This window comes from Populus nigra, chromosome 14 (assembly GCF_951802175.1).
Source record: "Populus nigra chromosome 14, ddPopNigr1.1, whole genome shotgun sequence".
Taxonomy (NCBI): domain Eukaryota; kingdom Viridiplantae; phylum Streptophyta; class Magnoliopsida; order Malpighiales; family Salicaceae; genus Populus; species Populus nigra.
In genome coordinates this window covers 4442145-4514233 of record NC_084865.1, presented here as the reverse complement: position 1 = coordinate 4514233, position 72089 = coordinate 4442145, and the positions used below count along the sequence as shown (strand labels likewise).

Here is a 72089-nt window from a genome sequence, read left to right as displayed (position 1 = left end):
TAAGCAATAACTAGATCTTTTTAACCTCTATTCAAAATATAGTGGCAATCCAATAATGGCAAAAATATAGTGGCAATCCAATAATGGCAGGAGGAGAAACACGACGCTAAACTTTATTGTTTTGAATAAAGAAATTCTAGCTTTGTACAGTTTAACTTCGCAGCTGTAACTTCCAGATGGAATATGATATTGGAATATACCCAAACGTCAGATTGTAGAGGTGGTTAAGTAGAACACTACATCAAGAAATGGGACCAATTTGACGGTAGGTGATGACGGGATAGGTTTCACGGCGATGCTGTCATGTTTCTATTTCTTTCTGGCTTCTCTCTAAACTCTCTCCCTCAAACCAGATTCAAGTTTTCCCTCACTCCTTCAAGCTCACAATCAACTCCTTCATCCCCTTTTTTATGTTAAGTTTTTGATTCCTCTCTTCCCTTCTTTCTTCTTTTTAAGGGTTGTCTATCGAAACAGTAGAGAAGAGAAGAATTTGAACACAATTACAACAATGTAATTAATGAGTACACGTGTTATTTTTTATATTTTTATCCGATCATCATCACTCTTGTAAAACCTTCTCGACTTTAATTACCCCGGACTTTTAATAGAAGATAAAATAATATGTCAAGAAACGTAAAATTTCATCGCAATTCGATAATCGAATTAAGATTTATGCTTGATATTGTAAAAATAAACGGTCATAATTTTTCTCTAAAATCTGAATTTGTATACTATTTTATTTATTTAAATTATCAAGTTTTTCAACTAATTCATTGAGGACTCCTATAAATAACAATAAAATTTTTTTTCTTTAAAATATTTATTTTACTTGATTGAAGAATTTATGTAATTTATCATTGGGTTGACATTTCAAATACCAATTTATTATTTTATCTTATCCAAATTTTAAGTTATTTATTAGGGATGTTGATCTCAAATCATAACAATTTTCCTTATAATTTATTATTTATCATTTAAGAATTATCATATTTAACATTTATTTATCAATTTTTAGGACGAGGTTTACAATACATAAACACGTGGTCTAAAATAAGAATATTATAAATTGATTTCCAGCTATTTATTTAATTTATTCATATAGAACTAACAAATATAATATTTATCTATATTAGGAAAAGTATTATTTTCTCTCGAAAAAATGCCATTTATTATTAAAAGGAGATATTTTGCTTGATGCAGAATAGTTTTTTCTGCTCAATTGTTTTATAGAGAGATATTTAATTTGGCTCTTAGGATGGTCCAGCAGGGCCCACAGATTACAGAAAAATTGAGAGTGAATCTTATAACATTAAAGAATGTTGTTTCCTTTCACTTTCTCCATTCCATTCATTTTCCTTTGCCCTTTAAAGATGTGGGGTCGGGTCCCCATTCCATCTATCTGGAATTGACCACCGACAGCCACAACTGTTGACCCTCAAGGCATCCGTGGGCCCACCGTCTTGTCATTCACAGCTTAATGTCCTTGTAATTTGCGGGCTTGCATCATTGACATTTCAACGCGCTATCTATGCTTGGACGCGTCATCCAGACAAAGAAAGACATCGATCATTGATCTTGGATAAATATCAATAACAGTTCATTTATATTTAGGAATATACTTATTATTATTTTATGGAAAACACTAAAAGATATTGGTTTTTTTCAATAACAGTTCATTCATCCTGCATGAACATGCCTTGTCTTATGACCTTCTAAAGTCATTGTTTTTCAATAGCACTCGACAATAAATCATCAGGGATTTTTGGACTCTAATACCAACTAATGTAGCTAAACTTAATCAATAGGAATAGAAGAACATCATTTTTTAAAGAAAGGATGATAAAGAAACCATGTCAGAGTTTTACAACTAAATAATTCTCTTTTTATAGTTATAACTAGATGTGGACCCGTGCTACATTATGTATCCATATTCCCAAAAAAAAAAAACAATATTTAGATGTCGCAAGTGCGTTTTAAAGAAATAAAAAAAGACCAACAACTCGGTTATATCCCTGAAAAGGTTTAAGTCTACCTGATGTATTGTGATAGACATTTAACCTAGATAATAATAGGCGACCCAACTCGAATTAACATGTAAAACAAGTGGGTCGGGTCATAAGATTGAAATAGCTTGATATAAATAAAGTTGAATGATGAAATCAAAAAAGAAAATAAACAAAAAAAAATGATATCAACTCATGTTAAGTTTTCAAACCTGTAACCCAGGTCATTAAACTGAAAGCTCAATACATGAAAAAATTACAAACCTAATCCCTAACAAATCAATTATTGAAGGATGAAATTGAGAACAAAAATGAATTATGAAATTGAGAAGAAAAAAAAGAATTATATGGAAGGATCCAAAAAAATAGTAATGAGAAGAAAGGGGATAAAAATAAAAATAAATAAATAAATTAGATGGAAACTACAAATTTTTGATTGAATGGTGAAATTGAAAAGAAAAATAACTTTAACAAAAGAAAAAGAAAAATCAAAAGAATGAGGATAAAATTAAAAAAAATAATATGCTATAAATTTGGATTGAAGGATGAAATTGAAAACCAATATAATTTGCACAAAAAGGTAAAGAAACAAAAATTCAAATAAAAAAATGAAGACCAAAGAGAAAAAAAAATAGAACATAACAAATTGAAATTGAAGGATAAATTTGAAAAAAAATCAGAACTTTACAAAAAGGCAAGGATAAAAATTAGAAAGCAAAAGAACATGGATCAAATTCGAAGGAAAAACAAATTAAAGGGTAGTTTTGAAGATTTGGGGGGTCAAATGCAAAAATCAAGAAGGAGAAATAGAAGAAGAAGAAGAAAATTATCATCGCCAAACTGAAGGTCCGTTTAAGACACACATCATCTAGTGATGGAGGTTCCGCTGAGAGAATTTAGATGCCTGTCTAAAAGCTTTTTTTTTTTTAGCCACCAGGCGATGCAACACGCACCACCTGAAGATCGCGACCATCCTTCACGCTGACCGTGCAATGCATCACTCATTTGTTTTTAATTAAATATTAAAGAACAAATATGTCCCTCTCCCCCCTAACAATAACAAAAAAACAAGCTGAAAATTATCCTGGACCAAAGTTATTTTTCTTTGACTTCAAGGGCAATCATGTAAAAGCATTATGCATTTAAAGGTGAAAAGGCGTAAATGACACTAGACACCAAACCTAAATTCTTTGGCTCTAAGGATATTTTGTATTTTTACTATTCAAAAAACAATAAAAAAAACCCTACTACCATTTCAGCTGGACCAAATGATTTTTTTATAAGGAAAACAAAAATCATAATTTCACCACTACCATCCACAGGTTACATAAGTGTAGAGCTAAAATAATGTGCACCCTAGAGATCCTTTTTACCTTTTAATTTATTTTGTTATAATCAAAACTCAATATTATAAATTTTGTTGCTTAAATAATGAGAGAAAAATTCTAAATAGAACAAAGTAATAATAATAAAAAAATTCTAAATTAAATAAAAAAATCTTAAATTAACTAAGAAAATATAATCAATCTCAAAAAGTAAAATTTTAGGGCCTACCAACCTCAAATGCTTCGAAGATTCAATTCCATAGGAAATAGGATTTTTGGAATCTCTTTAGCGAAAATAAAGGAATTTAACAATCAAATTAAAAGTTATTTTTGAAGATGCACAGCATTGAAGAGAGGGTTCTTAGTTAACCCATTAATAGCATTGACTAAACACATCCAAATCCATGATCTCCAACATAACCCTTTTATGCCTTGCTGCCATGCCTAACATAAGCCTAGAATAGCAGCCAATAATTCTACTTTTAAAGGAAGAATAATGCTTCAAGTTTTGCCATAAACTAGGGATCCATTAATTTCCTAGCTACTGCAACCCTGAGGAAAAACGAATAAACATTTACAAACAAAGAGTAACATAAACAAAAATAATTATGGTGGTAATTAGCATCCAATAGAATATTGATATAATGGAATCAGAGTTAAACAATAGGAGAAATATCACACAAACATAGGACCATCCGACTTGAAGACAATTTCAATCATAGAAAATTACTACTTAGATGGCAAGCACTATGCCGCGGGTTTAGCCTTTATTTTTATAAAAAATTAGATCCAGACGATAGCAGGATCTAAGGTAATTTGGGTCCTCTACAACCAATGACCTAAGGCTATTTTAAGTTCTACAGCATGCGAGGCCCAATGATAGTTGGGTCTTGGCGTGCCCAGCCCCCAGACAGACAGCCTAAGCACCACGTGTGCGCAAGTAGTGTGTCCAGCGCTGAGGCAATAGCTCAGCGCCACGTGTGCGCAGGGGTGTGACCACAACCGAGGCACGAGCCCAAGCGCTACATGTGCGTTAGGATGCGCATAACACTGCTGCATAGCCCAATCACCATGTGTGAGCAGGGTATGCCCAGCATTGAGGCAGGAGCCCAAGCGCCACGTGTGAGCAGAGGGTGTGCCTAGCACTAAGGCAAAGCCCAAGCGCCACGTGTGAATAGGGGGTGTGCCCAACCCCCCGGTAGGAGCCCAAGCGCCACGTGTCCCCACATGGTTTTTCTTCAATAATAATAACAATTTCTTAAAATTTATTAATAATGATAATAATAATACTAATAGTAATTTTTAATTTTACCTATCAAATAAAATCTTTGGTTGTTTTCAATATTAATAATAAATGTTTTCTAATTTAGTAATTATTTTATTAATAATATTGATTATTATAAAAATAATAATATTTATAACACAAAAAATAATATTTTTTATATTAATACTTTTGATTATAGTAAAAATAATAATATTTATAACACAAATAATACTATTTTTAATTCCAAGAATATTTAGACCACAAATAATAATATTTTTTTATATTAAAACTTTGAATTATTATAAAAATAATAATATTATAACAACAACAATAATATCTTTGAGAAGAATACTTTGTATTCTAAGAAAAATAATAATATTGACAACGAAAATTATAATATTTTTATATTAATAGTTAGAATTATTGAATATTTTTAATAATACCACACTGCAGGCTCACTTTTATTTTTACAAAAAATATCATAAAAATTTATAATATAAATAATAATATTTTTTTTCAAATTTATTAATTATTTTATTAATTATAATAAAAATAATAATATTTCTAAAATAAATACTAATACTTGGAATCTTAGGACCCATGAACATGAAGTCTTGATGAAGGACCCAGTAGAATTGGGTCCTTACACTAGACCCATTGCTCATGGGTCATGACGCTCGACCCATTCCTCTTGAGTTCGGAGCCATGATCCAAGCGCCACTTGTCTCCAAAGGGGCGCAATCATGGCTCACCTAACGCAACACAAGCGCCATGTGTGCACTGATGAGTGCCCAACCCAGAGACAGGAGCCCAAGCGCCACATGTGCACAGAGGTATGCCTAGCGCCTCTCTAGCCTGGCGCTTGGGTCCTGTAGACTACACATAGTCCATGGTGAAAACACTAATAATCTACGGTACCCGTGCTATACTGCAGGATAGTGCAATCGTCAATAAATTTACTAATAATGAATATTATTCCTCGCAACAGTGAAACACTGATAAATTTTATTCTAACCTCACAAGTCATCAATATAGACTTATTTTCTATCCAGATGAATTGACTAGTAGATTGTAACAGGAGCGTGACGTTCACGACAAGCAGTTCTCTTGGCAGTCAAGAACAAAACAACGCATTTCAGTTTGCAGCACAAGCCACTATAGAGAGATAAATTACTTTCGATTTTGACGTTGATGAATTTTTGGGTTTTAGTAGCCTTCTACTGTAAACACACACTAGTTTAGATAAATTATATGCATATAAGTACAATAGATGCCTTTTATAATTAAAAACAAACACAGAAGCAACTTGTTTTTTTTTTAAAATATTTTATGGTAATTATTATCTTTTTCTATTATAAACATTTACAAACAAAGAATAACATAAACAAAAATAATTATGGTGGTAATTAGCATCCTATAGAATATTGATATAATGGAATCAGATTTAAACAATAGGAGAAATATCACACAAACATAGGAGCATCCGACTTGATAAGCTAGCAGAGTACTTACATCAAGAGCTATCGTCCAACTAAACAAAATCAACCTTATATTTTATAATAATAAACCTGATCATTTATTTCAGCCGTGGGCATATTTGAGCCTGTAATGGATTTTTCATCACTACTGTGAATTCTTCTTTCTCAGACAAATCAACATCATCTCCATCCACAGCTCTCCACTCAAATCTCCAAATCAAATTAGCTACAAAATACTCCAAATGAAGCATTGCTAGACCATAAGCAGGACATATTCTCCTCCCAGCCCCAAATGGCATCATCTTTATCTCTCTGCTTCCTGTTATATCAAATGTTTCCCCTCCACTATTTAGAAACCTTTCAGGCTTGAATGCCATAGGATCCTCCCACACCTTCGGATTCCACCCCATCTCAGCCACCATAAAATTTATAGTTCCATCTTTTGGTACCACATATTTACCCAGCACTACATCTTCAGTCACCGCATGTGGCAACACGAAATGGCCTGGCGGGTGCCTCCTTAACCCTTCTAGAATTATTGCTTTTAGATATGGCATCTTATGCAATTCCTCTTCTTTTATATTCTCTTCACCATCTTGCACAACCCCTTTAATCTCCATGAATAGCTTCTCTTGGTTTTGCGGGTACTTAACTAGATTTGCCATGATCCATTGCAACGCTGTTGAAGTAGTATCTGTTCCTCCGTTAAGAAACTCTGAGCACAGGCTGACCATTTCCTCTTCATTGAGCTTTCTTTTCTCTTCCGGAAGCTCCAAAGCCAGTATGGTGTCAACATAGCACAAAACATACTCATCTTCATAATCTTCCTTGTCCTCTTTACTTTTGTTTACCCTGTCTTCCTTGGCCTTCTTTCTTGCTCTTATCAATGGAATCAAAACATCTTCTTGGCATTTTCGAAGGCAAAACAGCTCCCTCCAACGGTTGCGCAACACGATCTTTGTCACTCCTGGCCAGAAATTGAGTATGTTGAACCTACCGAAATTCACAATCATTTGTCGCTGAACTTCCATAATTTTTTTAATCTGATTTTCATCAAGCTTGTCTCCAAAACACATCAGTACTAGTAGACAAAACATGGCATATTGAAAATGTTCCATTACACAAATAGGACGACCGGCTTTCGCTTGAGATTCGAAGCGATTCTGGAGGATCTGCAGAACCCAGTTGCGTGCATGAGTGTAAGATTTCACACGCGATGGGTGGAGGATTTCTGCTGTGAGGTTACGCCGCAGAAGTCGCCATGTTGGACCGTAAAAGGAAGAACTAATATTATGCTGATTACTAGTTACAAATTTTCTCGTAGCAACAGCTGGTGGGCGGTCCGCAAAAACTGCGCCGCCATGTATTAAAGCCTCATGAGCAAGGGTGCGATCTGCAACGAAGATAGCAGGGCGACTGCCAATACGGAGGGTAACCATTGGGCCAAACTTGGCATGGAGGGATCGAAGGATTGGCTCCATCTTGAAGGCGGACATGCGGAGCCATAGTAAGTGGCCGATGAAAGGAAAGGATAGGGGACCTGGAGGTAGGTTTTTAGTGGTTAAGAAATTGTTGAAGATAATTTTCAAGAAGAGAGAGATAGAAATGGAGACAAGAATAAGGAACCAACTTTCCATACTGAAAAAAATGAAGTGATGAGTTTAGCAGTGGAATGGACTCAGAGTGCGCGTGTATATACATAGGCTTGCAAATTGACTGAGTCTAATTGTGGATGCTTTTTTCGTTTCTTGTAGATAGAAGAATACATCGTCAACTTTTTTTTAATGTTTTTTGGACAAAAGCAGCAAAGACTCAAAATGGGTGGAATTCATCGCTAGCTAGCTTGTTTGTTTTTATGTACCACGTATTGTATTACGTCCTCAATCGTGGCAGAGAGTTGTTAAGTTATATTATTATTATATGTATAGCCCAATAGAAAACCATGATATTAGCTATGTAACCGTTAGCCATGCTTGTAATCTTTCTCTAATCTCTATTTAAAGATGAATAATATTGAAGGAAAGATAAGTTAGTTTTTCTACATGGTATCAGAGCTTCCAGAGGTATCACTAACAATGGAGTCTTTTACCTCTTCGATCCCACCGGTGTCAAATTTTCATTCTTCTGAATTCTCACCTTCTGTTCCTCATTTGCCTGATATTTCTATTAAGCTAGCTTCTACTAATTATCTTATGTGGAAAGCCCAAGTCATTCCCATTCTGCGTGGCAATGGTCTTCTCAAGTATGTGCAAAATCAGGTTTTGTGCCTATCACAAACCATTGTTGGTGAAGATGGTGTGTCTCGAACCAATCCAGCAACAACTATGTGGCTGCGTACTGATCAATTGATCCTTGGGTGGTTAATAGCTCCTTGTCCGATGGTCCCCTGTCCCAAGTCATGAGTAGTTAACCTCTCATGATGCTTGGCATGTTTTGCAGACTTTTTATGGTAGTCATACTCGGGATCGTCTTCAACAGATGAAAGGCGAGTTGCAGTCGCTCAACAAAGATAGTTCTTCTTTAGAAGATTACCTGCACAAGGCCAAATCTCTAGCCTTGTCCCTGCGAGGTGCAGGTAAACCAATGGATGACGATGAGTTCATCATATGTATCATTCGAGGCTTAGGATCTGAGTTTGATCCTATAGTGGCAACCTTAAATGCTAGAGATGTTTTTCCATCTCTTGAAAGGGTCATCGACAAACTACGTGATTTTGAAATACGTCTTCAAGCAACATGGGTGACTCCTCATAATGTTGCATTTTCACAAACCGTGGCAGAACCAGTACAAAGTTTTGTGGAACTTATGGTTCTCGTGGTCATAATATTGCACACAACTAGACTACTTCTCAATTGCACCAGAAATATGCTCGTTTTTCACGCTCCACTAAAGGTAATTCTGGAACTCGTACTCAAACATTTACAAATTGTGGTGGACGCAGCGCTGGTCGCGGACGTGGAGGCATAACCTGTTTCAGATGTGGAGGTCCAAATCATAAAGCCGATGGATGTTTTGCCTCTGATGAGGAAGCAGAACAATTCAAAGCTTTCGCTGCACTCTAGGTTGCAGATCTTACAAAAGAAACTTGGTACCCCAATACATGAGCAAATAATCATATGACAGCTGATAAAAGTGAGGTGCAAGGTATTCATTCTTATCTTGGCAATAATTCTGTTATGGTTGGAAATGGAAATGGATTACAAATATCTGGTATTGGACAAGTCACTGCCCACTACTGATATCAAACTCAATAATGTTCTTGTTGTCCCTGACATTAAAAAGAAATTGTTATCTGTCTCTCAACTTACAAAGGAGCATAACTGTTATTTCATATTTTATTCTTGAGGCTTTCTTCTTAAGGACATGAGGACGAAACAAGTGCTACTTAAGGGCTACATGGTTGATGGCTTGTATCCATTCCAACTACGACAACATACAAACTCTCCAGTTGGCCTGTTATTAACAAAAGTATCTAGCAGCTTGTGGCATGCTTGGCTAGGACATACTTAATCTTGAATTCTTCAGCTTTTATGTTTATCATCTTTGAATAACATTGTTGGCTTTTGTGAAAGTTGTATTTTGGGTAAATCAACAAAGTTACCATTTTGCTCTCGAAAGATATATGCTACTACCTTTTTACACACTCTTCATACCAATGTGTGAGGGCTTGCCTCAATCCCATCCTATGATGGGTTTCGATTTTATTTAATCATTATTGATGAATACTTTTGATACATATGGCACTTTCCTATGACTCGTAAATCTGATGCTATTACTATATTTCTAGCATTTCTACAGCAAATGGCTAACCAATTCAATATTATTGTACAAATAATTCAAAGTGATGGCGGAGGAGAATTTGTAAACCAAAGTTTACAAGATTTTTTTGTATCCAATGTTATTATTCACAGATTATCATGTCCCGATACATTGGAGCAAAATGGATTGGCCGAACATCGGCATCAACATATTATGGACACTGGTTTAATATTAATGGCTCATGCATCCATCCATCCATGATTCTGGAATCAGCTTCCAACTTCTACTCTTGGAAATAAGTCCTCTTATGAGCTTGTTTTTGGATCGCCACCATCCTATACTCTTCTACGAGTCTTCGGGTGTGCATGTTATCCATTACTTACTCCTTTTAGATGATCAAAATTGGACTCCAAATCTGCCCGCTGTGTGTTCTTAGGCTACTCTACACATCACAAAGGATATCAATGTTTAAACATGCAAACAGGTCGCATATATATATTTCTCGGCATGTAAAATTTGATGAATTAACCTTTCCCTTCAGGTCTACACAAGGGTGCACTAAATCTGACTTTCATGCTTTCAAAGTTCGTGCTTTTCCCAGGTCTCTTCAAATTGCTGTTGTGCAATCTATACCAACGAATTCCTTACCTGCAGTTGTTAATCCTGTAGGCCATGAGCACTCTTCATCTCCTCTTGTTCAACACTCTACATTAATGCCGCAATCCACTCCATGCCAGGAGCCTCCTCCTAACACTGTCATTGAGGATGCACTAGAATTGTCTTATCTACCAACTGAGATCATCTCACATACTGCTCCACGTCATCGTCATTCTATGATGACACGAGCTCAAACAGGTTCATTAAAGCCTAAAACTTTCTTTTCTTCCAAATATCCAATACCTCCATGCTTTCTAGCTGATTTTGAAAATCGCCCACAAGAGCCTCAGATGTATAAGCAAGCTCTCACTGATCCAAAATGGCAGCAAGCCATGCAGACTGAAATTACTGCTCTTGCCAGCAACAACACGTGGACTTTGGTGCCTCGACGACCAGACATGAACCTAGTCAGCAGCAAATGGGTGTTTAAAATGAAAACACGATCTGATGGCTTAATTGAACGCTATAAAGCCCGACTAGTAGCCTGTGGCTTCACACAACTCCTTGGCTTGGATTATGATGAAACCTTTAGTCCAGTGGTTAAACATGGTACCATCAGATTAATTCTCACACTTAGTTTGTCTCACGGCTGGTCAATTAAACAACTTAATGTCAGTAATGCTTTCCTCTATGGTGATCTATAAGAGCGGCTCTATTTATCTCAGCCACCTGGTTTTGAAGACTCATCTCATCCTCATCATGTTTGCCACCTGCATAAAGCTTTTTACGGTTTAAAACAGGCTCCAAGAGGGTGGTACATGAAGTTTAGTGCTTATATTCAGCAAATGGGTTTTCATCGGTGTCCCTATAATCAATCCTTGTTTTCTCATCATCAAGGTTCAGCTATAATTATTCTCTTAAATTATGTTGATGACATTCTTATAACCAGGAGTTCTCCTTCCAGAATCAGGAGCTTTATTTCTCATCTATCTGCTACCTTTCACATGAAAGATCTTGGAGATGCTCATTTCTTTTTAGGACTCCAAATCACATGCAATGAGTCGACCATCACTATTACTCAGACTCGCTATCTTCTTTCTCTGCTTCAGAAGTTTGGACTGGCTGGTGCAAAACTAGTCTCCACTCCTATGGTTTTTGGTACGTCGTTGACTATTGATGAGGGCACTCTTTTATTTGATTCAACCTATTATAGGCGCCTTGTTGGATCGCTTCAATATCTCACCTTGACATGCCCCGATATCTCCTATGCAGTCCATAACGTTTGTCAGTTCATGCAACATCCCCGTGACTCTCATCTCATTGCTGTTAAGCGTGTATTTCGGTACCTCAAACGTACTCTTAATATTGGTCTTAACTTTGTAAAAACTCCTCACATTGCATTTTGTGGTTTCTGTGATGCGGATTAGGCCGGCTCTAGGGATGATCGTTGTTCTACGACTGGTTTTACTATCTATATAGGCGATAACTTGCTGTCCTGGGGAGCTAAAAAGCAAGCTACAATGTCTCGTTCCACAGCGAAGGCTGAATATCGTGCTTTAGCATCCACCACTGCTGAACTTATATGGTTTATACATCTTCTAAAAAGCATCGACTATTTACTTCATGCTCCCACATTATATTGTGACAACCTCAGTGCTATCAACATGGCTAAAAATCCTGTTTTCCATCATCGCATGAAACATATTGAGATTGATGTTCATTTTATTCGGGAACAAGTTGCTCATGGTATTCTTTCTCTGCAACATATCTCTAGTCCAGCTCAAATCACAGATATCTTTACAGAACCCTTATGCGCTGCCAAATTTCTACCAAATAGAACCAAGCTCTTCATTCGTCCAGTACTGCCTTGAGCTTGAGGGGGGATGAAGAGATACAGAGTGTATCTGTCAACACTACAAGATTTCATAGTTTTACCGACGACACAATTCCGTCGGAGTGTGATTAGAAGTTCGTCGGTGATTTTTTTACCGACGTCATCACCGACGGATTACGTTTGTCGGCTTTACCTTCGTCGGTGATTCCCCCTTCCGTCGCTATATCCATCGGAACAACAAAAAAACCATTTGCCGATGGTTTTACAGACGGAATTTGCGCGCTAAAAAAAAAGATTCCCGCTTGAAATATACCGACGGATTTTTATTTCGTCGGTGATATTGTAATTTACTGACGAACACTATCCATCGGGAACTACGTCGGTGAGTGTATGAAATACCGACCGAATTTGTCCGTCTGTAAATTCGTCGGTACTGGTGGAAGCTACTGTTAAATTCCGACGGATTAATTCTGTCGGTAAGTCTGTCGGTGAGTGTTTAAAATACCGACCGAATTCATCCGTCGGGAAAATCCTTGGTAATTGTTTTTTTTCTTAATTTGTTTTTAAAAAATTATTTAGGATATATAATATAAAACTATATAAATTAATTGTAATACAAACCAATTATGCAAATAAAATTTATATTAAACATAAAAAAAAAACAAAGTTAAATAATATTCATTACAAACTGAATATGTTTCAAGAAAAATATTAAATGGAGTTTTAAAGGTAAATAACGTTGATTACAAATTAATATAAAGGTGGAGCTGGAGGAGGAGGAGGAGATCCTGGAGGAGGCTGGTGGTTATACGGCAAAAAAAGATTAGGCGCACATGTTCCACTATTTGCCATGTTCATAATCATTTTGCGAAGCTGTTCATAAGCCGCTTTTTGTTGTTCATGAGCCGCTTCATACTCCGCTTTTTGTTGTGCTTGAGACTCTTTGAGTTGCTCAAACTCCGCTCTTTGTTTTTTCGCTCTTTGTTGTGCATGAGACGCTTTGAGTTGTGCGTACTCCACTTTTAGGTTATCGTATTTCTTGGTGAGCTGAGTCGTGTGTTGTTGCAAGGCCACGAACTCCTTAGATTGAGAGCTCGATATTGATTGGGAGCTCCCAACGGTTGAAACACTACGGGTCGACCGCAAGTTGTCGGCTGTAGTGTTGGAGAGCCCGTAAACCCGATTTTTATCGGGTCCACCTAACGAGCCAACCTCCATCTACAAATCCGGATCGAATTCCAGATGGGTCAAAGTATCGTCCTTGTATCTCTCCCTCAACCGATTATTATAGGTCTCCTGAAAATAATAATAAAAATAATCATTATATTCAATAAAATAAACATAATAACTTACAAAATAAAATGGTTGAACAAACATACCACGAAATGCTGAGCACGGTTATCAACGAACTGTTGCACCCCTTTCTGACGGCCTTGACCGCACGTGCGTCTCCACAAATAGCTCCATCGGGCTCGGCTCACGTCCAAGAGACGCAGCCTATAATGAAAAAAGATATATTAAAAACAACTGAATTTAACGATATATTTCATTTAAATTAATCTTACCATCCCTTTCGCATGTGCAGCAAACGGAACGGAGCCGCTAGTGTGCGTTGTCACCCCGCCATGAATTGGCCGATTCTGGTTGCCAGCACCTGACTGTGAGTGTCGTGTGAACCGCTCAGACGTCACGTGCTCATGATAGTGCGGCCATATATCTTCCAGGATGTATATCGGTTTGAAATCCCTCCAAACTGCAACATCGTTCTAGCCTTGGAAACCCCTATCCCTCGCGGTTTTTTTTGCCTTTCTTTGTGCTTCATACCAAAAATCACGCAACCTACTTCACACAACCAAAAATTACATTTCGAAACATAAATTTTTGTCTAAAAAAAATCCTGTATTGTTTTCGATCTTACCTAGTTGCCGCGTGATTTTTCCATACCCTCCTCACAACAGTGTTATGCTCACTGTCCCAGCAGAATTTGTGATGTGTATAAATAAACAAGTTTAAATAAAAATACTAATTTATTTACAATTATATTAATAATTTATTAGAAATAAGCTGAAAATTATAAATTAACACCAACCTGAAATCTGCCAAACCATGCATTGATTTGAGGCATCCATTCAGGATGCTTGGATATCTGACTCCATTGAAACAATGAAATCTCCATCGATGATTTAAACGCCGATGATATTACTCGGGCGACTTCAATGTTTGTGAACCTGAAAATAAATGAAATAAATTCAATAGCGATTACTGCATAAAAAAACTAAAACCTTAACAAACTTACATTGAAAGGTCGTCCTTCCACTGTGCCTCGTACTTGCGGGTAAATTGATTTCGCTGCGAAGGCACGCCGCCTCTGCGCTGTGAAGTACCGCTGGAAGAGGCAGCATCGGTTGACGACGCAGGTGGTGTAGGTGCCTCTTCTTGAGCGGCACCTAAGGAAATATCATCCTCGCTGCTAGACGAACTAGCTGCAACCGCACTTGAGCGACTAGCTCTGGTTTTCGTTCTACGCATCTACACAATTTGATACAAATAATTATATAATTAAATTCAAATGTAAAAAAAAAAATTCGACAACGCCTCCCCTATACCGGATACTACCCAAATCCACAAACCTGCACATATTAACAATAGCTACAACCAATTTACCCAATCTATACTAATTATTCCAACATATTCAATTACTAATCCTAAGGTAAATTCAACATTAAGAATTACAATTCAAGTAATTATTCAATAATTATGCCAATACAACAAAACAATAAATTAAAAAAAACTCTAGAATAACAATCAAAATAAATGGAAAAAATTAAACACAAAGCATGCAATAATAGAGTAAAACTAATAATTATTCCAACATATTCAATTACTAATTCTAAGGTAAATTCAACATTAAGAATTACAATTCAACAAATTATTCAATAATTATGCCAATACAACAAAACAATAAATTAAAAAAAAAACTCTAGAATAACAATCAAAATAAATGGAAAAAATTAAACACAAATCATGCAATAATAAAGTAAAATTAATAATTATTCCAACATATTCAATTACTAATTCTATGGTAAATTCAACATTAACAATAAATATTCAACAAATTAACTAATGATAATTATGCCAATACAACAATAAAAAATATTCAATAATTTCAAAAAAAAAACTATAGACTTTAGCAATGAATTATGCAAAAAAAAACTATAGACTTTATCTACATTACAAAAAATACACCAAAACAAAAAAAATAACAAAAAAAATAGCAAAAAAAAACCATTAAAGTAAAATGAAATAGAGGAAACACTAACCTTTTAAACTGATGAAGATGATGAAGAAAACTTGCTAGAGATTGGAGGTGAAAGCTTTGAAGAATGGAGAGGAAAAAAATCAAAATCTTAAGGTGAAAAACGAAGGAGAAGAAAAAATAAACTAAACGGGCGGTCACTTGAACTTATATTTTTCACACCAAAATTTTGAATTTCACACCAAAATTTTTAATGACCCTCCATATTTTTCGTGGTCCGTCGGTAATTCCGTCGGCAAGATGACGCGGTCAGAGGTGCATTTAATGCACAACCCTTTGAAATTCGCGCGGTCTGTCGAGAAGTTTGTCGGTAAAATTGACCTTCCGACAATGTACCGACGGATATAAATGCATCGGTGTAGTTGTCGGTGATGTGGTGGCATTTCAAGTAATTATTTTTGAACTCTCTGTGAAATTCCAACGGACTTAAGACCTTCGGTGTTGCTGTCGGTGATGTGGTGGCATTTCAAATAATTATTTTCAAACTCTCTTTGAAATGCTGACGGACTTAAGGCCGTCAGTGATGTGGTGGCATTTCAAGTAATTATTTTCGAACTCTCTGTGAAATGCCGACGGACTTAAGTGCGTCGGTGTTGCAGTCGGTGATGTGGTGGCATTTCAAGTAATTATTTTCGAACTCTCTGTGAAATGCCGACGGACTTAAGTCCGTCGGTGTTGCCGTCGATGATGTGGTGGCATTTCAAGTAATTATTTCGTGTTACAAAATATATCATCCATGATCAATAATTATTTTAAGTAATTATTTCGTAATTGTGGCATTTCAACTAATTATATCAAGTAATAAATATTTTGTGTTTCAAAATATATCATCCATAATCTAAATTACATGAAAAAAAGGGTTTTACATAGGGCTTCATTTTGGTAGTTAGTCAGAATTTTCTTCTTCTTCGTCATCAATTGAATTGTCATCACCTTCATCGCAATCTTCAATATGAATATCATCTTCTTCATCGATATTTGCTTGTCCGCTAGAGCTCAAAACAAAATTCAAATCCTCTGCGTCAACATCAACAAGACTATCATCGAAAACACGAAAATTTGAATTTTCTTCCAATTCAATAGAAGGAGCAACTCGATATGGTTCAACCACCTCACTAACTTGAAAGACTTCATCTCGCACACCTGTGTCTTCATTCTCATCCTGAACAACCTCGACACGACCCCGAGGTTTCGTTTTTAAAACGGACAACCAATCCACTCTTGATCGATCCTTTCTAAATGAGTTTCCCATGCGTGCTCCAACTAGAAAGCATTCCATAAGCTGGAAAATCATTGATAGTCCACATCAATGCCGCCCTCATAAGGAAATTTTGTTTCCTCGATATATCATAAGTCAGAGCTCCGGAGGACCACAACTGCGCCAACTCATCAATCAACGGTCGAAGACAAACATCTATATTCCGCCCCGGGCTTCTTGGACTGGGTATGACAGTAGATAAAAACATGAACTCCGGCCTCATACACATTCCCGGTGGCAAGTTATAAACTTTGAGTATGACCGGCCAACAAGAATAAGGAGCAGCAAATTACCCAAATGGGTTGAATCCGTCTGTACACAACCCAAGACGCACATTCCTTGATTCAGCTGAAAAGTGAGGATGAACACTGTTAAAGCGTTTCCATGCTTCGCCGTCAGAAGGATGAACCATCACTCTATCAACCGCATGGTGTGCTTGGTGCCATGTCATGTGCTCAGCAGTCCTTGGTGACATGAATAACCTCTGCAGTTTAGGTGTGATCGGGAAGTATCTAAGTTTTTTATATGCCACTAGAGTCTTTCCCCTGCCAGTTCTAGGTTTGTAACGGGAATGCCCACATGTCATGCACTCGGTCATCTCAGTATTTTCAAGGTAGTATAACATGCAGAAGTTAGGGCACATGTCAATTTTTTGGTATCCTAAACCGAGGGGTTTCATCATGGACTTCGCAGCATAGAAGTTCTCTTTCAGCCTGTTCCCTTCAAGTAAAATGCTTCTTGCCCATTCAATAATCTTGTCATACCCGGCCTCACTCAACCCGTGATCTGACTTGATGGTGAACACCTATGCTACGGCCGATAATTTACTGTGGTTCGTGCAGCCATCCCATAATGGTTCGTCAGAATCTTTCAATAAATCAAAAAACCTAGCTGCATCTGCATTAGGTTCTTCTTCTACGATTGGACATTGATTGCCATTACCTTGATTCATTCTCATTGCATCCATAACCATATTTCTGTAAGGATTAGTGTTGTCATTTGTCGCTTCATGCATGTTGCTAGCACTAGAAGTAGACCCAACCATCGTTTCTTCCATTCTCCTCTCACTCTCGTTAACAAATACTTCTCCATGTGCATACCAACACTGGTAATTCTCCATAAACCCTTTGTGTAGAAAATGCATCATTACAACATTTGGATGCAGATACTTTTTATTTTCACACTTCCTGCATGGATACCTAATACCGCCTCTAGTAAAGTTTCTGGGAATAGATGTTGCGAAATTAATAAAACCCTGAACCCCGTTACAATAATCCATCCTCCGCAATCCTTGGGGTGAATCTCGATACATCCATGGACGATCATCCATGACATAAATTGAACCTCTATAAAATTATGATGACATCATGTATTAATTAACTAAGTTAGGTAAATAAACTTGCAAAAATATTACTTTACCTCGAGATTATCCAACAAACCAATCACAACTTCTCATAAATATTAAATATTCATTATCATTTATCAACGTCCATACGAATTAAAATATATAAATTTACAGAAATTACCACTCCGCAATACCTTTGATAAAACTTTAAACGGACCCATTAAGCAAGCTATTAATTATTTCAAAATAGCACATGTAATTCGGTAGTTCCATAAAGTTTTAACAATTTACAAACAAATACAATCTTACAAAATCTAAAACAAACCATAATAGGTATAAAATTATACATTCATATACTACAAGTTTGTTTGAGAAATAACAATAAAACATGTACATCTACTAACAATATACATATACTAAAAAAACAATAAAATTGAAATTTAATTAAATATTAAAATTTAAAAAGATAGAATTACTTACAAAAATTGATAAAATCCGTCGGTAAATCAGAACACGGATGATGTGACCACAAAACTTCAAGAATTTAACTTGTTGTGCTGATATGAGGAAGAATTTTTTTTTTGGGGGGGAGGGGGGGCTGGTTGTTTAATTGCAGATGGGGAGAGTTGAGATTAGGAAGAAGAAGGAGAAATAGGGGAGGAGAGGGTCGGCAGAGCTGACATATATTAACTTTTTTCGACGGTTTCACCGACAGAAACTCTGTCGATGATTACGTCGGTGATTCTGACGGAAATATAGACACATCACCGTATGGATCTGCCATTTCAAATCCCTCGGTGAGTCCGTTGGCAATTTAAACGATGAACCGGTCACGTCACTGTGTGGGCACTGCACGGGCTGTCGTTTTGAATCTATCGGAAAAAAATAACCCGCCAAAACCTCCACGTCAGCGACCCGCCTTTTTTTTTTTATTTCGGAAACTTTTCCGTCCTTAATTCAGTCGGTAACTACCGACGAAAAATTTCAGTCGGTAGTCACCGACTGAATTACGGACGGAAAATGGTCCGTTGGTAGTTACCGACTGAATTACAAACAAAAAAGTATCCGTCGGTAAGTTCGACCTCAAATTACCGACAGAAATATTCTGTCGGTAAATCCGTTGGTATTTAACGAATTTTTGGTAGTGCAACCATTCTGTCAACCATGATTCTATCTCCACGACTTTATCTCTATTTTATTTTTTATTTTATTTCTTATTTTATTTCTTACTTTGTTTAGTGATTTCCTGGCAGTGATTATGTTTCCATGTATAGCACAATAGACAGCCATGATATTAGCTATGTAACCGTTACCCATGCTTGTAATTTTTCTGTAATCTCTATTTAAAGATGAATAATACTGAAGAAAAGATAAGTTAGTTTTCCTACATAAATGTGTAATAGAAGTTTTGTATATATTATTTTGGACTTTGGTTTGTAAGTATAATTTATATGGCTATATTTATTGTTTATTAAATCTTAATTCATGTTGAATGTCTGGACGTTTGTTTACTTGTTTTTCATCAAGTCATATGTCTTTCCTGTTTTTTTTATGAGTGAATGGTGGCCTTCAAGTTCTTTTTAATATCATTAAATAAAATAGATCAAAGTTTAATTAACATTATCATCATCTTAAGTTCAATGCTCGTATTTCAATAATTATGGTTAAGGTTTACTGCAAAACCCATGTCTTGAATCATTATTTTGGGTTTTAGTAGTCTTCTACTATAAACTCACACTAGTTAAGATAAATTATATGCATATAAGTACAATAAATGCTTTTTATCATTAAAAACAAACACAGACGCCATTTATTTTTTTTAAAATATTTTATGATAATTATTATCCTTTTCTATTATATAACATAGACCTAGAATAGCACCCCATAATTCTACTGTTAAAGCAAGAAAAATGCTTCAAGTTTGCCCGAAACGAGGGATCCATTAATTTCCTAGCTACTGCAACCCTGAGGAAAAACGAATAAACATTTACAAACAAAGAATAACATAAACAAAAATAATTATGGTGGTAATTAGCATCCTATAGAATATTGATATAATGGAATCAGATTTAAACAATAGGAGAAATATCACACAAACATAGGAGCATCCGACTTGATAAGCTAGCAGAGTACTTACATCAAGAGCTATCGTCTAACTAAACAAAATCAACCTTATATTTTATAATAATAAACCTGATCATTTATTTCAGCCGTGGGCATATTTGAGCCTGTAATGGATTTTTCATCACTACTGTGAATTCTTCTTTCTCAGACAAATCAACATCATCTCCATCCACAGCTTTCCACTCAAATCTCCAATTCAAATTAGCTACAAAATACTCCAAATGAAGCATTGCTAGACCATAAGCAGGACATATTCTCCTCCCAGCCCCAAATGGCATCATCTTTATCTCTCTGCTTCCTGTTATATCAAATGTTTCCCCTCCACTACTTAGAAACCTTTCAGGCTTGAATGCCATAGGATCCTCCCACACCTTCGGATTCCACCCCATCTCAGCCACCATAAAATTTATAGTTCCATCTTTTGGTACCACATATTTACCCAGCACTACATCTTCCGTCACCGCATGTGGCAACACGAAATGGGCCGGCGGGTGCCTCCTTAACCCTTCTAGAATTATTGCTTTTAGATAAGGCATCTTTTGCAACTCCTCTTCTTTTATATTCTCTTCACCTTCTTGCACAACCCCTTTAATCTCCATGAATAACTTCTCTTGGATTTGCGGGTACTTAACTAGATTTGCCATGATCCATTGCAATGCTGTTGAAGTAGAATCTGTTCCTGCGTCAAGAAACTCTCTGCACAGGCTGACCATTTCCTCTTCATTGAGCTTTCTTTTCTCTTCCGGAAGCTCCAAAGCCAGTATGGTGTCAACATAGCACAAAACATACTCATATTCATAGTTTTTCTTGTCCTCTTTACTTTTGTTTACCCTCTCTTCCTTGGCCTTCTTTCTTGCTCTTATCAATGGAATCAAAACATTTTCTTGGCATCTTCGAAGGCGAAACAGCTCCCTCCAACGGTTGCGCAACACGATCTTTGTCACTCCTGGCCAGAAATTGAGTATGTTGAACCTACCGAAATTCACTATCATTACTTCCATAATTTTTTTAATCTGATTTTCATCAAGCTTTTCTCCAAAACACATCAGGACTAGTAGACAAAACATGGCATATTGAAAATGTTCCATTACACAAATAGGACGACCGGCTTTCGCTTGAGATTCGAAGCGATTCTGGAGGATTTGCAGAACCCAGTTGCGTGCATGAGTGTAAGATTTCACACGCGATGGGTGGAGGATTTCTGCTGTGAGGTTACGCCGCAGAAGTCGCCATGTTGGACCGTAAGAGGAAGAACTAATATTATGCTGATTGCTAGTTACAATTTTTTTCGTAGCAACAGCTGGTGGGCGGTCCGCAAAAACTGCGCCGCCATGTATTAAAGCCTCATGAGCAAGGGTGCGATCTGCAACGAAGATTGCAGGGCGAGTGCCAATACGGAGAGTAACCATTGGGCCAAACTTGGCATGGAGGCATCGAAGGATTGGCTCTACCTTGAAGGAGGACATGCGGAGCCATAGTAAGTGGCCGATGAAAGGAAAGGATAGGGGACCTGGAGGTAGGTTTTTAGTGGTTAAGAAATTGTTGAAGATAATTTTCAAGAAGAGAGAGATGGAAATGGAGACAAGAATAAGGAACCAACTTTCCATACTGAAAAAAATGAAGTGATGAGTTTAGCAGTGGAGTGGACTCAGAGTGCGCGTGTATATACATAGGCTTGCAAATTGACTGAGTCTAATTGTGGATGCTTTTTTCGTTTCTTGTAGATAGAAGAATACATCGTCTACATTTTTTTAATGTTTTTTGGACAAAAGCAGCAAAGACTCAAAATGGGTGGAATTCATCGCTAGCTAGCTTGTTTGTTTTTATGTACGACGTATTGGATTACGTCCTCAATCGTGGCAGAGAGTTATTAAGTTATATTATTATTATATAAAAGAGATATTGGTTTTACCGTGGTTATTTTATTGTTTATACTCTCGTATATCAATGTGAAATTTAATAGTGAATTTTTTAAAAGCCCTTAATTTGATCCTTGAATTTATATCTTGTAAAATTTGAGTTATTTTGAACCTAAATTAGTATTTAATTATATATTTTTTTAAAAGAAAGGGTTAAACTAAAAAATAAAAAACTTATATAAGTGAAAATGAAGGTAAAATAGATGGTGGCTTTAAATTTTTTTTAAAATTCATTTTAGTTTTTTATTTTTTTAGCTTTTAGATAATGTATCCTTTAATATTTAAAAATTGAATTTTGATATTAAATTTTATGTTATTTTTTCAGTTCTGTTTCGATGGTGGAGAAAGAATGAATTATTGAAATTCAATGTAGATAAGGTTTTTGTTGGAAATGATTTCGGCCATTAAAATAATTAATTTTTGTATCAAATAGTTTTATATAGTAAAAAAAGCTATAAATTGATATTTTTTTCTACCTTCGAAACATTAAAAAACATAATAAATTGATTTAACAATATTTTAAAATGTTTCTAGATGTTCCGAGTAAAAGAAAGATGAGTTTCATAATTTTATTTTAAATTATTTTGTAAATCAAACTAAGTTATAGTAATCTTCATCCACGTGACGTCCAACCATTTTTTAATTTGCGCATGAAATTTTCAATTAAGAGTTTCAGATTTCAAAGCTGATCGTTTCATTAAAAAAAATTATCTTAAGATTAATTCTATTTTACTTGTTCCAATCTAGATTACTTTACTCGGTCTTTAATTGTTTGTTATTATATTTGTTTGCATATCTGGTCGTTGGACAAAAAGACCATTAAGCTGTTCAAGATAAAAAATTACAAAATCTCAAAAGTCAACAATATGGACTTTTTTTTTTATCTAGATGAATTGACTAGTAGATTGGAACAGGAGCGTGACGTTCACGACAAACAGTTTTCTTGGCAATCAAGAACATAACAACGCATTTCAATTTGCAGCCCAAGCCACTACAGAGAGATAAATTACTTCGGATTTTGACATTGATGAATTTTAGGTGCAACCCTTGATTAAAATGTTGTTTTTGTTACGAGATCGAGTGCCAAGAAATCTTCAAATTGCCCAGCAGAGTAGGTCTTGAATATTCCTTGTAGCTTTCGGGAGAGGACCTAATTAGCCATAGAATTTCCATAACTAGATACTGTGATGGGATTTGCGTCGCATAAAGATGCGAGGCAATCCATTTTCTTGCGAATTTGTAGATTAAAAAAAAATATTTACTTTTTTTTCAATTTTTTTAATTGTGTGTGTGTGTGTGAACATGGATATGTTGATTGAAATGTGTAATAGAAGTTTTGTATATATTATTTTGGACTTTGGCTTATAAGTATAATATATATGGCTATATTTATTGTTTATATCTTAATGTTGAATATGTATGGATGTTTATTTAGTTGTTTTTCTATTTTAAGAGTGAATTTGAGCTAGAACAACATGACCTGAGTGAGTATGTGTGTGTGTTGTGGCCTTCAAGTTTTTTTTTTTCCTTTTAATATCGTTAAATAAAATAGATCAAAGCCTAATTAACATTACCATCCTCTTAGGTTCAATGCTCGAATTGTAATAGTTATGGTTAAGTTTTCTTGCTAGGCCCATGTCTTAAATCATTATCTTAGGTTTTATTAGTCTTCTACTATAAACACACATATATAGTTTAGATAAATTATAAGCATATAAGCAACACAAATGTATTTTTCATTAAAAACAAATGCGAAGCAGCTTACTTTAAAAAGAATATTTTATGGTAATTATTATATTTTCCTATTATATAATTAGTCTCTCACCTAGAACCTCTAAAGACTAGTTAGAGTTTTCTAGTTATCATAGAGTTAGGTGGTAACCTTTTTTTTTCTAGTTTTATCTTTATCAATTCTAATTAGCTCACTGAGATTTCCCTGCAATATATATGAAAAAGATATCTACAATGTAAGGACTAAAATTAATGTTAAGATTTTCTAGGAGTAAGAGGGGAAAAAAATAAATTGAAACTAGCTCAAATAGTTATCATAAATTGAAAGATGATGAAGTTAAGCCAAGAAGGAGTAAAAGGGAAAAAAATTGGTTGGTACTATTTCTTCAATTAAGTCCTTGATTTCATTAATTTAATTAAATTGAAGTTCAATTAAGTCTCAAAACTTATCAATTATCCAATTAAACCCTTGATTTGATTAATTAATTAATTCCAAGTTTAATTAAGTCTCAAAACTTATCAATTCTCCAATTAAACCCTTGATTGGATTAATTAAATTAATTTCAAGCTCAATTAAGTCTCAAAACTTATCAATTCTCCAATTAAAACCTTGATTGGATTAATTAAATTAATTTAAAGCTTAATTAAGTCTTAAAACTTATCAATTCACCAATTAAACCCTTGATTGGATTAATTAGATTAATTCAAAAGTTTAATTAAACCTCAAAACTTCCAATCATGTTGCCCTTAACCCAAATTTTAATTCATTCTTCATTTATTTCATTATCATTTTTTTTATCCTTTTCAGTAAATAATAAATAAAATAAAATAATTATAATAATTAAAATAAAAAGGTCAAAAATTGGGTTATGACAGTTGTCCCCTCTTTATAATATTTATTATGCAAAGATATTAGAAAATTTCATTTTCTTTTAGCTTTGTGTAGTAAATTTATAAAGAAAAGTTGATACAGAAAGAACTTTTGCTTCTTTTTTTTTTTGTCATGAAAACTTCAAAAACAATAGATTGACACACGACTTTTATAGAGAGATTTAGAAATCAAGAAACAAGTCATTTGGAAGACGACCCACTTTTTTTGTTTTGTTTGTTTTTTTTTAAATGGATCAAATTGTTCTGGGCAACCTGCCCGATGATAAAAGAAACATGAAAAGGGTTTCACGAGTGGTCTAATTGTTCTAGGCGACCTGCCTAATGAAGAATAAAATGCGAAAAGGGTTTCGCGAGTGGTTTAATTGTTCCAGACGACCTGCCCGATAGGAAGAAGAAACGCGAAAAGGGTTTCGTGAATGGTCTAATTGTTCCAAGTGACCTGCCCGATGAAGAATAAAACGTGAAAAGGGTTTCGCGAGTGATGTTTCACAAGTGGTCTAATTGTTCCAGGCGACTTGCCTGATAGGAAGAATAAAACGCGAAAAGGGTTTCGCGAGTGGTCTAATTGTTCCAGGTGACCTGCCTGATAGGAAGAATAAAACGCGAAAAGGGTTTTGTGAGTGGTCTAATTGTTCCAGGCGACCTGCCTGATAGGAAGAATAAAACGCAAAAAGGGTTTCGCGAGTGGTCTAATTGTTCCAGACGACCTCCCCGATGAAGAATAAAACGCGAAAAGGGTTTTGCGAATGGTCTAATTATTCCAGGCGACCTTCCCGATGAAGAATAAAACGCGAAAAGGGTTTCGCGAGTGGTCTAATTATTCCAGGTGACTTGCCCGATAGGAAGAATAAAACACGAAAAGGGTTTCGCGAGTGGTCTAATTGTTCCAGGCCACCTGCCCGATGAAGAATAAGACGAAGATTTTTTTTTATGAATACAAAGAAAAGGGTCTCATTGTAATGGGTGACCTACCCAAGTAAAAAAAAAAAAGGGTCTCATTGTGATGGGTGACTTACCCCAGTAAAAAAAAAAAGGAAATGAGGGCTCGAATGCGCACTCAAAAGGATCGTCGAAGGCTCGAAGGTGCGCTTGAAAGGAAACGAGTGCTCAAATGTGTGCTCAAGAAAATGCGAGGGCTCAAAGGAGCGCTCCAAATGAAGCAAGGGCTTAAAGGCGCGTTTGAAAGAGGTGAGGGCCCGAAGGTGCACTCAAAAGAGAGGTAGGGTTAGGAAACGCACTACCTTGGATGGCCAAGGGCTCAAAGGCGCACTTAAAAGGAGATGAGGGCTCGAAGGCGCAAAAAAAATGATGATCGAAGGCTCGAAGGCCCACTTAAAGAAGGTGGAAAAACACAAGGATTTTTCAGTTGGCCTAATTCTCATGGGCGGCTTGCCCAGGTTGAAAAATTCTCAAAAATGAAAAATTTTCAAAAGCAATTTCAATCTTTGGCCATTTCAAGTTGGCCTTCCACTTAATGGATTCCGCTAGAATTTTCTCTTATGAAATTTTCAAAACTCATTGTCCAATATCTCAAAGTTTAGGTGATATGCATGCATCTTTACCTGATTTGAAAAATAGACCCCCATTTCTTCTTAGTCTTCTTGTTGCTTGATTGATAAGGACTTGCTACCTCTGATTTGGGTCATCTTTGTCGTTTGGCTTCTAGCCCACTCTAGTTGGCCCATATAAGTCTATTTCCAGATTTGTTTGCATAACTCAACCTTTGTGGTGCCCATTATGACCCACTTGCTTGCTAAAGATTTTCTGACTCGTCAAATAATTTGAGAGGACCACTCATTATTCCTCGTCTCAATGCTAAAAACATTTGGTGTCACTTGCTAAAAGGATCAAACTGTCTTTCATAAACCAAAATGCCCCCTTGTGTTGTTGTAGAAAATGTTCCTCTCTTTTTCTAGAAGAGATAGATTTTCCTTAAATACAATGTTGCCCCCTTGTACTGGTCATTGCCCCCAAGTGTGCTTTACGAGCGACTTAGACAAATAATGGTTTTAAAAGACCATTCTCTCAGTTTTTGTTCATTTTGGTGAAGGAATATGGGTCGAGAATAAAGCTTGAAATCTTGATCTTGCATTTTGAAAACAAAAATTGTTTCGATGTGAGCCTAAAACAATTTGCTTTTGAAATCTTGCAACTCCTTGGTTCAACTCCTTGGTTATTTTCTTTCTTGGAAAAGAGATTATTTGCTCTTGTGTTTGGTAATGAGGTCTTCGGTGAAAATATGTCATGAGATGACCTTTTGTTTTTATGGGTTTTCAAAGTGAAGGGCTTGAGAAAAAGCTCGAGGTTTTGTCTCTTTTTGAACATTCATTTTTATCAGCATGAATAATAATGAGTAGTTTATTCTTGATGTCATGAATCTTATGAAAAAGTATTCTTTGCATTTTGAGAGCATTGTTTATTGTTCCAAGTTACTTGCTTACTTGATTAGAAAGGACTTTTACAGGGATGTAATGTAGGCTGTGGTTCTTGGCTATGAAAGAAAATGATTCATAAGGCTCTAAGAGTGTTTCAAGGTTTCAAAGACTGAGGATCACTATCAACAGTTTAACTCTTGACGTCATTCATATTTTCTTTCGCCGCTCTTCTTTGAATTGCTACTTTTTCTTTTTTTTTTTATTGCTTTGCTAGGGCATACTCACTTTATCTTGAATGTCATGTTTTCTAGTGATTTAGGCATGGCCTCTAGCATTTGAGTTTCTTGAGCTCTTATGCCTTTTTGGCTTTCTCACGGCTTTTTCTCTTTTCTCATTGATATTTTCTCTTGCCTCCTAGTGTGGGGTGTGATCCTAGTCAGGATTTTGTTCATGAAAGAAAAATTATTCAGGCTCAAAAAAGGATCTCAAAGGATGTACTTATTTCAAAACGTGAAAGGAATAACAAAGATGACCTTTCTTTATTTCAAGCGCAAGCAATTAAGATCAATAAACTTTGACCTCATCTAGTATGATGTTTTGGTCTTTGCAAAGATGCATTTCATGAACCATGAGCAACGAGTTCACTACATACCATTATTCATACATTTAAAAAACACATGATTCAAGAGTCATGGGGTAAGGGTGTTTATTCATTTCTTTTTTCTTTTTTTTTTTTTGGTTTATAATTTAGTCACCTCAATGATTGAGTTGCTTGATTCACTTGTCATTCTACAAGTAGAATGTCAAAAATATCATTTTTAAATAAACATCAAATTATTTTTGAAATCAAAACGCTAGATCAAATTTTCAAAACTCCAATAGGGAAATTGATTTTGGTAAAAGAGATAAATTGCGTCTATGAGATCACGTGAGGCTTCAAAAGTGTATTCATGAATTTTTATAAGAAAACTCTCTTAATCAGATGAATAATGCTTGGTCGTGAACACGATTGAATGACAAACTCATTATTTCATTGAAACTTAGGAAAAGAAGTTCAACAACAAAGATCTTATGCCAACATGAATACTGGCATGATAACATATAAAGGGCTAAACATTTAATGATCATTGATTGGAATTTCTAGAATCTTTCAATCATTCATTCTCCTCGACAAGGGCATCTTTTCAACGATCAATAGAAGTTATATGTAGATCATTCTCGACCTAATATCACCATAGTTTTCTCTTCAAGATAGTTGATTTTTGGGAGTCGGCGTAAAGAAATTAGCTATAGGAATGGTAAGAGCCTTGGCCACCCCCTTCAGTGTCCTTTCCTTTTTCGGTGAAACCGTTCTTTTCAGTCGGATCAACAATTTTACCTAACCCAATGGCTTGTTCAATCCTCTCAGCTATAACAACCAGGTTAGTAAAATGTTATGCAGAGCTTCTAACCAAGTATTCAAAGTACGGAGCTTTAAAGGTGTTGGAAAATAAACTGATCATCTCCTTTTTGTGCAGCTACCTCACTCCATCTTCGGGCGTATTCTCTTATGGATTCCTTGTTGTTCTTCTTCATAGCTTGCAAGCTTAACCGATCAGGGCCCACGTATATATTGAATTTATATTGCCTTATGAAGGCATCAACTAAATCCTTCCATTTTTTAACCTTGGTATTGTCCAATCGCATATACCAAGTGAGGGCAGTGCCACTTAAGCTGTCTTAAAAGAAATGAATCAATAATTTCTCATCATCAACCACCTCAGCCATTTTGTTGCAGTATGCTTTGAGATGAGTTATAGGGCATTGAATTCCTGTATATTTGACAAATTGTGGCACTTTAAACTTTTTGGGAATGACAACGTTAGGTACCAAACACATCTTGACACCTTTCACTAGGTCACACAAATGGTTTCCCTCAACTGCCTTTACCCTTTCTTCTAGGGCAATCCATTTTTCTAGACCTTCTTCTTTTACCATCTTGCCCTTTTGAGATTCCTTCTCTGTAGAATTAATGGTAAATGACATTCTCGTGGGGTATGCTGATTGAAAACACATGGCTTGTTAAAAATTAGATGACAACCCATTTGCCCCCAGATTCTGTGGATTGAAGGGATTTACGAGCATAGGTTCAGGCTGAGCTATAAGTGTTGCTTTTCTGGATTTATCTCTCAAGGCCTGCTCGAGCATACTAGTAAGCCTTACGACTTCTTCTTTAAGATTGTCCACCTCTTTTTGATGTTGGGCTTCCAACTGGGCTTTTTCTTAATTTTTCATTTGTCTTTTTCTTGAACGAGTGTTATAGATGGGTCGCAATAGGGAACTTATATTTCAATCTGCTAAATGTAAATCATGCAATTTATGCAAAAATGTTGATTAAAAATATGCATATGAAATGCAAACTTGCCCTTCACGGGGTGACAACCTAGTAGGAAGATCCTAATTGTTGAGTGCATCAACGGGTTGGTCATTATCTAGCTCCCAAGGGTCTCTCGCATGCTCAGTGATCGTCCATGAAAAGTCGATGTGAGGCTTACAAGTAGTGTAAAAATAGAGGCCTTGAGTAATATCAGTTTGGCATATCAATCACTTCCAAGTAAACAATCAAGCGAGAGTTGGTTGGTTTCACGAGTCTTACCAAGGCAAAAGCCATTGGGGTACCGTTACTCCCTCACTTATCCTAGGTTGTAAAGTGTGTGCTCTTAAAATGATGTATGGCAACATAAACAAGGATACATGCTAAAGCAATAAATGCAGGAAAAATAAACAAATAAACACAACAACCAAAATAGCAATAATAAGACAAAAGACAAAGCCTAATCCTAACCTCCCTAGTGGCGTTGCCATTCTGTCGCACTCGACATTGCGGCGACCCTAAAATAATTCTTAAATTATGGAAAAAGAACAGATTTATGGCATCTTGTTCTTTTGGGAAAAAAAGTCTCGTTTAAGGAGTCGCCACCTAGTATTATTGTCACTAGGAACCCTAACTGGTCAACAGAGATTTCATGGTACAGGACAGGTTATGTAAAAAGGAAGATATTATCATCCCTTAAACATTCTGCTTGAGGCCGACTGCATTGCTGGTTTTGTCTTAAATTGCTAAACATTTATTCGTTTATGCTATGATGATTTGTTTATAATATTCCTGACTCTGGCGTCAGTGAATATTCGACTATGGATACTTACCAACTCTAGCGTTGGTAAGTATTACGTAGCTATAAAATAAATTTAGATCAAATTTTTTATCCTTAGCTCTAACGCTAGTTAATAAACAAATAAAAAATTTTTATTTTATTACGCATTCACATATGTTTTTATTTTTTTTATGTAGCTAAAAAAAACAATTAAATCAGTGTTTTTATTCCTGACTTTGGCGTCAGTGAATAAATTAATAAAATAAATTTTATTTTTCATACATGCACATATATTTTTTTAATTTTTTTCTTGCTAAATAAAATAAAATATAACGAATAAAAATAATATTAATTTAAACCAGTATTTTATTCCCGACTCTGGCATTGGTGAATAAACTAGTAAATTTATATTATTTTTATTCATACATACATGCATACATATATTTTCTATTTTTCTATTATTTATGTTTTTGGAGCTGGGTCCACCTCAGCCCACATGGGCTGGGCTAAACCCAGCCAACCCAGCCCGGTCACTGGCCCAAGCCAGTGACCCGGCTAGGCCACAGGAAGCACGCGTGAACCAAATCACGTGTGCATGAGCAGCTGATTTTAAAACCAGAAGGCGATGATTAATTAACGAAAAGCAGGGGGAACAGAGCAAAAGACTTACCTGTTTCTTTTGCAGAAAATTCTCGCGAGAATGCTGAGGGCGACGCTCCTGCTTTCAAATTTCCTCTTGCTTTTTCTGCTTGTCTCTCACGTTTTATTTCCCTCCTATTTCTCTTGTTTCGGCTTTTTTCTTTGCTCTGTTTTCCAGAACACCTCTCTACTCTCTCTCGGCTTGTTTCCCCTCTCGTTTTTCTTGGGTCGTTGATGGTGAGGGGAAGCCTATTTCTGGTATAGGAGTTCTGGAGATAACCTGAGTGTTCATGTGGTTTGCTTGTATTTCTTTTCTTTTCGATTTCTTTCGTCTCTCTCTCCCTCTTACCCCTCGGTTCTGCCCTCTTTCCCCCCATGTTCGTTCATCTCCTTTGTTTCTTTAAGAAGAAACCAGGGGAACCGTTGAGGAAGATGAACAGTTTCTAGAAACGACACCGTTTTTATGTTTAATGGTTATTTTCATTTTAGCCCTTGAAGTTTTAAAAGTTTTGTAATTAAGCCCCTCGTTTAAACTCTAATTGGCCACCTGCATTTGCGCGCCATTTTCAATGTAGTTCTTTGATTTTAATTTTGCAATTTTGACCCCCAATTAATCCTAAACTTTGTTATTTCTTCAATTAAGTCCCTGATTTCATTAATTTAATTAAATTCAAGTCCAATTAAGTCTCAAAACTTATCAATTATCCAATTAAACCCTTGATTTGATTAATTAAATTAATTCCAAGTTTAATTAAGTCTCAAAACTTATCAATTCTCCAATTAAACCCTTGATTGGATTAATTAAATTAATTTCAAGCTCAATTAAGTCTCAAAACTTATTAATTCTCCAATTAAAACCTTTGGATTAATTAAATTAATTTCAAGCTTAATTTAGTCTTAAAACTTATCAATTCACCAATTAAACCCTTGATTGGATTAATTAGATTAATTTCAAAGTTTAATTAAACCTCAAAATTTCCAATCATGTTATCATGTTGCCCTTAACCCAAATTTTAATTCATTCTTCATTTATTTCATTATCATTTTTTTTTATCCTTTTCAGTAAATAATAAATAAAATAATAATAATAATAATTAAAATAAAAAGGTTAAAATTTGGGCTATGACAATGTTCATTAAATAGTCGAGTAAATTTGGTGGCATATTACTAATAAAGGTTCAAAGTTAAAAAAATTTATCCCGAATTGTGATCCATTAAATCATCATCTCTGTATAAGTCTTCAAGTATTTAAATATTAGCCAGACAATTTCTATCATATGAGGGATTGTTAGGAATTTGTTTTTTAATATATGGTTAGTGTGCATATTTGATATCAAATTAAAAGTGACATCACGAATTTTTAGGGTTAAACCTTATTAGAAATTATTCAATGAGAAAAGTTCTATAACATAGAACATGAATATAATTAAAATAAATTAGAAGTAAATGAAAAGGTGATATAAAAAAGCTTTTTAGTTGACATATTTTTATGAAACTAAAAAATTTTAATTTTATATGAAAAAAATATAAGATTTTCTTATAACTTATTTAATGAAAAGTTACACACTTAAAACAAGCTCATAGAGCACTACAACTTTTGGCGGGGAGAAGGACCTAGGAAAAGTGGATTTTGGACTTACACTATATACGCATGCTCGCTTAGCTTGAGCCCTGGAAAGATCTTGAGCATAGGTTTGAGTTTGTTTGTTCGGCTCATAGACCTTGATTAATAGTGTGATTAATTAAGATGATATTATTGGGATCCTAAAAGATTAATTAATTAGAAGCAATTTATTTATATGATCAAGTGGAGTAATAAATCTAAATATAAATGATATAACTTAATCTGCATCGTTTTTCACATTCCATGTGCTTCAGCAAGTTACACTATACTAAACTATTTGTTATAGATTTTTTTTTTTTATCTTTAAAATTATAAAATTATTGTACATGTTTCAACAAGTTCACATGCTAGTCCTTTATGGCTGGAAGTCACTTTGGTCTAATAAAAAAAGAAGTATAGTTATTTCCTTTCTTATTATTAATTGACTTGATTAACAAAGCCTTTTTCTTCTAATCTCATCGATCTCAAGGTCTCATATGTTCACACACACACACACACACACATGTCCATTGTTTACTGATTCTCGTTTACTAAGTCAATTGATTTTTGTTTGGTTACCTCAACTTGAACTTTAAATCAGGTCATGTAAATAAATATTTCTATGATTTTTGAATTCTATATGAATATTATGCTAATTAATATTCTTATATTAGAAGATAAATCTTGAAAATAATTTGTTTGGATGTCTTGGTGTGAACAATTACAATTATTGATTTTTTATGAATTAAAACCTGTAATTACTACTCATTGGTTAAGAAGTTAGATAACAATTTATAAAATCATGATAGAAGGAGTCTCGATGAGGTTCACCTATCCTTTGACACTAGGGTTTCACTCGTAATATTTGTTGAATGAAGACTTAATACTCTTGATTCATACTTGAATGTAATTGGTGAATGTTAGACTGAAAATCTTTTTAATTCTTCTGATTTGTTATAAGTGAATATTAGACTGAAAATTTAATACTTCTAATTTTTTTACCGATGAATATTAGACTGAAAATTTAATACTTCTAATTTTTTTTACCGATGAATATTATACCAAAAATTTAATACTTTCAATTTTGTTACCGATAAGTATTATACTAGAAATTTTATTGTTTAAGTGTTAACTCTTTTAATATCTACCAACAACCTATATTGAGTCCGTTTACCTTAAATATCAAAAGTTAATAGCAAAATATTTTTGAAATGGGTTTTTAGAAAACCAAGATGAGTTTTTTAAAGATTTTGGGAATGTTGGCTCAATGAGCTTTTTAATGTGGGTCAAATCTCAATAGTTTTTATAAACTTATTGAAGAAACTCTAAAATTCATGCAACATTTTTTTTTTCTTCCTTCTTTTGAAAAAATGCTAACCAAGATGAAAAATCAAAACATGAAAGAATATTTTTTTTTCTTTTTTTTTTCAATATTTGAAAGACATGTCCATATACATATTTGATATTGATGAAATATTTTTATGTTTTGGATGATAAGGATAATGTAATTACGAATAAAATGAGTGAAAATAAAACAAGATTAATTTCCTACCAAATAAATTCTAAACAAGTAAGAGTTCTAATTTTGCATGCATAAAATTACATTAAGTAATAAACACATGCACATGCACAAGACTAAAATCAAGTCTAAACATGCTATTGCATATAATCCTTACATATGAGAATGAGTATGCAAAATTAAAAGACTTGGCCAACATAATAAATAATACTATTTTTAATTCCAATAATGTTTAGAACACAAATAATAATATTTTTTTATATTAAAACTTTGAATTATTATAAAAATAATAATATTATAACAACAATAATAATATCTTTGAGATGAATACTTTGTATTTTAAGAAAACTAATAATATTGACAACGCAAATTATAATATTTTTTCTATTAATACTTAGAATTATTAAATATTTTTAATAATATTACGCTGCGGGCTCACTTTTTATTTTTATTAAAAATGCCATAAAAAATTATAATATAAATAATAATATTTTCTTTCACATTTATTAATTATTTTATTAACAATATTAATTATAATAAAAATAATAATATTTAGAATCCTAGAACGCATGAACATTGAGTCTTGATGAAGGACCCAATAGATTTGGATCTTTATACTAGACCCATTGATCATGGATCATGACGCTCGACCTATTCCCTTTGAGTCTGGAGCCATGACCCAAGCACCACTTGTCTCCAATGGGGCGCGATCATGGCTCCCACAGCGTAACACAAGCGTCACGTGTGCGTTGAAGAGTGCTCAGCCCCAGGCAGGCAGCCCAAGCACCACGTGTGCGCACAGATGTGCCCAACACCCCTCCCGCATGACGCTTGGATCCTGCAGGCTACAACCTCCCCACATGCCTCTACCAACAACGTACTTCTTAGTGAAAACATTTACAGTCTCCAGTATCCATGTTATACTGTAGAATAGTCCAATCAACAATCAATTCACTAACAATGAATAATATTCCATATTACATGAAACGATGAATTTTAGTTATAGTTAATAAAACCTCGAAAGCCAACAATATAGACTTAATTCTATCAAGATGAATTGACTAGTAGATTGTAACAGGAGCGTGACGTTCACGACAAGCAGTTCTCTTGGCAGTCAAGAACAGAACAACGCATTTCAGTTTGCAGCACAAGCCACTACAGAGAGATAAATTACTTTGGATTTTGACGTTGATGAATTTTTGGGTTTTAGTAGTCTTCTACTATAAACACACACTAGTTTAGATAAATTATATGCATATAAGTACAATAGATGCCTTTTATAATTAAAAACAAACACAGACGCAACTTGTTTTTAAAAAATATTTTACGGTAATTATTATCCTTATCGATTATATAGCATAGGCCTAGAATAGCAGCCAATAATTCTACTTTTAAAGGAAGAAAAATGCTTCAAGTTTGCCAGAAACGAGGGATCCATTAATTTCCTAGCTACTGCAACCCTGAGGAAAGACGTCTAAACATTTAGTATCTGATTGTTTCTGGAAAAATGGTTTATGAAAAATTAATTTTAAAATTTTTTTGTATTTATTTATTAATAAAAAAAACTTTGCAGTTAATGAAAAATACTTTCTGGTTAAAAGAAAATTTAACTTGTTTTTCAGAAAAGTGTTTTCTTTTTATTTTAGACGGAAACACTTTTCAGAAGTTGTGAAAAAATTAAAAATATTATATTATTTGCTGATTATATCAAATTTGGTCCTTAAACTTTTGATTACTATATATATATATTTTTTGAATATTTTTTTTTCAATTTCATCCCTGAAAATTTAATTTTTATATTAATTTTGGTCCTTATTTATATAATTGTTATTTGCTTTTTCCTTATCATTTTTTAATTGAAATTTTTTATTTATCAAATTTGATCCTCATTCTTTTGATTGTTACTTATTTTATTTGAAATAATTTATGAAATTATATATATATTTTTTCAATTTTATTTTCATTCAACTTTTTAATTTGTAAGATTTGTTCCTTTTTATTTTAATAAACTTGAAAAAAATAAAATATTAATAAGTTATTTTCCAGCTCATTTTCCTTGACATAACCAAACATTAGAAAGTGTTTTCCAATTTATTTTCTATCACACTACCAAATATCGAAAAATAATTCACTTTTCTAAAATTTATTTTTCCAAAACTTCTTTTAAAAACAACTACTTTCCAGCAAGCAAACGGAGCTGACAAACAAAGAATAACATAAACAAAAATAATTATGGTGGTAATTAGCATCCTATAGAGTATTGATATAATGGAATCAGATTTAAACAATAGGAGAAATATCACACAAACATAGGAGCATCCGACTTGATAAGCTGGTGGAGTACTTACATCAAGAGCTATCGTCCAACTAAACAAAATCAACCTTATATTTTATAATAATAAACCTGATCATTTATTTCAACCGTGGGCATATTTGAGCCTGTAATGGATTTTTCATCACTACTGTGAATTCTTCTTTCTCAGACAAATCAACATCATCTCCATCCACAGCTTTCCACTCAAATCTCCAAATCAAATTAGCTACAAAGTACTCCAAATGCAGCATTGCTAGACCATAAGCAGGACATATTCTCCTCCCAGCCCCAAATGGCATCATCTTTATCTCTCTGCTTCCTGTTATATCAAATGTTTCCCCTCCACTATTTAGAAACCTTTCAGGCTTGAATGCCATAGGATCCTCCCACACCTTCGGATTCCACCCCATTTCAGCCACCATAAAATTTATATTTCCATCTTTTGGTACCACATATTTACCCAGCACTACATCTTCCGTCACCGCATGTGGCAATACGAAATGGCCTGGCGGGTGCCTCCTTAACCCTTCTAGAATTATTGCTTTTAGATATGGCATCTTTTGCAACTCCTCTTCTTTTATATTCTCTTCACCTTCTTGCACAACCCCTTTAATCTCCATGAATAGCTTCTCTTGGATTTGCGGGTACTTAACTAGATTTGCCATGATCCATTGCAACGCTGTTGAAGTAGTATCTGTTCCTCCGTCAAGAAACTCTGAGCACAGGCTGACCATTTCCTCTTCCTTGAGCTTTCTTTTCTCTTCCGGAAGCTCCAAAGCCAGTATGGTGTCACAATAGGACAAAACATACTCATCTTCATAGTCTTTCTTGTCCTCTTTACTTTTGTTTACCCTCTCTTCCTTGGCCTTCTTTCTTGCTCTTATCAATGGAATCAAAACATCTTCTTGGCATTTTCGAAGGCGAAACAGCTCCCTCCAACGGTTGTGCAACAAGATCTTTGTCACTCCTGGCCAGAAATTGAGTATGTTGAAACTACCGAAATTCACTATCATTTGTCGCTGAACTTCCATAATTTTTTTTATCTGATTTTCATCAAGCTTTTCTCCAAAACACATCAGGACTAGTAGACAAAACATGGCATATTGAAAATGTTCCATTACACAAATAGGACGACCGGCTTTCGCTTGAGATTCGAAGCGATTCTGGAGGATTTGCAGAACCCAGTTGCGTGCATGAGTGTAAGATTTCACACGCGATGGGTGGAGGATTTCTGCTGTGAGGTTACGCCGCAGAAGTCGCCATGTTGGACCGTAAGAGGAAGAACTAATATTATGCTGATTGCTGGTTATAATTTTACTCGTAGCAACAGCTGGTGGGCGGTCCGCAAAAACTGCGCCGCCATGTATTAAAGCCTCATGAGCAAGGGTGCGATCTGCAACGAAGATAGCAGGGCGAGTGCCAATACGGAGGGTAACCATTGGGCCAAACTTGGCATGGAGGGATCGAAGGATTGGCTCTATCTTGATGGCGGACATGCGGAGCCATAGTAAGTGGCCGATGAAAGGAAAGGATAGGGGACCTGGAGGTAGGTTTTTAGTGGTTAAGAAATTGTTGAAGATAATTTTCAAGAAGAGAGAGATGGAAATGGAGACAAGGATAAGGAACCAACTTTCCATACTGAAAAAAATGAAGTGATGAGTTTAGCAGTGGAATGGACTCAGAGTGCGCGTGTATATACATAGGCTAGCAAATTGACTGAGTCAAAATGGGTGGAATTCATCGCTAGCTAGCTTGTTTGTTTTTATGTACGACGTATTGGATTACGTCCTCAATCGTGGCAGAGAGTTATTAAGTTATATTATTATTATATAAAAGAGATATTGGTTTTACCGTGGTTATTTTATTGTTTATACTCTCGTATATCAATGTGGAATTTAATAGTGAATTTTTTAAAAGCCCTTAATTTGATCCTTGAATTTATATCTCGTAAAATTGAGTAATTTTAAACCTAAATTAGTATCTAATTACACATTTTTTTTTTAAAAAGAAAGGGTTAAATTAAAAGATAAAAAAACCTTAAGTGAAAATGAAGGTAAAATAAATGATGCCTTTAAATTTTTTTTGAAAAATTCATTTTAGTTTTTTATTTTTTTAGCTTTTAGGTTAACTGGTCCCTCTAATATTTAGAAATTCAATTTTAATATTATATTTTATGTTATTTTTTTCGAATCTTTTTTGGTGATGGATTGGGAAGGGATTGCTGAATTCCACTATAGATAAGATTTTTGTTGGAAATGATTTCGACTATTAAAATGATCAATTTTTATCTTAAATGGTTTTATATGATAAAAAAATAAAAATTTGTTTTTTTTTATTTGAAAACATCTAAAAAATATAATAAATTAATTTAAAAATATTTAAAAATATTTCTAGAGGTTATGAGTAAAAGATAAGTTTCATAATTTTATTTTAAATCCTTTTTTAAATCAAACTAAGTTATAGTAATCTTCACCGACGTGACGTCCAACCATTTTTTAATTTGCACATGAAATTTTCAATTAAGAGTTTCAGATTTCAAAACTGATCGTTTCATAAAAACAAAAAAATAAAATTGTCTTGGGATTAATTCTATTTTACTTGTTCCAATCTAGATTACTTTACTCGTTCTTTGTCTGTTTTTATATTTGTTTGCATATCTTGTCGTTGGACAAAAAGACCATTAAGCTGTTCAAGATAAAAAATTATAAAATCTCAACAGTCAACAATATGGACTTATTTTTTATCAAGATGAATTGACTAGTAGATTGTAACAGGAGCGTGACGTTCACGACAAACAGTTTTCTTGGCGGTCAAGAACAGAACAACGCATTTCAATTTGCAGCACAAGCCACTACAGAGAGATAAATTACTTTGGATTTTGACGTTGATGAATTTGAGGTGCAACCCTTGATTAAAATGTTGTTTTTGTTACGAGATCGAGTGCCAAGAAATCTTCAAATTGCCCAGCAGAGTAGGTCTTGAATATTCCTTGTAGCTTCCGGGAGACGACCTAATTAGCCATGGAATTTCCATAACTAGATACTGTGTTGGGATTTGCGTCGCATAAAGATGCGAGGCCATCCATTTTCTTGCGAAAATTTCATCGTAGATTAAACAAAAAAATTGTTACTTTTTATTATTATTATTATTATTATTGTGTGTGTGAACATGGATATGTTGGTTGAAATGTGTAATAGAAGTTTTGTATATATTATTCTGGACTTTGGTTTGTACGTATAATTTATAAGGGTATATTTATTGTTTATTAAATCTTAATATTGAATATGTGTGGATGTTTGTTTAGTTGTTTTTCTATACGAGGTCATATATCTTTTTTTCTATGTGTTGTGGCCTTCAAGTCTTTTCTTTTTTTAATACCATTAAATAAAATAAACCAAAGCCTAATTAACATTATTATCTTTTTAGGTCTAATGCTCGTATTTTAATAATTAAGGTTAAGTCTTATTGCTAGGCCCATGTCTTAAAGATCTTAGGTTTTATTAGTCTTCTACCATAAACACACACATAGTTTAGATAAATTATAAGCATATAATCACAATAGATGCATTTTTTCATTAAAAAAAAATGTGAAGTAGCTTATTTTAGAAAGAATATTTTATGGTAATTATTATCTTTTTTTATTATATAATTAGTCCCTTACTTAGAACCTTTAAAGACTTGTTAGGATTTTCTAGTTATCATAGAGTTAGGTCGTAACTTCTTTTTCTAGTTTTATTCTTATCAATTCTAATTAGCTCGATGAGATCTCCCTGCAATATATATATATATATATATATAAAATCTAAAATGTAAGGACTAAAATGATTGTCAAGAGTTTTTAGGAGTAAAAGGGAAACAAAATAAATTGAAACTAGCTCAAGTAGTTATCATAAATTGAAAGATAATAAAGTTAAGTTAAGAAGGAGTAAAAGGGTAAAAAAATTGTTTGGTACTGATTTTTTAACATACTCGTTAGAAAATAAACAATGAAGTTGCTCTAAGACTGGAGATCTCAAGATCAATGCTTGTAATTTTTGTATAGAAACACAAAAATATCAACTCAATAGGAAAACTCTTCTTGAAAAAAGCGTAAGTCTAAACTAATTTAGACTCCCTATATTTCACTTTACAGAAGAAAAAAAAAGACATTCATTCCAGGCAGAGAATTACCCTCGAATAAGTACTAGCCTATATATGAAAGAAACCCTTTATGTTAAAGTATCTACACCCATATGTTTACCTCACATCGATAAATCTACTTATCAAAAGGGGTCTGATAAAGCCTTGAAATGAATAATGCTTCTAGCCCTGAGGATTCATTCAGTTAAGTTGATGAGCAAGTCATATGCGCTCGTCAAGACCAATAATCAATAGAGACATAAACTCCCTTACAAAAGCCACTTGAAGGCGAAATGAATTTCTCGATCTAAAACAAGTTTTTTGGGACTTATTCTTCTCATACTTTATTTTGACCAATAATCAGTACGGGTCAAAGAAAAGAAAAATTCAATCAACAATAAGAATGACACAAAATAACATGTATAATAGTAAGTCTAGACATATATGTTGTAGAAATAATATTGTTAAATACTTGTTATTGAATATTATTAATTCCATTTACTATATAAAGTCAAAGAAAAATATTGCAAATCTGTTAACTAAAGGTTTGTCAAGAGAACTTATATATAATTCATTAAGGGAAATAGGCTGAAAACCTTTAAAGATGAAAGAATATAATGATAATAATCTTAATTAGTTGATTAGAGATCTCAAAATTTAGATTCAAAGAAAAAACTTAATTATGTAATATTCTACATAACACTACGAAATTATCATTTCATGCATATTTCTATGATGGAAAAGGTGCTAGTTGTAGCTTGAAAAATGATGAGTTGTGCTCTTAGTAGTTTTTATCTATTTATATACCAAGAAGGGTATAGCAAAATACTTCTAATAAATAATTATTTATATATGTGAGAAACATGATTATTTCATTGAGAATTTATAAAAGGTTGAATTCTCTAATGCACCTATGAATCTAGGAATTGATCAAGATCAAAATTAATTCAACAGTGAGAATTAAAGAAAAATATTTAGGCAAAGAATTATATGAATATTATTATCTAGATTTACATAAAATAATGAATAGTTCAAGATATTATGTTCATTAAATAATCGAGTAAATTTAGTGGCATATTACTAATAAAGGTTCAAAGTTAAGAATTATTTATCCTGAAATAGTGATTCATTAAATTATTATCTCTTTATAAGTCTTCAAGTATTTAAATAGTAGTCAGACAATTTTCATCATGTAAAGGATTGTTAGGAATTTGTTTTAAAAAAATGATTAGTAGGCATATTTGATACTAAATTAAAAGTGATATCTACTCACTTTTATGGTTAAACCTTATTAGAAATTATTCTCTAAAAAAAGTTATTTAACATGGAACATGAATATAATTAAAATAAATTATGAGCAAATGAGAAAGTAATAAAAAAAAAATCTTTGGTTGACATGTTTTTTGTGAAACCTAAAAACATATACAAGATTTTCCTGTGTAATTTATTCAGTGAAAAGTTAAAAACTTAAAAATAAGCTCGTAAAGTACTAAATCTTTTGGTAGGGAAGAGGACCTATAAAAAGTGGATTTTAGACTTAAACTACATACGCATGCTTGCTCGGCTTGAGCACTAAGAGGGTCTTAGGTGTAGGCTTGAGTTTGTTTGTTTGGTTTATAGATTTTGATTAGCAGTGTGATTAATTTAGATGGTGTTGTTGGGATTTATCAAACTAATTGCAAGCAATTTATTTACATAATAATAAAGCCTAAACACAAATAATATAATCCTTGACGATAATTTATTCTGTTTTTTTTTTTTTTACATTCTATGGGCTTCAACTCTACACTAAACTATTTGTTATAGTTTTTTATCTTTAAAATAATAAAATTATTGTACATGTGGCTGGATTTCACATTGGTCTAATCAGAAAAGAAGTATAGTTATTTCCTTTCTTATTATTAATTGACTTCATATATACATATATATACATACACACACACATGTCCATCGTTTACTGGTTCTCGTTTACTAAGTCAATTGATGGGTTATTAATATATAATATTGTTTCACTCGTAAATAAAAAGAAAGGAAAGTACGGATTCACATCAGCTATACATGTTCCTGGCGATTGAAGAAGTTGTAAGCATACGTATATCAAAATGAAAATCCTAGCCTTACTTTGTGTAATTAAAATCGATAATCCAAGAGGATTGAGGTAAGGGTTTATGAGTTTTGTTTTTTGTTTGGTCATGTAAATAAATATTTCTATGATTTTTGAATTCTATATGAATATTATGCTAATTAATAATCTTAAACTAGAAGATAAATCTTGAAAATAATTTGTTTGGATGTCTTGGTGTGAACAATTACAATTATTGATTTTTTTTATGAATTAAAACCTGTAATTACGACTCATTGGTTAAGAAGTGAGATAAGAATTTATGAAATCATGATATAAATCTCATCACCTACAATGTAAAAGAATCGTAGTGTTTCCTATTTCCTCCATTCTTATTTCTTAGTCCGTTTTTCAATTAACTTGTTAGATATTTATTTTGGATTTATACAATATATACTCCAGTCGTTTTTACACTTGCTTTTAATGTTTTTTAAAAAATTATAATTTGCATTTTAAACTTTCTTGTACGTTTCAGTTTACATCTTAAATCCTTTTATAATTTAGTCTACTTTACGCTCACTAATAATTTAAACTATCATTTTTAAAAATAATAAGTGTAAAAACACTAAACTATAAAATGATTATGGTAATTTTTCCTTTATATAATTATAAAATATAATAAAAAGCACGGTAATTTACTGTTTCATTACACTTAGAGACAATGTTAATTGCACTATAAGCTAATAGTGCCTGGGAAATGTTATTTTGTCCCTTGAAGTTTTTTTTTATAATTTGATTCATGAATTTTTTTTATTTTTATGTTTTAGCACTTAAAATTAATTTTTATTATATTTTTGTCTTTAGATTTTGAAAAATAAGAGAGAAAGTCACCAAAAAAAGATAAAAAAAAGAGAAAGATTTTGACTGACTACATTCTAGCCATATGTTTTGCACTTTAAACAAGTAAAAAGAATAAATCAGGATTCATAAGTTTTTTAATCAGTTTTATTTTTTAGGATAATTAGAGGGTATTATGAGAATGAGAATGATGTTATTAAAGTTTTTATGATATTTTTTAGATATTTTTAAATAAAAATAAGTTGAAAATTAAATTTTAGAACTCTAAACAGTTAAACCTTGCTTTTCCAGTCACAGGAGGTTATCGAAAAATAAACTAGTTGACAAAAGTCATACTATCCATCTTATTTTTTTAAAAAAAAATATATAAGATGGACAATCTATTGTTCACATATTTAAAAAGAAAACAAAACCAAGAGTGTGAGGGTGAACATGAGCCTAGCCTCGCACGCGCTTGAGCTCTTTTATTTTGGCCAAACGTGCATGGCTGCATACCTATTCTTTTAGGCCCTTGCATTCCTATCCTTTTAGCCCATGCATGCCTAGCATTTTTTGGATGGAACTTCATTTTTTCTTCTCTTCCATTTAAATTTTTAAAACTTTATAGTAAAACCATCTCTAAATAAAATAATTAAAATAATATTTAAAAATATATCCAATCATGCATAGTTTTCGAATAAACTAAGAACTTTTTATGTTAAGATTATCAAATACTTTATATATAATTATATATTTAACTTGAACTATTTATTCTTTTATTAAGAATAATTGAGACATTATTTTTTATTTTTGGTTGAAAAATTACTAATTTGCTTTCTTTATGCCATTCGTATATCAATCAAATGTGAGGTCTACAAACCTTTACTGAGTTGAATCACTCACTAATCACAAAGCTATGTATAGTTCTTAACGTTTTTAATTAACTAAAAAAACCTAAAACGCGTAGCGTAGAGGATTCATTGTGCAAAATGTGTTATGGATCCCCTTACATGGCATTAGATGAACTGTTCGGAATACTATGTTTTTGATATCTTTTTTTATTTGGCTCTTATAGGACTAAATTATTTGTTGATTTGTTGGGAAAGAGTATTATTGAAAGACAAGGGACCGAAGTAAAAAACATATAGTGAATGGATGACTTTAAAAAGTTTGGGCAAAATCCCTAGACTTTACCGATTATAGATATTAGGTCCTTTTCGTTTCCAAATTAGAGAGAAAAATCAATTTTGATTCAAACTTTATTTTTTTTATTTTTTAGCCTTTGGTGTGAGAGAAAGTCATTGGAATCCTATGCTAAAGAGAGAAAATTTATATTGGCACGGATTTCAGGCACTGTTGAAATTGATGTTAAGTTGTTTCTTTTGATGATGAGAGCTCACATTAGAGTTTTTTACATTGAAATTGACGAGAAAAATAGATCTAATCTTAGTAAGATTTTTTTTTCAGATTGATTTCGAGTTTTGAGATGATTTTTTTTTTTTGAGGTCATGATAGGTTTATCAAGTTGCATATGATGTTTTCTAGGTATTTTGGGTAAAAACAAAAGTATTGAAAAATCAGTTTTTAGGTAAAAAAAACTATAAGCCTTGTTTTTTCAACCACCATAATGGCTAGAAACTGGGCAATACAGACGACGCATCATCTTACTCTTTTGTTTTCAAAACAATTAGGGTGCAGATGCGAAAACAAAAACAAAGGGCCCATCCACGTAGACCCTAATGAAATGGGTCAAGCAGACGAGCCTGACTTGTCAAGACTAGCAGCGCCTAACCTTTTCTTTTTAAAAAATATATTTTTTTTATTTTTTTTAAATTAATAATTTTTTTATTTTTTAAAAAAAATTATTTTTTACTTATATTTAGATTAATACTCCTCTTTTTTATTTTGTTAGAGAACTTTTTTAAATGACAATTGTTTTTTGTTTTTTTTGTACGCATTTAATTTTTGAAGAAATTTTTCTGATTCATCTATAATTTTTTTAATATTTTGTATAGATGAAATTTATTTTTAAAATAAAAAAGTATTTTTTTCAGATAATATTTCTAATATGTGTAGCTTTACATATTATTATTTTTTTATTTTATTCAATCAATTTAATGTGTGTGTTTATTTCTATTATCATTTGACTAAATAAAAAATTATTTTAATAAAAACAATTGTCAAATATAATCGGTTTAATGTTTCGTCTTGTGAGATTAAATATCTTAATCTACACATGTTTCTCGATTTTTTTTAATTTTATTTTTAGTTATCATTTATGATTTTTTTTCATTTATTAACATACATATTTCTTGATTTATTTGATTATATATATGCATAAACATTTTGATTTTCACTTAGATTTTTTTTAACTACAAAAATATAAAAGCCTATATATATAATGTTTTTTGTTGGAAAAAAAAATATTTAACCCGCGAAGAAATATATTGGGCAGTCAAGTATCTAGTAATCTTTTTTATTGTTTTTTATAGGTAGAACTTCCGTGCAATCATGCATTTTAATGATAAAATCTTTATATGAAAAAACTAAACTTATGATTAAAAAGAATTGTTAATTAAAATTAAAAGAAATGAATGAATAAAAAAAGGGTTTTCTAAAGAAAACAAATTCTCATAAATTTAAATTATTTGAATTCTTACTAATTGCTATTCTATTTTCTTTTAATTTGTATTAAAAAATCATAATAATGATCAAAAAGTCATGTTTATGTCAAATAAAGAAAACACAAAAATAAAAAAAGACCTAATTTTTAGTGAATAAATATATTTTCACTCTATATTTAAATCATTAAGAAAAAGTAATAATTGAATAAAAAAAATAACCCCACGATAACGAACAGGAAAGAAATTGTATTTATCTAAAATGCAAACCAAATTCATATCATTAAGAAAAAAAATAGTTCTACAAACAAGAAGTATGGCCGTAGTGAATGCCAGCTACTTACAAGGCTTTAGCTTGGTTGCTATAAACCCATGTTTGTTATTTTGTTCTGATGTTGAGGTGGTAGCCAATTTTTCATTTGGGCCATCTAGATGCTTAAGATTTCAGTTTTCATAAATTTAATCTTGTTTTGGGTCATGGTTTTATTTTAGATTAAGATTGTATACATGGAGTGTTGCACTCGATATCATAATGACCTGTCCTCTTTCCAATAAAAAAGGATATTTTTTTGTTTGAAAAGGAGGAATGGTCTTAACTTTTTTATAAAAAAATCATCTAATATTATAATCACTAAAAAATCCTAATTGATCAACAAAAAATTATGGGAAGGAACTAGTTATGCTGAAGATAAAATACAATCATCTTAAAATATCTTATCTCACTAGTCTACATTGCTTATATTGTCTTTTATTCCTAATAATTTATTGTGCCTAGTCTACCACTAGTATATATACAAGATGATAATAGGTTTACTGCAATGATTTAAACTTTACTTGTTGGTTTTTAAACCTAGTTATTTTAAAGTCAGATTTATTTTCACCACTCTCGGTTATTACCTTTCGATAACACTTGGTGAATTGAAAATTCTAAGATTGGTCACTCTTAATTATAACATGTGACTAATTGTCAATCAAGTTATGTTAGTGAATGATTCGTTGGTCTATTTTGGGCTCATTGAACCTTGCTCAAATCGTAAGAAAGGCTCTCGGAATGTGTCTCAATAAGGTTCACCTATCCTTTGACATCAGGGTTTCACTCGCAATATTTGATGAATGAAGACTTCATACTCTTGATTCATACTTGGATTTAATTGGTGAATATTAGACTAAAAATCTTTTTAATTCTTCTGATTTGTTATAAGTGAATATTAAACTGAAAATCTAATACTTCTAATTTTTTTACTGATGAATATTAGACTGAAAATTTAATACTTTCAATTTTGTTACCGATAAATATTAGACTAGAAATTTTATTGTTTAAGTGTTAATCCTTTAAATATCCAACAACCTATATTGAGTCTGTTTACCTTAAATATCAAAAGCCAATAGCAAAATATATTTGAAATGGGATTTTAGAAAATCAAAATGAGTTTTTTAAAGATTTTAGGAATGTTGGCTCAATGAGCCTTTTAATGTGGGTCAAATCTCAATGGTTTTTATAAACTTATTGAAAAAACCCTAAAATTCATGCAACATTTTTTTTTCTTCCTTTTTTTGAAAAAATGCTAACCAAGATGAAAAATCAAAACATGCAAGAATATTTTTTTCTTGTTTTTTTCAATATTTGAGAAACTTGTCGATATACTATTTGATGGTGATGAAATATTTTCATGTTTTGGATGATAAGGATAATGTAATTTTAAATAAAATGGATGAAAATAAAACAAGATTAATTTCCCACCAAATACATTATAAACAAGTAAGAGTTCTAATTTTACATGCATAAAATTATATTAAGTAATAAACATATGCACATGCACAAGGCTAAAATCAAGTCTAAGCATGCTATTACACATAATCCTTACACATGAAAATAATTATGCAAGATTAAAAGACTTGGCCAACATCATCCCAACACAAAATCATTCTAATAAATATTGTATAATCTTGAAATCTCATCACAAAACACACCAAAATCAATAATAAAACAAGATAATTATTCAAGAGAGGTTTGGGGTTCAAAATAAATCTTTTAAGGCGACCAAAGATGACTGGGATGGGCTGAAACAACAACAAAAACCTGCTGGAAAAAAAAAATCAGTGGCCTTTATGGTTGTTTCAGAGCTATTATAGTTGGTGTGTCGTTGCACGTGCCACTAGCATCTTACCAGCTCATGGATAGATTCGTAGGGTGTGCCAGACCATCCTTCTTCTTGTGGTGCTTCATTGTTCGTATAAAAAGTGAAGCACCTCATTTTTTCTTTTCAAACCTTTTTATTTGTTTTTAATTTTACCTTTCTAATTTGTTTTCTTTTAATTTTATTCTCTAATATTTTATTAATTTTGAATTAGTTATCATAATTTGTTTTGGCTTTGTTTGAATGAGGTTATCACAATTTCAAACAAACATCATGTTATTTGGTTAGTGTTTAATTATCCGAGCGTCTATTTTTGTTATTATATCATTAAGTAAAAAATAATTTTAAATAACAAAGTTGTTAAACTCAATGAAGTTCATGATTCGAGTCATAGGTTTGGTAGGTTAAGTCACAAAACTCGAGTCAATATAATATATTGTCGCTTAATATTAAAAAAATATTATCTTAATAAAAATTCAAGATTGATGTTAGGTTTAATTCAATGTCAATTTAAAAACAAAAATTTAAGCTAATGGGCTGATAAAAAGCAATGTCATAAGGAAACAAGATTGTTCTTGATTGAACCCTAAGGGGTGCAGTTTAATTGGTCAGGCCTTGAGTTTGCTTTCTACAAGTCACTAGTTCGAATCTCATAAACCTTAAAGTCATTGAAGGCATGCATGGTCATTAACATCAGGATCTGTGGGATTAGTCAAGGTACGCGTAAGCTGACTCGGATATCCATGTTAATAATAATAAAAAAAAAACGATTGTTCTTGAATGGGCTTAAAACCCATGAAAGCCATTAATTAAGTAATAAATCTATAAATTATAAAATGTCAAGAGAAGAGTCAAATATATCTCATTATTGAAGGCAAACCATTAAAAAAAAGTTTAAAAAGAAAATGACAAGGCTTTTAATTTACAAAGAAATGACAAGAAAATCATGTACACCCAAAGAATAATGTAATTTTTGTTTTGTTGGAGTCAGTGAACAACAAAAGAAAACCAATTCAGTCTCTAAGCCATAACATTCGAATAAATTTCTCGAGTCCTAAGGATTTGTGGTATAATAGTGTCCGCAGGAACAACTATGGCTTGAGCAAGTGTTTGGTTTCGCCACAGCCCATGATAGATGAGGGCAATTTTCCAACCCTCTCTATACCTTTTTCAAATACCACTCCCATGACCATAAAAAAATGTGACTCAATGTGGCAATGGAATGCCCAAGCTCCAGGATTGTCAGCCTTAAACCTCAAAGCTGTCCAGCCGAAAGGATGAACCGGCACCGTATTCTTCATAATTGGATCGACCAAATTGTAGTTCTTTGGATCATTAATAGGATCGAACTTGCCCTTTCCATAGCCTAGGACCCAAAAGTCATGTCCATGAAGATGCCATGGATGTGTTTCACTATTGTTGGGATTCATAGTGTTTGCATTTTGCAAAATTATATCCACTGTTGAATTGAGCTGAAGCCTGTAGATGGCATCACTTGTAGTAGCATTGGTGTTATTTTGTATAGCAAAAATGTCATAATTTTTGAAATCATAGCCTTCAGGAGGTGGGGTTTGGCTGAAGGTATGAAGCAAATTCTCCTTGAGCGCAATCAAGTAAGGTGTGTGAGGAATATTGAAAGAGACATTATTAACTGACCATCGGACATTACCATTTACCCGATTTTGTGTGTTCAACAACACTATGACCCTGTCAGAGGTTGCAGGAGGGGAATATATGTGGCCTTTGCGAGCCTTAATGGCAACACTTTGATTAAACCGCGGCTCAATATCGTTCCACATTGGCCGGGACGGAGGAATCGTCGGAGGGGATCTCCTGGGATGGTTTGGATAGTAGTTGAAAATGGCTAAGCCTGGTGGAGTAGTGGCATTTCTGCTAACAACATTTGTAGTAGCCCAATAATTTCTTGAAGGGTCTTGGTCAGTTTTCACTAGAACTGAGTATGTCTCGCCGGAGTATATGAATAAATTCTTTACCACAAATGGCTCAACATAGTGACCATCAGCTTCAACAACAGTCAGGCTGTGACCCTGCATAAGAATTATTAAGATGTTAATTAATAACCACCTCATCATTTTATTTTTCTAACTATCTGTAGAATATAAATTGTCAGGAGATTGAAAATACCTCTATCTGGAAACTAAGAGCTGATAAAGCACTCAAGCTACTAATCCTAAGCCGATACGTTTTTCCAGGGACTACAGTCGTAGAATAAAGAGAGCATTCAGGACTTGTATTATTGCAGACATCAGCTTTCAGGGGAGGATTGGCAGCGGAGCAGTCAAATCTTCCCTTTCCTTGTATCAGAAGTGACTGCAATTTTTGTTGCAGGGAACAAGTTTAGTCGTTTGAAACTGATAGCTACCACAGTAAAGTACATTAAAGATATCAAACAAGGGAAATGTTAGATAACTAAGCACCTGAGGCTCCCCAACCCACTGAAAGGGAATTGAAGACAATCCTGCAGCTTGTTCATACGTGCTCTTGTGATACCAATCAGTAAGGATGACGCTCCGATCATAATCATAAGCAAAGGGTTCGGATTCTCCATCGGGAAGCGCTACCCGAATCGATCCATATATCCCAGATTCTCTTTGCATTCCATAATGGGCGTGATATAAGTATGTCCCAGGCTGTATAGAAGATGCAAGAGGTTATTATCATACAGGTAATGTGAAAAAACAGAGCATTACAAAGTGTTAAGACTTGAGGACTTACCCTGTCAACAACAAACTTGTATACGAAAGTGTCTCCAGGCAGAATTGGACACTGAGTGACTCCTTCTGTTCCATCAAACCAAGGTGTTCCAATCTGACGGATTCCGTGCCAATGAATTGCTGTATTCTCAGTTAACAAACTGTTCTTGACCTCAACAATAACTGTGTCGTTCTGCTGTGCATAGATTGTGGGTCCAGGAGTTCTCTCATTAGGGTTTGTTTGGCATTGTGGTTGTGATTGCTTCTCAAATAGCTTTTCGTGCCAAAATACATACCAATGATGTTTTTTTATTTTTTAAAAATCATTTTTGACATCAGCATATCAAAATGATTTGAAAACATTAAAAACATATTAATTTGAAGTTAATAAAAAAATAAAAAATTTTTAAATTTTATCAAAAACGCTTTTGAAACACAGAAACAAAAAGGCATACAATGACCAGCTTCTTATGGCAGTCAGGGGATTTGTACTCATACTTGAGCTCAAATTTGTAGTGACGAATTCTAGCCTCGGCTATTGGTATGTTTATCAGAGATATCACGAAAAAACACAGAGCCAAGAATTTCATCATGGCAATGCTTTTGGATTCTGAAAGCTGATAACCACTCATGTATTCAAAATGTTTTCCCGAGGCAGGTTACCCCTCTATGGCGCTAAATGAAATGAATATGTGATTGTCGTACTTCGGAATCTCCAAAGCACTCTCTTTATAGTTCTGTGTGTGGAATAGGCTTCTCTTTTTCTATGATGAGCTTGAAAAGTCCGAGTCAAAATAAATCTGGAAGTGGTAAGTTCATGTTCTTGTCTTTTTATGGCTGGATTTCACCAAGACCTAATCAGAAAAACGCGTAACAGTGACGAGTATCATCTACTAAAGTGTCTTTTATAAAGGAAAATATACATGTATATCTGGGCTTTGATTATTTGGTATTGTGGTTGGAACTGTGTTTTGTTCCAACCACAATTTTTAATCGTTTGGTAAGTATTTGAAACATAGATTTTGAAGATGGATCCCACTGAAAATTAAGTTTATACCGCCGGTTCTGTGAAGTAAAAAATTACTGCTTTTCAATTCACTTTTGCCCGTCTACTGCCAAGAGAAAGAAAATCTCAAGGGCCCACCCAATTTCTTGTTTGCTTCCTTCCTTCTCAGCTCAAGTAGGAGTATTTTATTGGCAATCATTATCATCCGCACACTGCCACATGGATAAATTAATTCTTAAGTTACTGTTTTGTTAATGTGAATTTTTTTTTTTAATGAAAAACTAGTATAGTGAATTGATTTTACTTGCATAATTAACGTCACGTGAACATGAACAATAATTTTTTTTGTTTTTTTAAATTAGTTTAAGATAAATTAAATTTACTCATACTGTAATCTCAATTTTATTCATAATAATATTTTACCTAATTTTATTGTATGCTCAAAAAATCATGGAAACTGTAGTTCTTATCGGATGAATTTCATACGTAATGGAATTGTAGATAGTTTAATAGAATAATAAAAAATATTTTATATAAAGTATGATTTATTTCATGATGTAATAGCAATAGTTAAATTTATAATATTTAAATTAAAAACCATAAATATTAATATATATTTTTTAAAATTATTTTATAACCTCAATTTCAAAAGCATTTTTAAGCAAACACATTAAACTACTTTTTATTCAACCTCAATTTCAACCACAGTTTTAACTAAACATATATTTTTTTAAACCAACCTCAACTAAAAGTACTTTTTATAAAACAACTTTTTTCAAACTACAACCACAATAGCTACCGCAATACCAAACACACCCTAAGATACTGTTTAAAAACGCGGTGAACATAATCAGAAAAACACATAATAGTGACGAGTATCATCTACTAAAGTGTTTTATATAAAGGAAAATATATATCTTTATCTGGAATTTAATTATTAAGACACTGTTTGGGAACGCGGTTTGCACCGCGTTCCCAAAAAATTTAATTTTTTTTATTAAAATTTAATATGTTTTATATGTTTTGGATCGTTTTGATGTACTAATATCAAAAATAATTTTTTTAAAGTGAACAAACATCATTGACATATATTTCAGTACAAAAAATTATTTAAAAAGTAATCACAACCATACTAAAAAAATTCTTAAATATAAAGATATACGAGTTTCAAGAAATTTACAGCAAGTTTATTTAAGAAATTAATCATAGAGTAATAGAGTATAACGATGTGTTTGTTTTTTGGTGGAATCTCTTTAAAAAAAAAATTGATTTTTTTTTTAATTATTTTTTTATAATTTCTCATCATTTTAGTGTATTAATATTTAAAAAATTTAAAATTAAAAACAAATATTATTTTAATAGATTTTCAAATAAAAAATAACTTCTGACACATCCTAAAACACTTTGGTAACATTAGTGATTTTTTAATAAGAAAAAAAAGTGAGCAAAATAATTTTTTAAATGCATCAATTAAAAAATGATTTGTGTGTTTAAGATCTATTACAGATCTCTCACAGTGAAGACTAAAAAAATCATCCACGTCATAAGAAATTAACATTTTTTTTCTAATATATGATTTTCTTTTTACTAATTTATTGGGATTATAAATTAGGTGGGTTTTAAGTTTTGACCATGCAATAGTTCCAACAAGTTGGTTTGTCGTGATTGGCAACTTCCCCGCGTTTTCTAAGAATTTTCCTTCTTATTATTAGTTGACTTTGTAGACAGAGACATTTTCTGCTGATTGTTTTCCCCATTATCTTTGGTTTCTTCAAGCTTGAATCTGGGAAATTTATGGCCATGCGATTGTCTAGTTGAAGAAAAAGCAATTAAAGCACATGAAAGTTGACAAAGATTAATCAATTACAAAGACTTGAGCAACTTGATAAATGATTGCTTGGTATAGTTATTGAAGTGCTATAAAAGCAATTGAATTTGAATCTTCAATAATTTCTCATCGATCTCAGGCTCGTGTGTTCATTTCCATCTGCTACCACGTCAAGAATTGTGATGAAATGTTTACTGATTCTAGATTACTATGTCAATTCATGGGTTATCGTTATATATATATATATTATTCTTTTGCTCCAATTAACAAGAAATGATGCTATAATTAATTATGTTATGAATATTAGGTCTTATATAAAAACATTTACTAGGTCGTTATATATATATATAAAAGCACGGATATACTGTAGTAAACTAGATTTGCTAGGGTTAGAAGAAGAAACTACAAAGCAGATCTGTAGATGGGAGAGAATAGAGATGAAGATTTGATCAAGAGGGAGTGAGGGGCGGCGGCGGCTAGGTTAGAAGAAGAGACTGAAATGTAGAAGTAGAAGTGTTGATGGGAGAGAATAGAGAAGAGATGAAGATTTAATCAAAGAGAGAGTCAGAGGGGGGGGGGGGGCGGCTAGGTTAGAAGAAGAGACTGAAATGTAGAACTGTAGATGGGTTAAGAAGGTATTTATAGTACCGGTTTTTTTATTTCTATTTGAACCAGTTCGGTTCAGTCCGGGTTAGCTGGTTCTTGCATTACAAAACCGAAAATCGAATCAAACCGGGATTTTTTCTAACTATTCTAATCGGTTTAATCGGTTTTTTTTTCGGTTCGGTTTTTTCGGTTAATTTTTTCTCGGTTTTCTCGGTTTTTTCGGTTTTCCGGTTTTTTTGCACACCCCTAGATAAATCTAATATTTTAGAGATAAATTATGATAGATGTATTAGTTTGGACATTGATGATGAAAGATAACTATTTAGGTGATAGCCCAGTGGTAAGATTTTGGGATCAAGAGGTTTGCTTTCTCTGTGATCTCAGGTTCGAACCCTGTGGTTATTCATATGAAGGCCACTGGAAGTTTACATGGTCGTTAACTTCAGGGCTCGTGGGATTAGTCGAGACGCGCGCAAACTGGCCTGGACACCTACGTTAAACTAAAAATAAATAAATGTTAAACTTAGCTTCTAGCACAAAAAAAATAGCTTAAGAGAAATAGTCAGAAGTTGAGAATTAAAAAATAAAATTAGTACATAATTAATTTATAAAATTCACTTATAAAAAAATATCAATTACCAATCTTTATATGTACAAAAGTTACCAGCTGAAGACAGGAGGTGATCCTAAAGAAGCAGGCCGAGTAGCTTTTGATTCAAGCTCGAAGGAAGTATCCCTGCAATTGCTGTTTTCGTTTTCTTTGCTTTTAGTCAAATCTTTTTTGGTCAACTATCATATGCTTAATTATCTTTGAGTCGATTCAAAGATGCAGAACATTGATGGTGACGTCAACGTTGATTTCTTTTATTAAAGTTAACGGAAATTACCTGGCAACTTCTCTTCATTTTGTCCTCAACGAGATCCTGTCCTTTGTTCCATTAAAAATTACAAAAATTTTAAAATGTTTTTTTATTTAAAATATATTAAGATAATATATTTTTATTTTTTAAAATTTATTTTTTATATTGACCCATTATTAAAAAGATTGAAAAATTAAAAAAATTCAAAATTAAAAAAATTAAAATTTTTAAAAAATACAATTAAACCACTATATTGCTAAACATAATCAAAGTAATCAAAAATAATGACCACATGTTCCTCCCAAAGTTTCTAACCAAAGTTGAGGTATTTTTGGACCTTTATCCTTTTTATTCAACCAAATCAATCATATTTTTTTTTTCATTCACATCACCTTTAATATATATATATATATATAATAGAATTATAAAATTTAAATTATATTAGACTATCATGCACCATCATGTAATTTAGAAAAACAAAATAAATAAAGGAAATATATGTAATAACTAAAAACTTAGTAATATGTTCAAACTTCCATCTTCATTAAAAAAAATTATGAGATTAAATTACATCTTAAATTCTTTTATTTATACAACTACCGTCCTAAATACAACTATAATATAGTAATAAGATATGTTACAAAAGATTCCCTTAATATATATAAAAAGAACACTAAGCATATCTATTACACCACTCAACTATGAGAAGGACTTAAAAATTTAAATCATTCATTACATTATAAAATTTAAACAACAACTTGAATAAATCTGACTACAAATTTATTATTCTTCCAAGTTTAATTTTTTTTACAAATCACATACATATTCTTAAAAGCATATAAAGATTCGATGTTCTAGTCATATATCAAACAGATATCATTAGCTTTAGCAAGTCTAATCTAATTTATCGATAGCTTGAACACAGATGTCACTAATCTTAACTAGTTTAATATACTATCTTGATTGCCTGAACACAGATGTCACTAGACTCAGTTAGTCTAAATAAATATCTCGGTCACCTGTATATAGACACCACTAGCCTAAGCTGGTCTAAACAAATATCATGGTCGTCTAGATAAAAACACCATTAGCCTTAGCTAGTCTAATATACATTCCGAATCGCCTGAACACAGATTCCACTAGCCTCAGCCAATCTAAAAAAATATCCTAGTCATCTGGAAATAGACGTTATTGGCCTCAACTAGTCTAAAACTATTTTTTTTCTTTTCGCATAATTTACATTTACAAAAAATGATACACTTTTAATGAAATTGCAGTCAATAAATCTATATATTCCTAAAAATATTCAAGTATAAAACACTTACTCAATACATGTGGTTTAACTAGAGTCCCCTAATGTTGAATAGAGCATGTGACCTCTCTTGTACCACAAATTTACAACATCATAAACTAACATAAGAATTTCACGCAAATTTTAAATCATCACGAACAATTTCTTACATGAGAAATCAAGCATTATACAAACAATTTTACCTTTATATTCAATAATCTTCCTCAAGAATTTAAATTTGTAACACCTTAAAAATTCAATCATTTAAAACAACATAACTAAATTTATTTATAACCATCTTTCACACAAATTTATGCATTAATCTAATACAATTTACTTGAATAAACACAGTTCCATAATACAATAAATTTTCCCTTCTTGGCCGACTCTATAGCTTCTATTTGAATCATATGATTTCTTCTTCATGACTTTTTTTTAAAATTATCTTCCGTTATAATATATTATACCCCAATCTTTATCATCACAACAAATTTTACATTTCACCTAAATTTTTATCATGGATCTTAGGTTAAAATTTACAAATTTGACATCAATCCTTTTCCATTTAAATTAAGCTTGCGAGTTAGGTTTAGAACCCTTTACCTGGTAATAAAATGAATCTTAAACGCTAACTCGTTGAAATTTTTCCGCTCTTCCTCTTTTCTCCCCCTTTTGCCGTTGGTTCTCTCTCTAGTTTCCCTATTATCTTTGATAAATAGAAATTGGGGTTAGCTTATTGATAAAAATCAACATAATACCCTAGTTAGATTTTGACGCAACAAACTTCAATTTCATCTTTAAAGTTTTATTTTTCTTATCATTTGGTTCCTATTATCTTTGCAATTGATATTTCATTACCAATCATTTTTTTTATAATTCAATCCTTGAATGTTCAAAGAAAATACAGAAAGACATCAAGAAACTTTAAAAAGAAAGAAAATGCTCAAATGGCCACATTTCGAGCATCAAAAGGGTGATATTTATTTCAATAAGTTCATCATTTTATGAGGAGTTTAATGGAAATGATATTTTTCTTATAACCATGTTTTTCTTTGTAAATTAATTTCCCAAGTTATGTTAACATCATTTTTTTTTGTTTACATTTCTTTGAATTTATATTATCTTGCATATGTTAGTTTTGAGGGGTATTCAAAGATGAATTAATTTTTGATTTTGTAAAGTTAGATTTTAACTGGGGTTAAAAATAGAAATTAAGAGAACTAGAATCAATTTTGATAAGGATTAACAAAACATGCCCTAGTTAGATTTTGGCACAACAAACTTTAATTTCATCTCTAAAGTTTTATTTTCCCTAATGTTATCCTTAAAATAAAAATAACAACTAGTGTAAAACTTTTGCTGGTGCATGTAACTTTTTTTTTACCTAGGAAAATTAGTTTCTTTTAATATTTAATTAGTATAACAACTCCTTTTTAATTTATTAATTTATTTTATAAACCATAAACAATATCTTTTGTTTTTCAATTAAAAAAATTATAACACATGAAAATGCATCCACAATGTAGTTGTTTCTTTATTTTATGTTGAAAATTAACTTCAAATTTTATTGGCAACATAGCACGAGTCGAGGGCTAGTTCAATACTTTTTGAGATAGGGTATTATAATTATGTAGTCCAAAAAATTCAGGATTTTATGGGAATAAAGAATGACCAACCTTCTACGACGCCGTTAGCATTGAATTAGCCAGCTCTCGTTTTCAACAGAAGGCAATTTTATACACAAATATGGGGCAATGGGCCACTGACAAAAACTTGGAAGGCAATGAATTGAGCTTTAAATGATATATTTTTAAGATATAATGAGAAAAATATTTTATTTTGCAAAATTAAATATTTTAATTTATATGTCTCTTAATTTTTTTAATTTTATTTTTTGTTATTATTTATGATTTTTTTAATTTATTAATATACATAGTTCTTGATGTATTTGATTACATATATGCATAAACATTTTGATTTTGATTTAGAATTTTTTTAACTACAAAAATATATAAAAAAAAACTTATATATATAATTTTTTTGTTATAAAATAATATTTAACCGGCGATGAAATATATTGTGCAGTCAAGTATCTAGTAATCTTTTCTATAGGTAGAACTACCGTGCAATCATGCATTTTCATGACAAAATCTTTATATATATAAAAAACTAAACTTATGATTAAAAAGAATTGTCAATTAAAATTAAAAGAAATGAATGAATAAAAAAAAGGGTTGTCTAAAGAAAACAAATTCTCATAAATTTAAATTATTTGAATTCTTACTAATTGCTATTCTATTTTCGTTTAATTTGTATTAAAAAATCATAATAATGATCAAAAATTCATGTTTATGTCAAATAAAGGAAACACATAAATAAAAAAAAGACCTAATTTTTAGTGAAAAAATATATTTTCACTCTATATTTAAATCATTAAGAAAAATTAATAATTGAATAAAAAAATAACCCCACGGTATCGAACAGGAAAGAAATTGTATTTATCTAAAATGCAAACCAAATTCATATCATTAAGAAAAAAAATAGTTCTACAAACAAGAAGTATGGCCGTAGTGAATGCCAGCTACTTACAAGGCTTTAGCTTTGTTGCTATAAACCCATCTTTGTTATTTTCTTCTGATGTTGAGGTGGTAGTCAATTCTTCATTTGGGCCATCCAGATGCTTAAGATTTCAGTTTTCATAAATTTAAGCTTGTTTTGGGTCATGGTTTTATTTTAGATTAAGATTGTATACATGGAGTGTTGCAATCGATACCATAATGACCCGTCCTTTTTTCTATAAAAAAAAATTATTTTTTTTTGTTTGAAAGGGAGGAAAGATCTTAACTTTTTTTAAAAAAAAATCATCACATAATATTATAGTCACTAAAAAACCATAATTGATCAACAAAAAATTATAGTAAGGAATTAGTTATACTGAAGATAAAATACTATCATCTTAAAATATCCTATCTCACTAGTCAACATTGCTTATATTATCTTTTATTCCTAATAATTTATTGTTCCTAGTCTACCACTAGTATATATAGATATATATAAGATGATAATAGGTTTACTGCAATGATTTAAATTTTACTTGTTGGTTTTTAAACCTAGTTATTTTAAAGTCAGATTTATTTTCACCACTCTCGGTTATTACTTTTCGATAACACTTGGTGAATTGAAAATTCTAAGATTGGTCACTCTTAATTATAACATGTGACTAATTGTCAATCAAGTTATGTTAGTGAATGATTCGTTGGTCTATTTTGGGCTCATTGAACCTCGCTCAAATCGTAAGAAAGGCTCTCGGAATGTGTCTCAATAAGGTTCACCTATCCTTTGACACCAGGGTTTTACTCGTAATATTTGATGAATGAAGACTTAATACTCTTGATTCATACTTGGATGTAACTGGTTAGATTAAAAAATCTTTTTAATTCATCTGATTTGTTATAAGTGAATATTAGACTGAAAATATAATACTTCTAATTTTTTTACCGATGAATATTAGACTGAAAATTTAATACTTTCAATTTTGTTATCAATAAATATTAGACTAGAAATTTTATTGTTTAGGTGTTAATCCTTTTAATATCCAACAACAACCTATATTGAGTCCATTTACCTTAAATATCAAAAGTCAATAGCAAAATATTTTTGTAATGGGTTTTTAGAAAACCAAGATGAGTTTTTTAAAGATTTTGGGAATATTAGCTTAACGAGCCTTTTAATGCGGGCCAAATATCAATGGTTTTTATAAACTTATTCAAAAAACCCTAAAATGTATGCAACAAATTTTTTCCTTTCTTCTTTTGAAAAAAATGCTAACCAAGATAAAAAATCAAAACATGCAAGAATTTTTTTTTCTTGTTTGTTTCAATATTTGGGAGACTTGTTCATATACATATTTGATGGTGATGAAATGTTTTTATGTTTTGGATGATAAGGATAATGTAATTACAAATAAAATGGATGAAAATCAAATAAGATTAATTTCCAACCAAATACATTATAAACAAGTAAGAGTTCTAATTTTGCATGCATAAAATTACATTAAGTAATAAACACATGCACATGCACAAGGCTAAAATCAAGTCTAAGCAAACTATTGCAAATAATCCTTACACATGAGAATGAGTATGCAAGATCAAAAGACTTGGCCAATAACATCCCAACACAAAATCATTCTAAAAAACATTGCATAATCTTGAAATCTCATCACAAAACACACCAAAATCAATAATAAAGCAATATAATTAGGTCTGGGATGGGCTGAAACAACGACAAAAACCTGCTGGAAAGAAGAATATCAATGGCGGTGCATTGCTAATACACATATGAAAGAGCTATTATGGTTGGTGTGTCGTAGCACGTGCCACTAGCATCTTACCAGCTCGTGGATAGATTTGTAAGGTGTGTCAGGCCATCCTTCTTCTTGTGGTGCTTCATTGTTCATATAAAAAGTGAAGCACCTCATTTATTCTTTTCTAACCTTTTTATTTGTTTTTAATTTTACTTTTCTAATTTGTTTTTATCTAATTTTTTCCTCCAATATTTTATTAATTTTGAATTAGTTATCATAATTTGTTTTGGTTTCGTTTGAACGAGGTTATCACAATCTCAAACAAATATCATGTTATTTGGTTAGTATTTAATTATCTGAACGTCTATTTTTGTTATTATATCATTAAGTAAAAAATAGTTTTAAATAACAAAGTTGTTTCATGATTCGAGTCATAGATTTGGTAGGTTAAGTCACAAAACTCGAGTCAATATAATATATTGTCGTCTTAATATTAAAAAAATATTATCTTACTAAAAATTCAAGATTGATGTTAGGTTTAATTCAATGCCAATTAAAAAACAAAAATTTAAGCTAATGGGCTGATAAAAAGCAATGTCATAAGGAAACAAGATTGTTCTTGATTGAACCTTAAGAGTGTAGCTTAATTGGTCAGGTCTTGAGTTTGCTCTCTATAAATCACCAGTTCGAGTCTCACAAACTTTAAGGTCACTGGAGGCATACATGATCATTAACTTCAGGATTTGTGGGAATAGTTAAGGTACGCGTAAGCTGACTCGGATATCCATGTTAATAATAATAAAAAAAGATTGTTCTTGAATGGGCTTAAAACCCATGAAAGCCATTAATTAAGTAATAAATCTATAATTATAAAATGTCAAGAGAAGAGTCAAATATATCTCATTATTGAAGGCAAACCATTAAAATAAAAGTTTAACAAGAAAATGACAAAGCTTTTAATTTACAAAGAAATGACAAGAAAATCATGTACACCCAAAGAATAATGTAATTTTTGTTTTGTTGGAGTCAGTGAACAACAAAAGAAAACCAATTCAGTCTCTAAGCCATAACATTCGAATAAATTTCTCGAGTCCTAAGGATTTGTAGTATAATAGTGTCCGCAGGAACAACTATGGCTTGAGTAAGTGTTTGGTTTCGCCACAGCCCATGATAGATGAGGGCAATTTTCCAACCCTCTCTATACCTTCTTCAAATACCACTCCCATGCCCATAAAAAAATGTGACTCAATGTGGCAATGGAATGCCCAAGCTCCAGGATTGTCAGCCTTAAACCTCAAAGCTGTCCAGCCGAAAGGATGAACCGGCACCGTATTCTTCATAATTGGATCGACCAAATTGTAGTTCTTTGGATCATTAATAGGATCGAACTTGCCCTTTCCATAGCCTAGGACCCAAAAGTCATGTCCATGAAGATGCCATGGATGTGTTTCACTATTGTTGGGATTCATAGTGTTTGCATTTTGCAAAATTATATCCACTGTTGAATTGAGCTGAAGCCTGTAGATGGCATCACTAGTAGTAGCATTGGTGTTATTTTGTATAGCAAAAATGTCATAATTTTTGAAATCATAGCCTTCAGGAGGTGGGGTTTGGCTGAAGGTATGAAGCAAATTCTCCTTGAGCGCAATCAAGTAAGGTGTGTGAGGAATATTGAAAGAGACATTATTAACTGACCATCGGACATTACCATTTACCCGATTTTGTGTGTTCAACAACACTATGACCCTGTCAGAGGTTGCAGGAGGGGAATATATGTGGCCTTTGCGAGCCTTAATGGCAACACTTTGATTAAACCGCGGCTCAATATCGTTCCACATTGGCCCGGACGGAGGAATCGTCGGAGGGGATCTCCTGGGATGGTTTGGATAGTAGTTGAAAATGGCTAAGCCTGGTGGAGTAGTGGCATTTCTGCTAACAACATTTGTAGTAGCCCAATAATTTCTTGAAGGGTCTTGGTCAGTTTTCACTAGAACTGAGTATGTCTCGCCGGAGTATATGAATAAATTCTTTACCACAAATGGCTCAACATAGTGACCATCAGCTTCAACAACAGTCATGTTGTGACCCTGCATAAGAATTATTAAGATGTTAATTAATAACTACCTCGTCATTTTATTTTTCTAACTAGCTGTAGAATATAAATTGTCAGGAGATTGAAAATACCTCTATCTGGAAACTAAGAGCTGATAAAGCACTCAAGCTACTAATCCTAAGCCGATACGTTTTTCCAGGGACTACAGTCGTGGAATAAAGAGAGCATTCAGGACTTGTATTATTGCAGACATCAGCTTTCAGGGGAGGATTGGCAGCGGAGCAGTCAAATCTTCCCTTTCCTTGTATCAGAAGTGACTGCAATTTTTGTTGCAGGGAACAAGTTTAGTCGTTTGAAACTGATAGCTACCACAGTAAAGTACATTGAAGATATCAAACAAGGGAAATGTTAGATAATTAAGCACCTGAGGCTCCCCAACCCACTGAAAGGGAATTGAAGACAATCCTGCAGCTTGTTCATACGTGCTCTTGTGATACCAATCAGTAAGGATGACGCTCCGATCATAATCATAAGCAAAGGGTTCGGATTCTCCATCGGGAAGCGCTACCCGAATCGATCCATATATCCCAGCTTCTCTTTGCATTCCATAATGGGCATGATATAAGTATGTCCCAGGCTGTATAGAAGATGCAAGAGGTTATTATCATACAGGTAATGTGAAGAAGCAGAGCATTACAGAGTGTTAAGACTTGAGGACTTACCCTGTCAACAACAAACTTGTATACGAAAGTGTCTCCAGGCAGAATTGGACACTGAGTGACTCCTTCTGTTCCATCAAACCAAGGTGTTCCAATCTGACGGATTCCGTGCCAATGAATTGCTGTATTCTCAGTTAACAAACTGTTCTTGACCTCAACAATAACTGTGTCGTTCTGCTGTGCATAGATTGTGGGTCCAGGAGTTCTCCCATTAATTGTAATGACCAGCTTCTTATAGCAGTCAGGGGATTTGTACTCATACTTGAGCTCAAATTTGTAGTGACGAATTCTAGCCTCGGCTATTGGTATGTTTATCAGAGATATCACGAAAAAACACAGAGCCAAGAATTTCATCATGGCAATGCTTTTGGATTCTGAAAGCTGATAACCACTCATGTATTCAAAATGTGTTCCCGAGGCAGGTTACCCCTCTATGGCGCTAAATGAAATGAATATGTGATTGTCGTACTTCGGAATCTCCAAAGCACTCTCTTTATAGTTCTGTGTGTGGAATAGGCTTCTCTTTTTCTATGATGAGCTTGAAAAGTCCGAGTCAAAATAAATCTGGAAGTGGTAAGTTCATGTTCTTGTCTTTTTATGGCTGGATTTCACCAAGACCTAATCAGAAAAACGCGTAACAGTGACGAGTATCATCTACTAAAGTGTCTTTTATAAAGGAAAATATACATGTATATCTGGGCTTTGATTATTAAATGTAAAGATATTCGAGTTTCGAGAACTCTACAGCTCAAAAGTTTATTTAAGAAATTAATCGGAGATTGTGAATTAGGCGGGTTTTAAGTTTTGACCATGCAATAGTTCCAACAAGTTGGTTTGTCCTTAGTATTTTCCCCGTTTTTTCTTAGTATTTTCCTTCTTATTATTTGTTGACTTTATAGACAGAGACATTTTCTTCTGATTGTTTTCCCGTTATCTTCGGTTTCTGAATTATTTGAAGAAAATGCAATTAAAGCACATGAAAGCTGACAAAGATTAATCAATTACAAAGACTTGAGCAAATTGATAAAAATATGTTTGGAACGACGTGTAAATTGTATTTTTAAAAAAAATTAAATTTTTTTTATTAAGATTTAATATAATTGATACGTTTTGGATCGTTTTGATGTGCTGGTATCAAAAATAATTTTTTAAAAATAAAAAAAATCATTAACATGTATTTTGACACAAAAAATTATTTGAAAAGCAACCATTATCATATTACCAAACATTCTCTAAAAGATTGCTTGGTATAGTTATTGAAGTGCGCTATAATTAAAAGCAATTGAATTTGAATCTTCAATAATTTCTCATCGATCTCAAGCTCGTGTGTTCATATCCATCCACTACCACGTCAAAGAATTGTGATGAAATGTTTACTGATTCTAGTTTTCTAGGTCATTTGATGGGTTAATTATCGTTATATATAATATTCTTTTGCTCCAATTAACAAGAAATTACGCTATAATTAATTAAGTTATTATTTTGTCACTACAGCATATATATATATATATATATATATATATATATATATATATATATCTGTGCTTTTAAAATATTTTTTAAAAACATTACTGGGTCGCTATATATATACTAGGTCGCTATATATATATATATATAGTTTACTAGGTCGCTATATATATAATATTTTATATTTTATTATGCTGGACTTTCTTAAGTGAGGAGATAAATCTAATATTTTAGAGATAAATTATTATAGATGTATTAGTTTGGACATTGATGATCCTAAAGAAGCAGGCCGAGTAGCTTTTGATTCAAGCTCGAAGGAAGTATCCCTGCAATTGCTGTTTTCGTTTTCTTCGATTTTAGTCAAATCTTTTTTGGTCAACTATCATATGCTTAATTATCTTTGAGTCGATTCAAAGATGCAGAACATTGATGGTGACGTCAACGTTGATTTCTTTTATTAAAGTTGACGGAAATTACCTGGCAACTTCTCTTCATTTTGTCCTCAACGAGATCCTGTCGCGTTTCACCGAGCGTCTTCTCGCCGTTACAGTTGAAATTGTTTTTTAAAATATTTTTATTTAAAAATAAATTAAAATAATATATTTTTTATATTTTAAATTTTATTTTTAATATTAATATATTAAAATAAAAATAAATTTAAAACTAAAAAAATTATTTAAAAAAGGGGTTTCTCCCAAAGTTTCTAATCAAAGGTGGCGGCTCTCTCGAATTGCGAATGTGCAATACAAGTCCCTTTCTTAAATAGTATAGTTTCTGTCCTTAAATCTTGTCAAGATAACAATTTGGTCCTTGTGATGATTACATAAAACCTTTTTCGTATACTTTTATCAAAATTATATGACATAAAATGTTAAAATCCCATCTATCTACGATATGCGCTAGTATAGAATGAGCACAATTGCTTACATGGCATCAATGGTTAATAGAAAAAAAATTAAGTTACAAGAAAAATATTTTCTGCTACATTTTTTCATATAAAAAGTTTAGATTAAATATGAATTGATAATACGCTCTCTGTTATGTCGTATAGCTAGCAAATTCAGTGTTGTTTTTCATCCCAAGATCTAAAATGTATTAGGTTATAAAATGAGGAGTAGCTCTCACTCGTGTATTATAACCAAAAGAGATTAAAATTATTAGAACTTTAATATATTTATTAAAAAAATAAAACTACGGGTACATTACTATTATTAGCTGAATCTGTATATTAGCTAAACATTGAAAAACATATTGCTAATTCTGAAAAACATTTGTTAAGAAAAATATGAATTAGGACAAAGGGTTTGAATTTTAATCAATTATGCGAAGAGTTGGTCTAACCCCTGTTGTTAGGCGTGTCAACACCTATAACAAAGAAAATCCACGAGGAAAAAAGTGTGAGCCTTCTGGAATAGGTAATAAGAGAATTGAGAGGAAAGACTAGGTAATAACTAAGAAGCTAGCATTGTGGGGACACTCCTTTTATAAATAGTCTAGATAATTTACCCGTGTTTCTCGCGCGGGTTAGGTTTCTTTTTCACTGAAAATATTGTATACGGGGTCTTTTCAACACGTTTTCGAAGTTCAAAAAATTATAAGTAAAAAAAAAGTTATAATATTGTATACCCAAACGACTTGCTTTGTGTTTTTTTTTTTAATGCATTTAGGACAGGTGACATGTTACCCATTTCAAAAAATTTTGAAAAAAAAATTATACGATGTATTATCTAATGATACCCAGATTCCAGCTATTGTGGTGGTCAAAAAATTAGATTTTAATTTTTTTATCTAAAAACCTATTTTTCAACTGAAAATATCTAGAAAACATTTTAGGAGTCGTGATAAACCTATTCATGGCCTTAAGAAACCAAAAACATCACCCCAAAAATCAAAATTAACACGAAACCAAAAATCAAACCAAGCTCAGATTTGTTATTACAAGCACTTTCAAGGTAAAAAACAAAAAAAAAATTAATATGAACTCATCTAATCAAATAGATCCATTTTATACAAATATTGATAATTTTGGTTGCCTATATTAATGCCAATGACTCCCTTCTTTCTCTACTTCCGGAATCTGATGGCTTTTAAGGACAAAAAAATAACAAAAATTAACTTTTGTATCAAAATTGATCTTGTAAAATACTGAGATACCAAAATTATATAATTTGTGTTATTTTTAAAGTTTGGGTACTAAGGCCCCATTTGTTTGATGAAAAGTAGTTTCCTTTTGAAAAATAGTTTTCTTATAAAATGCATTCCTGAAAAATAAATTATTTTTTGATGTTTGGTAGTGTCATAAAAAATAAGCTAAAAAATATTTTTCAGTGTTTGGTTATGTCATGGAAAATAAGCTGGAAAATAACTTATTAATATTTTTTCAAGTTTATTAAAATAATGAGGAACAAATCTTACAAATTAAAAAGTTGAATGGGAATGAAATTGAAAAAAAAAACATGATTTCATAAATTATCTCAAATAAAATAAATAACAATCAAAATAATTGAGATCAAATCTAACAGATAAAAAAATTAAAAGATGATAAAATTAAAACAATAATAATTATAATTTCATAAATTATTTCAAATAAAATAAGTAACAATAAAAAAAATAAGGACCAAATTTGTTAGATAAAAATAATTTTTTTATTCAATCAAACAATAATAGAAATAAACATAAATTTATTAATTAAATAAAATAAAAATAAAAAAATATAATGCAAGTTTGCAAATATTAGAAATATTATCTGCAAATAATTTTTTTCTCCTTTTCAAAATAAAGTTCTTCTATACAAAAGATAAAAATAAATAAAAATAAATACAAAAAACCTTTTCAAAAATTAAATGCATAATAAAAAAATAATTATCATTTAAAAGAGTCTCCCAAATTAAAAAGATAATAGATATTAATCTAAATCAAATAAAGTAAAAAAAATTAAAAAATATATAAAAAGCATAAATTTTAAAAAAAAAGTGAAGCGTTGTTGAGTCTAGTAAGCTAGGCTAGCTCGTTTGACCCATTTAGGGCTTGCGAGCAGGCTTGCCTTGACAGACCCGGATAACTGGGTTTTTTTTCATGTCACCTACCCCAAATTGTTTTAAAAAATAATAATTAGACGATGCGTTATCTAATGATGCTCATATTTTGACCACTATGGTAGCTGAAAAATCAGGCTTTAATTTTTTTTACCCAAAAACCTGTTTTTCAACCAAAAATACTTAGAAAATACTTTAGGAGCCGTGATAAACCTATTTATGGTCTTAAAAAACCAAAAACATTTTAATATTTTCATAATTTGAGTTGTTTTGAAATTAAATTTTATAATTTTTTCTAGTTTTATTTTTATTGAGTTATTTTATTTATATAATCTGAGTTGTAAAGTTTGATTGGCTTAATTGATTTACTGTTTTTTCTTGCAAGGCACTAACCTTTCTCTCTATTTTTTTACATGTCTGCATTTCAACATGTAAGGTTGATTTTATTTTTATTTTATTTTTAACTTTTTTCAGTCCTCGAATTGTGGACATGCTGATTACTTTGTTTTTTTTTCCATGCCAACATTTTCTTTAACAAACTGAAAAAATAAATCTATAGGTATTTTTTTATAGCATGCCAACAAACATTTTCATGTGGAACATTGTAAGATAAGCATGTGGTTTTAGCTGGGGATGGACAACAATGAAACATTTTTTCAGGTTAACCCTTTTTTACGCAAGACCTGGCCTCCTGTCCATATCAAGGCCAAATTTAATAACTATGCTCCAGGGATTGCAATTGGATATGACAGCTGCATACGTACCAACTGTGCAGCATCTCTGACCACCCCACAGGCAGCTGTAGAAAGAACAAGGGTACGGTTTAGAATATGTTTGGAATTGTAACCGGAATAATAGTTAAAAGTATTTTTTATTTAAAAATTTATTTAAATAAAATTTTTTATTTTTAAAAAATTATTTTTAATATCAGTACATTAAAATAATTTAAAAATATAAAATAATTTTCATTTTAAATAAATTTTTTTAAAAAAAATATATGAAGTAACATAATATACAAACACACCTTAAAAGTGTGTTTAAGAGTGTGGTTATGGTTGCTTTTTAAAGTGTTTTTTACTTAGAAAAGTATACAAATAATATTTTTATTTTTAAAAAATTATTTTTAAAATCAGCATATTAAAATGATTTAAAAACATAAAAAAACATATTAATTTAAAACAAAATTTTTTTAAAAAAACACTTTCCAAACACACGATCGACCATCAAACTCTTAAGAAAGCACTGCTCCCACTCAAGTCTGGTGTCCCTGTTTAAAGTAGAAGAATGTTAAATTGCAATTGTTGTACTCTTAGGTTTCAAAAAATGTGTAAAAAAAGAAGAAGCTATCTTGTCATTTTCTTTGCTGTTTTCTTTGATTTTGCACTAGGCGTATCAAGTAACGATGTGAAAGAATTGCAGTGTCTGTACAGTGTTTTCTACCCTCAATTTAAATTGATGCATCCATTACTGAATTACATTTGACTCTTGTCGAGTGAGGTTTTTTTCAATTGATTTTTCTCCAGGCGTACTAAGTACTTCTTCTGCATGTGCCCTTTCATACAGGAATGCCCGCCAAACAACAAACTAAAAAGACGAGCTTGGGCTTGGGCAGAAAGGAAGCCTTCTTGTCGGCTTGGTCCAATATTTCTCAGGGAGGGAGGGAGGGAGGTGCCCTCGTTATTGTGTGTTATGTTAGAGGCTTATGGCTAGCGGTGATTACAAAGGCAAAGAAAAAAAGGACTTAAAATTCTATGTTATTTATAATATTACTGCCATCCCCCGTTTGTCTTCCTTATTATGGTGAGATCAGATGCATGACCTTAGCGAACCGGGAACCAATTCCTTCCTGTGACAGAGACTTTGCTTCAAATGTTTCCACGCGTTCAATTTGCATGTCCTTGTGGGCGAAGAAAGTTCGAGCTTTTTGCACAGTTCTCGTCTAAAGGTTTCAGAGAAAACTATCCTTGTCCTTCTCTACAAGAAGATATACCTGTCCGTAGGAAAATCATTTCCTCAAAAACATCACCAAGAAACAAAGACGCCTCCATGCAAAGTCTAGTTAAGCTTCTGACTTGAAATACCAGACAATCAATCTCAAATGCGAAGAATTCTCTTCTCTCCATCCCATACCTTTGGGCTTTCTTTTGTTATTGCCCCACTTTTTGTAACACAGCAAAGACATTCAGAACTAGCCAGAAAACCTAAAATCCAAACAAGATACCAATACCAATAACTAGACATAGTGTCCTCTGGTCCTTATCCCGTAGGCTCTTCAGAGATTTTGTTCTTTGGCTTACAAACAACAGTGCCCAGTAGAGCAGCTGGACAACGGTTTTGGGTACTGGAGTTTGGTGCGATAATAGTTTGTCCACGAAAACTTAGTGAGCTAGATATTTATCGTACCCTCGTAAGACCTCAAGACTTGTCTGGTTTAATCATTCAATGGGTAATTACTCCGAAAGAATGGGGCCTCAATCCCCATTCCTCGAGATTGCTCTGTACTTTCTATTTCTCTCCCATTACAAATAACTATTCTGACTATATTAATGCTTACAAAAGAGCATTTTGTTACGACAACAGTGTCGATAAGCATAGCTAGTTTGTTCAATTTCAGCTGGACAAAATATCTTCACTTTTCTAGACTATTTCCAAATTTGGTGTTATAAATGGGATATTTTCCTAATTCGAATATCAGTCTCCATAAAATCTTAAGAGTAATATGTGTTTTGTATAGAAAATTATAAAGTTGTTATAATTATGATACTTCTATTATATATATTAAAACATTGTTCCTAAATATTCTTGGTCAATATTTTATTAAGATTGGACATCAGTTAGAGTTGTTGAGACTGGGTCATATTATGTTCTTTTTAAAAAAAAAAACGAAGCAATTGCTTTTATAAACTGAGATATGAAGGATACCTAAAACTAATATGTAATTGCTTGTAATATGACATGTACACTGAACTAACCTACAAGAAAATTCTATATGGAGAAATCATTTATACCTATAAAAAAAACCGATATGATAGTTGTGTAAGTAATCCTTAGACTTGAGATCATCAAGTTATCTTATATAAGAAGTGTTATATTTGTTCCTAGTCATTTGTTGTCCTAATTAAAGGCAACAAACATACATATATTGGATATAACATAAACTATATATAAAGTATTTGATTAATCAAGAGAAGATTTATCACCCTATGAATATTTTATCTATTCTTAAATAGTATTGATTTTGAAATCCTTGGTCAATATGGAATGAGATTTGAAAATAATTTCAAATCTTATTTAAGAAAATAACTATAGTGTTGAGAACTAAAAGAATTTAACAAAGCAGATATACTTCATGCTATAATATTTAAATTAGAATATTCTTGATCAAAGGATAATAATTATATTAAAAAAGTGGTCACTGAAAGGTTAAGTCATACCACTTATGACTTTTCTAATATTTGAGGGATCATAATAGATTTCTAGACATTGTAATCGATCTTCAAACATAAATCAATCAATTGTTGAATTGATAATAAATTAAATTATTTAATTTATTTAATCCTATTTTATTTAAGATTATAATTTATATTTGGACTAATTTATTAGAGAACCTAATGAGTCACACATATAAGAACCATTAGTTAGAAATTAAAATGGGATGATTAATCAAGTGTGACTTGATTGTAAATAAGTTTTTGAAATTGATGATTAGAATGTAATTAATACAAGAGATTACAATTCTAGACCTAGAAACAATCAAGTAAGGACTTAATTATATAAATTTTTAAAATTAGCCTAAAATAATATATGTGATATTATTTTAGGGAAAACTTGATATTTTATCATTTATGAAGTTTTTAGGTTTTATTTATAAATATAAAACTATGTCTTTTATTTTCTATACACCATAGTACAATAATACAATACAGAAACACATAAATACAAAAGAAAAGAGCTAGTAATTAAATTTATAGCAATCATTCTCTCATTAAAGAGTTTGCAATA

At 32.2% G+C, this 72089-nt stretch overlaps 5 protein-coding genes across 5 annotated transcripts; all 5 read right to left on the bottom strand.

Annotated features, from left to right (window-relative positions):
* Positions 1 to 5986: 5986 nt before the first annotated feature.
* LOC133673482 (cytochrome P450 89A2-like) lies at positions 5987 to 7876 on the bottom strand. The gene has a single exon (XM_062094330.1). The coding sequence runs from the start codon at positions 7705 to 7707 to the stop codon at positions 6169 to 6171; it is 1539 nt and encodes a 512-aa protein (XP_061950314.1). The 5' UTR covers positions 7708 to 7876; the 3' UTR covers positions 5987 to 6168.
* Positions 7877 to 20198: 12322 nt separating this feature from the next.
* On the bottom strand, positions 20199 to 21976 carry LOC133672677 (cytochrome P450 89A2-like). Its single transcript, XM_062093164.1, has one exon. It carries the CDS (start codon positions 21908 to 21910, stop codon positions 20381 to 20383), a length of 1530 nt encoding a protein of 509 aa, XP_061949148.1. The 5' UTR covers positions 21911 to 21976; the 3' UTR covers positions 20199 to 20380.
* A 14368-nt stretch (positions 21977 to 36344) lies between these two features.
* Positions 36345 to 38119, bottom strand: LOC133672389 (cytochrome P450 89A2-like). The gene has a single exon (XM_062092792.1). The coding sequence runs from the start codon at positions 38063 to 38065 to the stop codon at positions 36527 to 36529; it is 1539 nt and encodes a 512-aa protein (XP_061948776.1). The 5' UTR covers positions 38066 to 38119; the 3' UTR covers positions 36345 to 36526.
* A 10979-nt stretch (positions 38120 to 49098) lies between these two features.
* LOC133672842 (L-ascorbate oxidase-like) lies at positions 49099 to 51721 on the bottom strand. Its single transcript, XM_062093381.1, has 5 exons — positions 51363 to 51721; positions 50942 to 51145; positions 50644 to 50856; positions 50351 to 50536; positions 49099 to 50253 (listed from the first exon to the last, which is right to left on the bottom strand). Exons 1-5 carry the CDS (start codon positions 51549 to 51551, stop codon positions 49297 to 49299), a joined length of 1749 nt encoding a protein of 582 aa, XP_061949365.1. The 5' UTR covers positions 51552 to 51721; the 3' UTR covers positions 49099 to 49296.
* A 9969-nt stretch (positions 51722 to 61690) lies between these two features.
* LOC133672588 (L-ascorbate oxidase-like) lies at positions 61691 to 64146 on the bottom strand. The gene is made up of 4 exons (XM_062093035.1): positions 63589 to 64146; positions 63291 to 63503; positions 62998 to 63183; positions 61691 to 62900 (listed from the first exon to the last, which is right to left on the bottom strand). Exons 1-4 carry the CDS (start codon positions 63979 to 63981, stop codon positions 61944 to 61946), a joined length of 1749 nt encoding a protein of 582 aa, XP_061949019.1. The 5' UTR covers positions 63982 to 64146; the 3' UTR covers positions 61691 to 61943.
* Between the last annotated feature and the right edge of the window lie 7943 nt (positions 64147 to 72089).

Coding starts and splice junctions, on each gene's coding strand:
- LOC133673482 (XM_062094330.1), bottom strand. CDS start 7,707: ATGGAAAGTTGGTTCCTTATTCTTGTCTCCATTTCTATCTCTCTCTTC.
- LOC133672677 (XM_062093164.1), bottom strand. CDS start 21,910: ATGGAAAGTTGGTTCCTTATTCTTGTCTCCATTTCCATCTCTCTCTTC.
- LOC133672588 (XM_062093035.1), bottom strand. CDS start 63,981: ATGAGTGGTTATCAGCTTTCAGAATCCAAAAGCATTGCCATGATGAAA. Junction 63,504..63,588: donor ACAAGTTTGTTGTTGACAGG/GTAAGTCCTCAA, acceptor TCTTCTATACAG/CCTGGGACATACTTATATCA. Junction 63,184..63,290: donor AGTGGGTTGGGGAGCCTCAG/GTGCTTAATTAT, acceptor CAAAAATTGCAG/TCACTTCTGATACAAGGAAA.
- LOC133672389 (XM_062092792.1), bottom strand. CDS start 38,065: ATGGAAAGTTGGTTCCTTATCCTTGTCTCCATTTCCATCTCTCTCTTC.
- LOC133672842 (XM_062093381.1), bottom strand. CDS start 51,551: ATGAGTGGTTATCAGCTTTCAGAATCCAAAAGCATTGCCATGATGAAA. Junction 51,146..51,362: donor TGGTCATTGTATGCCTTTTT/GTTTCTGTGTTT, acceptor AACCCTAATGAG/AGAACTCCTGGACCCACAAT. Junction 50,857..50,941: donor ACAAGTTTGTTGTTGACAGG/GTAAGTCCTCAA, acceptor TCTTCTATACAG/CCTGGGACATACTTATATCA.